This window comes from Brienomyrus brachyistius, unplaced genomic scaffold (genome assembly GCF_023856365.1).
Source record: "Brienomyrus brachyistius isolate T26 unplaced genomic scaffold, BBRACH_0.4 scaffold43, whole genome shotgun sequence".
NCBI classification, from domain to species: Eukaryota; Metazoa; Chordata; class Actinopteri; order Osteoglossiformes; family Mormyridae; genus Brienomyrus; species Brienomyrus brachyistius.
This window is the reverse complement of record NW_026042318.1, coordinates 1,128,961-1,201,049: the sequence shown is the minus strand read 5'-3', so window position 1 is coordinate 1,201,049 and position 72,089 is coordinate 1,128,961. Positions and strand designations below refer to the sequence as shown.

At 42.5% G+C, this 72,089-nt stretch overlaps 2 protein-coding genes and 2 long non-coding RNA genes across 7 annotated transcripts; 3 read left to right on the top strand and 1 right to left on the bottom strand.

Annotated features, from left to right (window-relative positions):
* Positions 1 to 34,949: 34,949 nt before the first annotated feature.
* Positions 34,950 to 41,393, top strand: LOC125722844 (uncharacterized). 3 transcript variants are annotated; one of them, XR_007386662.1, is made up of 5 exons: positions 34,950 to 35,000; positions 35,645 to 35,710; positions 36,200 to 36,241; positions 36,553 to 36,680; positions 36,877 to 37,381. It is a non-coding gene; the product is annotated as an uncharacterized LOC125722844 (long non-coding RNA). The 3 variants fall into 3 exon arrangements; XR_007386663.1 differs by lacking the exons at positions 36,553 to 36,680; positions 36,877 to 37,381 and adding an exon at positions 39,379 to 41,393; XR_007386661.1 differs by having other exon boundaries at positions 36,200 to 36,680.
* Positions 41,394 to 48,523: 7,130 nt separating this feature from the next.
* On the top strand, positions 48,524 to 50,396 carry LOC125722845 (uncharacterized). The gene is made up of 3 exons (XR_007386664.1): positions 48,524 to 49,005; positions 50,006 to 50,052; positions 50,185 to 50,396. It is a non-coding gene; the product is annotated as an uncharacterized LOC125722845 (long non-coding RNA).
* An 8,690-nt stretch (positions 50,397 to 59,086) lies between these two features.
* On the bottom strand, positions 59,087 to 62,174 carry LOC125722868 (serine/threonine-protein kinase PLK3-like). The gene is made up of 10 exons (XM_048999073.1): positions 61,432 to 62,174; positions 61,214 to 61,309; positions 61,000 to 61,116; positions 60,788 to 60,917; positions 60,528 to 60,606; positions 60,330 to 60,425; positions 59,892 to 60,090; positions 59,603 to 59,726; positions 59,378 to 59,510; positions 59,087 to 59,195 (listed from the first exon to the last, which is right to left on the bottom strand). Exons 1-10 carry the CDS (start codon positions 61,537 to 61,539, stop codon positions 59,186 to 59,188), a joined length of 1,092 nt encoding a protein of 363 aa, XP_048855030.1. The 5' UTR covers positions 61,540 to 62,174; the 3' UTR covers positions 59,087 to 59,185.
* A 1,056-nt stretch (positions 62,175 to 63,230) lies between these two features.
* On the top strand, positions 63,231 to 67,164 carry LOC125722834 (serine/threonine-protein kinase PLK3-like). 2 transcript variants are annotated; one of them, XM_048999021.1, is made up of 10 exons: positions 63,231 to 63,368; positions 64,903 to 64,998; positions 65,096 to 65,212; positions 65,295 to 65,424; positions 65,606 to 65,684; positions 65,787 to 65,882; positions 66,122 to 66,320; positions 66,486 to 66,609; positions 66,702 to 66,834; positions 67,017 to 67,164. In XM_048999021.1, the coding sequence occupies exons 2-10, from the start codon at positions 64,927 to 64,929 to the stop codon at positions 67,024 to 67,026; spliced, it is 960 nt and encodes a 319-aa protein (XP_048854978.1). In that variant the 5' UTR covers positions 63,231 to 63,368; positions 64,903 to 64,926; the 3' UTR covers positions 67,027 to 67,164. The 2 variants fall into 2 exon arrangements, with proteins under 2 accessions (XP_048854978.1, XP_048854977.1); XM_048999020.1 differs by lacking the exon at positions 63,231 to 63,368 and adding an exon at positions 64,038 to 64,780.
* Positions 67,165 to 72,089: the final 4,925 nt, after the last annotated feature.

Genomic DNA, 72,089 nt, shown 5'->3' with positions numbered 1-72,089 from the left:
TAGAGACACTGTTGCATATGCATGAGCTCCCACATAATTATTAGACTGAACATGTTTCCTTTGTGTGGTTACATTGCAGCATTCTTAGAAAACTAAGAAAGTATCCCAGTGTTCTGTAAGCACTATACATTTTAGGGAAAGAATTTGAGGGGGGGTGTACTTGAGGTTACCCACCAGGCAGGTGGGTTTATCTCCTCCTGGGTGGCCATGGGACTACCGAGGTGCAGCGTGCTGTACGATGCGGGGGTGCGCAGGCACTACGCAGCAGCTGAAGTCTCTGTTGGCTCTGCTCATGTCCTGGGCGCTAAACCAGCTGCCTGTCCCCGCATCGTAACACTCCACCTTGGTTGTAACCCAGACGTCATCAGAGCCGCCCATCACAAACAGGAGGTCATCCACCACTGCGATGCCAAAACGGCCTCGTGCCGTGAACATGGGGGCCACAGCACGCCAGTGGTTCATCGCAGGGTCATAGGCCTGGACGCTCCGCAGGTAATGTGACCCGTTGGAACCGCCCACCGGGGAGACACCAAAAGCAAGTGATCACTCAGGTACCAAAAGGATAAGCAAATATCAGCTTTACCAAAGTCACAAACTTTTCAGGAATTTTAGTCCTATGAAAGCAGGCTTCCATTGTCTCACAAGCTTATAACTCATTTGTGTTAAAGACACGTGAACCTAACTGTACCAAAGACAGGGATTAGGGTGGAGGGAAAACCAGCAGAATTAGGGGAAAATCATGAGCCTTCAAAAAAGACTCCTTATGCTCATATATTTTGCTTTTATTATTATTATTACTAAAAATGCCATTTGTAGTTAAACAGACTCTGACAAAAACAACAATTATGTCTGGAACTGGAGAATATAAAACTGTGATCAGAAATCGAAACTTTACTACCCGAGCTTGTAGCAGAGTCCCCCAACATATTCGTTTATAACCCAGAAATGAATGCAGGGAGGCTAAAGAGGGTGGTATATATTTTGTACATGCATTCAGATAAGCCTTCACAGTGAGTTATTCTGACAATGAACATTTTGTTTGGTTTAAGGGAATCACAATCCATGACAGTAGCAAAGACAGATAGGTAAAACTTGAAACTTGTCACCTATGGTTCAAGGTGCAAGAAAGGAGTCACTCACCACATAAATTTTCCCGTGATAAGCAGCGACCCTAAGGCCACGTGGGCGAGTGCTCATGAGAGCGATTATGGTCCATTCGCCAGTGAGTGGGTCATAGCACTCCACAGTAGCATGTGTATCAGCTCCATTGTAGCCGCCACAGATATATATCTAAGAAAACCAATTCAAAAGTGATGAGTGTCATGATGTACATGATTGAGATGGAGATCCAGAAAGTACAGGGTCGTAGTGAAGCTGGAGCCGACCACAGGAAGCACATGGCACAAGGTAGGAGATTTACAGATAAAGTTCACCATGACACAAACATAGAAGTATGTGCAATGGATAGTGTAGGACAGGGTTCCCCAATTTCCGTACTAGCGGGCCAGAATCCAATGAGCTACAGAGCTGCACAATGCCCAGGATGTTCAGCTGATCGGCGGCCGCCAGGAGGTTCTCCACGTTGTCAGTCGTGACGAGCACAGAGTACGCGTAGGCGTACTCGATGATCTGCTGCATCGTATCTGGGGAAACGCCTGGGAAGTGGTAGTCCCGTTTTCCTGAATCCTTCCAGTCACCGGTTAACAGAGCCCTGAAGGACAGTACAGATGTGAGTCATTTAATTAAAAATAGGGTTTGCAGACAAAGTTAACAAGGGATTTTCTAATTCTTAAGTTGAGGAACCTCCACTACAGATAATCACATATGTACTTAAGAACTAGGAACCAGGACAGAAAGGGCTTTAATATTTTTTTTTTTGCGGCAGTGGGTCCCCATTAAATTTTTCACTTGGATCTGTGGGCAGTCCCCTGCAATATTAGTTAGTCCCATTTCAATATTTTTATACTACTACTATAATAATAATAATTATTATACTAATAATTTTAAGTATTATTTTTATTATCATTATATGTCCAAAGTTAAGGTGGTTCACTTAATAACTAGCTCAGAAATATTTCTTATTAGCCCTGTACTCTAATTTAACACAATTATGCATTTATGAAACTTTCTGTCATCACAGACGCTCATTGCCGGGGACAAATCATTGCTAAAGAAACAAAACTAACATTGAATGTAAGAAAACAATATATGTGATGTTTAGTAAATTCATTTGAGTTAAAATACCATTCTTTTCATGAATGGTACATGGAGCAGACGTATTGCATGGTGCTCTGTAAAATTGTGTTAAAATTTGTAACACCGATGTTTAAAGGGACTTTAAGGGACTAGTTCATATGTATGCACGGAGCGTATTTTGTGACAAATGTTTTATCACCTTTGGAAAAAGAAATAAAGTACATGTATAATTAAAAGGTTTTAGATTTTTCCTATAGGCTTTTCCTTTGAGTAAAAAAAAGCAGTGAAAACGGGCTTTCAGGTAATTTACCTGGAAAAATAAAGTTTAAATAAATGAAATAAATGCTCTAATAGTACACGTAAGTTAGTGGTTTATTTATTGTTAGTTACTGTAATGTTGTGCTGCTTTATTTGTTTAATCGTCTAGTCTGTGAGGAAGGCATTCAAGTACGAATTGCAATGTATTTTGTACATGACAATAAACTCTTAATCCTTGGAATAAATGTATTTGATCTTTTTCCTGGCAACTCTCTTTTTATACAGGGCCATTATATACAATAGTTAATTTTTTTCACTGCTGAGAGTTTGTATCAGGACTTGGTTATTGTAAATTTAATGTGCATGCAGGTGTTATTTGTATAGATTCATCTACACCCTTCTGGCAGTGCTGCTATCGCAGTCAGGTCTCGCACACTTCGAGCAGTAGTTTTTACTCCACCCCTGCAGTCGCCGGCAGATGGCGCTCCACGTCCCGTCAGCTGCACACAGACCTAAGTCCAAGTCGTTAGTCCAACGCACCCATAGTCTTGTGATGACATGTGATTGAGAAAATGTCATCAGGTGGCTGTTTAGTGGTTCAGAGGATTAGCTGGACTTGATTTTGACTGAATGACACCTGGAGGAAGTTTTAAGGGTAGAGGACCTTGTTTAGAAGCAAGAAGGGGAGAGAGACGGCGGGGTTGTTTTGTGAGGCAGGGACGGTGTTGGACGCTCAGTTGACAAGAAAGGATGTTTTGTGCCATGTTGGATTGACTTTCGGATGGAGTGACCAGCGAGGGACGTGTGGAAAGACTTTGTGTGCGTTTTCGATGGGCTTTTGGGACGCAGATACCCACAGACTGATCTACGGACATACGGGATGGTCTTGGCGGCTACTGGACAGAGGGAAGTTCGGTGGTTGTTTTAATCTTAGATCCTGTGAGTGTGTGTGTGTGTGTGTGTGAGAGAGAGAGAGAGAGAGAGAGAGAGAGGGGGGGGATTAGGGAGGTATATTTACCATGGTTTAGCGTGGAAAGTGGGTGGCTTATTGGGAGTGTTTTATGTATTGAGCATTTATTTATGCATAATAACGAGGTATGTTAAAGTCTAACCTATCCCTGCTTTAGACCTTTTGGGGGGTGTGCAACACTGCATGATGGTGGGTGCATGAAGCTGCTGACTTGGTGCTCCGTAGGTTACATAGCATAACCCGTATTCCTGCCTGCATTCACTTAAACCTGGTATCTTTTATGAACAGTATATTTAGTAAAGAATAAAGGAAAGTGTATTTGTTACCGTGTTCTGTGTGGGTTTTTGTGAGGAATCTGGGGACGACGACCTGACCGGTTAAAAGAGGCGGTGGCAGCGTAAGGAAATTGCTGTGACATTACAGTCTATTGGGTGGGTTTCCTGGTAACGGTGACTCTTAGCATCTTGCGAAGACTTCAAAGGTAAACCTTACAACGAGAACACGTGTGTACTTTTCTAGGCGTGCTTCCAGAACAATCCCATAAGACGTTGCCTAAGGGACAGCTTGACTGCGGAATGAAAGAATGTGGTGTTCTCTGTAAATACAACACTGCAGGAAAGCTTCACAATCAGGATTGAGGAGAGCCTAAAAATGAGACGCAATTTGAATAATCTAACTGTAAATTAGATTTTCGCTGATCGGGTGCAGGATCCCGCCTGCCCAGCTTGTAGTATCACAGCTTTTTATTTGTATGCATACGTTCTTTAAAATGCCTGGTGCGCATGTCATTTGTTTTTGGGATGAGCAATGCCACAATAGCCGAAATATTGTGTTACTGTTATAACGTAAAAGAATGTACAATGTGCGTTGATTACCTCATTAGTACTATTCCAGGGTGCTTTCTTAGGGAAAATATATTAAACTTGTATGAAATGAACCTGCAGTGTCGACTCAACCTTATCAACCAAAGTTTTGTTATACCGCGACAAGGCTGAAGTTGTCTTCTAATTCTCCGGCTTCTTCGCAGGATCCGTGCCTCCTTAAAAGGGGATGCCGTTTCGACCGAATCCACTAGAGGGTTTCTATTGAAATTGAAGACTCCATAAATGTATTCCTTATCTCTGAAATTTGTTCTTTTAAATTAAATTTGGAATCTGAGCTGTGTATTTGATTTCTCAGATATTATTTGAAGATACGTCACTACAATTTTCAGTTTAATTCCCTCTGAAATTGGAAGTCTTTCATTAAGATGTACTGCACAAGCTGCAGTTTCTGTAACTTGTCGGATTTAAGGTACCGCAGTTTAAATTGACTTCATATTCGTTCACTTACATTTTGCCCAGACTACCTCAAATTCGACAAGATACCCCGATAAGCCAGTAACTCCGCTTCGTAGTACAGGCCGCTGTTCTCGTCTAGCTCCATTTATTTTTGTTCCTTGTTGTCCCAGTGTAGTCTTCAGAGTTAGTGGTTTGTGTTTTCTAGGGTCAGTGCCTGGTAATTGTTCCAATCGTTGCTCGTTGTCCTGCACCCTCTGTGATTGGTCGATTGTCTGATGTCTCACACTTTGATCCTCTTATTAGCCCAGTTGGCTTGTTTAACTGCCTGCCTCTGCTCAGCTTTTTACTCGGTCATTGTGTGTTCATGTTGCTGTGTGTTTTATAATCCTGCTCCCTCTGTTATATCTCGTCTGTGTATATGTATGTGTGTGCGCCGAGACACATTAGGGGATGACAAGAGGTTCAATATTTATTAACTTCAGCTCCGGGTCTAACGCACACACACTCAACTTCACTGTGTTGCCGCCTTCGACTTCCCGCCTGTGCTGCCATAACTATATGCTACTACTGCCCTCTCGTGGTTGAATCCAAGCTATTACAGTATCTATGTATGTGTGTATTTATATGTATGTATATATAATATAGTGTGTGTGTGCAGGAATATTTCAAAGACAAGTCTGGTGGTACCTGAAGCACAGCCGTCTCTGTGTTGCACAGTTGGTTTCAGTATCCAAATGTCCCTTCAATTACAGTACGTGCTTCATTCTGATAACGCGAGATATTTTTAATGATACGGTTTGTTCTTTATAAATGTATATAATTTTATTTCGGTATTTCATTAAACAGTATGACTGAGTGAAAGGACCAGATGCTATAATAAAACATATATTGACCAGTTCTTGTCTTTTTATCAATCTTGGAGGGACTTCCAGTTCTTGGTGACTCTGCGGTGTGTTTCATGGTATCTAAGGCCGTGGAAACTTGCCCTTCCTGCTGACACACCTTTCTGCAATATGATCCTTTTCATGTTTTTTTTAAGCTTTCTGTGAAATATGACTTTTGGTGTAAGATACAACTGAGTAAAGGTCATGAGAGAACCTACCTGGACAGCTGAGCTTTATTTGGGGTTAATCAGTCACTTAACTGATGGCAGGTGTGTCCCCAAAAAGCCTGAATGCTGTAATTAAATCAAAAGGTGCTCCAACATAATATTAGTTTATGGGTGTGCGCACTTAGCTAGCTTATGTACTTTTCTTATTAAAAATTTTTCCCCCCCAAACACATTTTTGTTTTTCGGTTGAATTGTATAGATTTTAGGTCACGTTAAAAGTGGAAAAAGTTTTGAAATGACTTGTGGTCAATTTCTTTTTTTTACATCATGAAAACCCGGCATGTTAACAGGGATGTGTACATTTTTTATCTCCACTGTACCAGGGCATAACAGTGTGGAACAACTAAAATAACCAATCAGCACAGGACAACAAGAAGCAGACGGCGTAACAAGGACCGAAAGTAAGAAACCTTAAACACTAAGGGTTAATAACGCTAGAGAAGACTTGGAATAAGAGTCTAAGCAGAACAAAGTTAGACAAGCAGGTTACACCTTAAACAGGGACACAAAGAGAGACAAAAGATACTAAGGAAACCAAAAACCAATAAAACCTTAAGAGGTGAACTCATGACTGGAGGGGTTTAGCCTCTAAGCCATGTACTCAACCCACTGAGCGACACCTGCTGATCAAAAGGACACAAGACACACAGGACAGGATCGGACAGGTACTGGCGCAAACGTTCAATTGTCTGGTAAAATTTAACTTCATAGAGGTTTAGGAACTGAAGTGGTGTCCATTTAGCCATCCAACAAGACATCAGTAACTTTTTGGAGAACAGAACAAATTCTTGTTAGTTTTTGTTTTACATTATTTTTTTCTGAGCATTTTACTACACTTTCTAGCCACATAAATAGCTTTAAACATTTTCTTTGACTGCCTACGACTTTTCTTCAGTACCGTGTATGCGTCTACATGCATTTCCTCAGACAGAAAAATGACCTGGAAAATGTCGTCCTTGGTTAAATTTGAGGCATTTCTGTATGCGATTAGCAGGTAATCTGGGTGTTTAATGTCATTGCATGCTTGTTGATTTTGACTCCACTCTTCTTTGTACACATTATTCTCACAAATAGAACATGACAGCTGTACAGCCAAAGGATTTATAGCATCTGCTTTACCCTGAGACACATGGGGCTCTGAGGCTCACAGCTGGGACTCAAAATGCTAAATGAGAATCACTGAATATTTACTACCACATGTATGTATGATGCCCTTATTCTTTTAAAAGTTGCACAATTTCATTTTCATAAATACATTAATAAAACAAACCTGAGCAATTTCATAATAGGAAATAAATGCTTTTGCATGATTATTTGTCCAGCTATGGACATTCAGTGGCACCCCCAGAAAATATAGATTTAGATCCTTCCCTGAAGACACCCACAGCGTGAGGACCAGTAATATAACTTTTAAGGAGGAAAAGTTGCAACTACTTGAAGCTAGTCCATAGCCATACTAACAACTGAAGCTTACTTTATGTTCCTCATTGGAGTTGGTACGTTCCAGCGGTCTCTTCTGCAAGCTCAGTCAGTGATGCAAACAAGAGATGTGATTAGTGCGGATATTTCTGGATGTTTGGCGCAGATTATGGTTGAGTTTCGATACAGAGGACTGTCTATACAGCATGCCAGTTACTGATGGAAGAAATCACTGAGCCATTTCTCCAGTTTATTTTAGGAACCTTGGTTCCTGTTTCTGACCTGTGTGTTCCTAGTTTGCATGTTCTCTCTCTCACGCACGGATCTGGCAGTTCTAGATTCCACCTGCAGTCCAAAGACATACAGTGAGGCTGATGGGTATCTCCAAAGTGCCTGGAGGGTGGTTTGCCCCATGATGGTCCCGGGTGAACCCAGCTTTGTGCCCTGTGTTGCCTGATAGACTCTAGTCCAGTGTGTAGTGCTGCACTGTATTCCGTGGTAGGAAGGAAGAAGTGGGGTTTGGTTAGGCTTCAGAAATATTGCATAGAGGTTATAAAAAAACGCAGCCTTGCACAGATGGCACAGAAGGGTGCAGGGGCATGTCAGATGAGCCGTGGTACCTCCTCAATGCCAGTTCTAGTGACCAGTTATCAAGCCCAGTCAAGCGGGCAGAGAGGAAATGATTCTTATTCCTCCATAAAAGTTGGTGCTCTCCTCCATGCATGGATGGATGGATGATTGCAGGAGCCCGACCATGACCTGTAGCAGCAGCGTTTGTCACCACTCAAATCACACGTTTGCCTGTGGCCCCCTGTTGGCCAGAAGCAGTTACTACACTAAATATTATGGATACACATTCCATCCATCCATCCATCCATTTTCCAAAGCGCTTATCCTACTGGGTCGCGGGAGGTCCGGAGCCTATCCCGGAAGCAATGGGTTATTCTGTTTCTTTTCTTCTCTCTGTTTGCCCCTGTCTCCCGACCTGTCTACCCCCTACTGTGATGTTTGTGTACATGTATGGTCGGTTGATGGCCTGTTTTTCGCTGGTACTCGTGACATGGTATATTGCAACAGCAATAAAGGGTTTTCATCATCATCATCGTCATCACTTTCGTTTTACTGTAATATTTTATGGGTTTTTTGTTATTTCAGTCTTAGTTATGATAATCTATCTTTTTATATATTTTGTTTTTCCCAGAAGCTGGTGAAAAAAATATTTTGATGCGCATATGTACAGTGTATGTTAGTATATGACATGTAAAATTCCCGGATGGAGTAATGATTAATGATATATACATGTAGACTAAATGAAAATGGAAAAATGGAAATTATATAACGGGGACATATGTGCTGTAAGTGAAAATGTAAATGTTTTATGAAACAGGCCTGGGGGCTGAAGCTAATTCAGTGGTAAAGACATGAGCTCGTCTCTTGGAGGTCGACGTGAGGAGGTCTGCACTGGAAAAGACCACACTGAGTGAGTGTACCCTTATTGGTAACTGAAGGGTAACAGCGGGAAGCTGTTACCCTTCAGTCAACTTCACTATCCAATGTTGTGTCAATAGTCATGATCAGCAAGGAACATTCTTAGATATTAAAGTCGTTTACTCTGGTATTTGCGCTCTGGCTGTGAATGCAGCAGCTGTCCACAGTGTAACAGGCAGGCAGGTACACAGACAGACTGACTGGCAAGCAGATAGATAGACAGACAGATGGAGAGGCAGGCAGGCAAGCAGGTAGAGAGATAGAGAGACAGGAAGGCAGATAGACAGGCAGGCAGACAGACAGGCAGGTAGATAGACATGTCTAGGAGGGCAGAATGAGGCTGTGGGACCCTGATAAATACTCCTGCTTCCTGTGAGGTTTTATGTATTTCCTCTCCAGGACCAAAGAGCTCTCTCCCTTCCTCCATCTCTGAGCTACAGGATGGTATGTGTCACCTAACCTCTGCACACTGCACGCAGTGATTTGCAGTGATTTGCATATGCCATAGGATGCTTGGCCCTTTGCCTCCTTCCTGATCCAAACTTCCAGGGTCTCCATGGGTAACCAGCATCCTGATGCCATGAAGAGGGTGTTGAGGAAGAGGAGAAGCTTCATGGTGTAGTAATACCAGCCACATTTAAATCAACATGTAGGAAAAAAAATCACCTGAGCTGCAAAACACATAGCAATCCAGTGGGGGCGCTGTTTGGCTCATAGAGTTGGGATGCTATGTCTATGATGGGAAGGTCACCTGTTCAATGTCACTACTGGGCCCCTCCGTAGGGCCCTTAACCCCCCGTTACTCCAGGCACTGTTTGGCCCTGCTTTCTCAAAAATGTCGCTTTTTATGAAATTGTCTGTTAAATCTAACATTCATTTAATTGATAGAAATGTGCATCACTGGTGAAAGGTAAGCAAGTACTTAACAGTGATAAATTCAGTGTCTTACTTTTAACAGGGTTCTAAATACATATATAAAGCAAGCTGTGATTGGAAAGCAGTTCATACCCAAAATGGTACAATGGCCAAAAAAATCCATCCGTCTGTGTCTGCACTCGTTCTGTCGTCTCATTCGAAACCAAAGCGGGTCGTACCTCCCACTTCACCTGGTGTCAGTCAGAACCATCCATCCATTTTCCAAACCACTTATCCTACTGGGTCGCCGGGGGTCCGGAGCCTATCCCAGAAGCAATGGGCACGAGGCTGGGAACAACCCAGGATTGGCAGCCACCAGAACATTCTGGACACTCTTTGGATGCTTTTCCCAAACTGTGTCAGCTGGGTTTGGCCCAGGTGACTGTGCTGGCTGGTTCCATCACTCTCCTCACATAGCCAGGAGACGTGTTTTGGGTCACTGTCCTGTTGATTAACAAAGAACAGGAGGTGTTTCCAAACTTTTGAACATTGTATGTAACAGAGCTACGAATCCTGAGCCTTCTGATTCTGATATACAGAAGCCCCCCCCCCCCCCCCCCCCACCAAGCCCAAACCATTGCCATGCGTGTCAGCTGCATGCGTGTAGTACTGGCTGTAACGACTTGCCTGGTGACAATGTCTGTACTAGACTCACGGCCCTTGACCCCGACCCTCCTTGGTGACACAGTGGCTGGTATGACAAGAATCTCTGTTCTGTTCTTCCTATACTTGGCCAAGTCTAACCCCCCGCCTCCCCAATTCAACGCATTGACCCCATGGTCATGTGTGAAGTACCCAGTGTCTCATTCCAGGACCTAAAATATGCACCTTGGCCGTCCAGGGAGTCATGCTCCGCAAGACAGTGTTTATGTCATAGCTATGTCATGGGGGAGAGCCATTAAATAAAATGAGTTATTGTCAGACACAATTTCTAAATGATTTTAATTAATGATCCACTTTAAAGAACAAGAAGAACTACAAGAGCCTCTTTCCAGAAAATACTCAAATTGGACTTCGGCTGTGTTCAAAACGTCCGCTTGTTTGCTCATTCACTCACTCTATAGTTTTCGCTACATAGAACATTCGCTAGAGGATAAAGGCAGATAACGGTGGATGTACTTCGTACACTAGGGGGATGTTATTTTGTAATTTTGCTACATAATTATGCACCAGAAATTTGTAATTGCTATCTCTGTCACAGAAAGAAATGCCAGAATATCCCAATATATAGTGTGAAACTACAACGCTGAAAAATGTACTTGTTGATTTGTTATATATTTTGTGATAGTACTAGTTGTACTAATTGTAATACAAAACACACCAGAACATGGGCACCAACGTTGCTATTTTTGGACAAGTCCTCATTGTAATTGACATTCATTCACAACGCTTAAGTAAAAATAAAACAAAACTTTATAATGCAAATTTGTACATGTAACTCTGTTATTAATGTACTTGACTGCACTGTATCCACCTACACAAGCACGATGGGGACTGCAGCTGTAACTATGGTATTTTATATTAATATTCAACACTATATTTATTGTGTGTTAGCTTTGCCCATGTAAAGCAATCAAATACAATAAAATGAGTTTTTAAGGCAGTGGTAGCCCTACCACTATGTAAGCACACATGCAAGTATTTAATGTGCAAGCTACTTAACAACGGTTAATGGTTATAATTCAGACCGTGAAAAGTTTCTCAAATATGGTTTCAACACTCACGTGACAGGCATGATGCATGATGGTCTAAGTCGACAGACGTAGGGTACAGTTTCTATACACTGCATTTTGGTGTGCCTCACACTGTTTTGCAGTGCACTGTAAAGTGGGTGAAATATATAGTTGAGAATTTGAGCAGCATTTCAAAATGACTAACTATATAGTGGACGAGTGGACATTTCAAACACAGCCTTTGATGGTGATGGTGATGATGGTGATGATGTCTCCACTTTGCCCAGGATAGTGTGTGCATATTCCCTGCAAAGGCTGCTGCCAAGTGTGGAAAGTCAAACAGCATTAGTCTAATGAAAACATACAGAACCTCATCTTTTAATCATTCCATAAGTATGGGTTTTATCCATCCATCCATTTTCCAAACCGCTTATCCCATTGGGTCGTGGGGGGTCCGGAGCCTATCCCAGAAGCAATGGGCACGAGGCAGGGAACAACCCAGGATGGGGGGACCAGCCCATCTCAGGGCACACTCACACACCATTCACTCTCACACGCACACCTACAGGCAATTTAGTAAGTCCAATCAGCCTCTGCATGTCTTTGGACTGTGGGGGGAAACCGGAGAACCCGGAGGAAACCCCACGACGACATGGGGAGAACATGCAAACTCCACACACAGGTGACCCAGGTGGAGATTCGAACCTGGGTCCCAGAGGTGTGAGGCAACAGTGCTAACCACTGCACCAGCATGCTGCCCCCATGGGATTTATATGTAAGCTAATTATATGCAAAAACTTTTGCTATCAATAAACTGATCTTTTGTTGTTGTTGTTGTTTGGTCGTTACACAAACGCATATTTCAGACATTTTATAGATGCTGCACACTTTCTGCCTGAAGGTTAAACAGTAGAGCATAGGGATTTAACATTCCATTTCATTATAACCTTCACCCTTCTGACACGACACATAAACCTGACATTGTTATTCTCAGACGAACGATGCCTGAAGCCTGCGGAATGGCACAGGTGTAATATTCACTGTCGAGGTGTCGCTTTTCATTCATGTTGTAATTATGGAGGCCCCAGCTGCCTTACTGTGAGGTCAAAGCGAAACGTGGCTTTCATGGGTTTTTCAAATGTTGCCACACGAATGCAGCAGTGCTATTACCTGTCAAAGTTTACAGGTTTTCAGTGACTAGGCCTGACATTTCAGTCACATTTAACTGATTTTACTGGGTCACATGATCGGGGGCGGGGCCTCAGGATTGCATTTCTCTCCACAGTGGGATTTCAGTCACTACAGTCATTGATAAAACAAACACCCAGCAAAGTATTTTTATTCTGTTCTTCAGCTGTATGATCCACTGAGGTGAAATATCGTTCTCGTTGGTTATAGAGCCAATGGAATGATAAATAGAATATAAATAGAGACATATAAACGTGATATTTTAAGACATAGATAAATAAAATGCAGTTGAGCCACCTGAGTTACTAGTCCTTAAAACAGACCCAGTCTTAGACTTGAACTCTCAACAAAGACACTGTGCTTTCTGTGAACTTTCCGAGGGAACCCTGGGCTTTGAGTTAAAGCCAGCGGTTCATTTTCAAATAATGCCAGATAAAAATAAATTCCCCCATGCCCACTGGCCCCCTGCTCCTCAATCACATCAATGCAGTGTAACGGCAGTAAGCTTTATTACAGTGTTGGCGTTGTGATGGGAAGCATACTCAAACTGCAGAATCATGTGTATGCCCCCCCACCCCCACACACAAAAACCACCCCCTGCCCTCCAAAGTATTTACTACTCAGCAACCCAAAAAGGCCAACCTCAGACAGCAGACATATCACTCAATACTGACTCTGAAGGCAAGAAGGGCCACGAGAGAGGTGAGTGGACTTTCCTTTCTGTTGCAGTGGCGAAGAACGTGCTGTAACATCTGTGTGATTTGGCTACGCTGAGCAGTAGGTTGCTTCCAGGTTCAAAATTTCTGAGACAGCAGTACCCAGGAACAATTTGAGGAGACACTGGGAACGACCAGAAACCAGCCAGGTAAAGGGCGGAAGCGACATTCTAATGGCAGAGATGACCGTCAACTTATCCGACAGGTTCTCATGAATCGTAGGAAGACATCAAGTAACCTTCAAAAGGAACGGGAAACAGTGTTTGTGTGTGTATCACTAATGTGCCAATATGAGAGAGTACAGTGTGAAAATAGAGCAAGAGGTAATACATTAAATTCTAGATTTTTTTTGTCTTCAAAATCAATAAAAAACGACATTGAAAGTCATTATTGTCAATTATCTGTCCGTCAAATAGTATCTCATCACAAGCCTTTTAAAGGCAAATCCTCATTTTTTTATAATTTCTTATGTGTGCTGATTAATGGTGGGTCAGGAGGACAGCGGCAGTGAGCTTCATGTGATTACCGTACATCTCAGATCTCAGAGTGAGGAGAACAGAGGGACAATTTTCCTCCAGTGATATGAAGTCACAGCACAAACTCTTGGTGTGAAAGGTGACCGTCGAGGGGTGTGCTGCTGTGCACCTCAGTGGGTCAAGATGCTATGCCTGTGATCAGAAGGTTGCTGGTTCAACTCTCACTGCTGGCAAAATGACTTCACCCTTAACCCCATACTGCTCAGGGATGGGCTGCCCTTGCTAACTCAGAAAAAGCTGTTATTTTGTATAAAATAATTTGCTACGTAAATTAAGATGCCCTTTTACTTCACTGGAACATCGCATGAACATTCATGTCTTACTGTGTAATCTTACTGGGACAGCTAAGTACAGCTACACAAGCTACAAAGCTACTGTACACATATAACAGCAAGTATTACCTAATTAACAGTTACTAAGGTGTTCACTAACATTTACGTATACGGCTTTAAATTATACCTTACTGGTTAAAATATTTGTTGATTTATTACAGTTAAGTGACGCCTTGATCCGGAAGCACAAAAAATGCTTTCTCTCACAAACTTTTTTATCAACAAATATCAGAAGTTTGTCACTTAATCGAGTTTCTAAGACCATCTTTTACTGCACCTGTCTATGTATGATGTATTAGACTAGCACAAAATAATTATGAAGCTTATAAATAGAAATGAAAATTCCTATGAAACCGGAAACATAAGCTTGCCGGCAGCACTGTGTCGCACGGCACACAATTTGCTCATTTTTAATTTGATTTCTGCCTCTACTGACACATCCCTTTTTGGCTGTGTCACCCTGGCATCGGGCTCCGATTGTGGGTCACTTATATAGTGGGTGTCACTCTGTCACTCTGCTTCCTGGTGAGATGGAAGCCAGCGTGACTGTCAGGTAAAAGAGAGTCAGGTTCTGAGACAGAGAGCCTCAACCTGCGTCTAAAACGGGGAGCCTCCATCCATTTATAAAACAGAGCCTCCGCCTTCCTATAAATCAGAGAGCCTCCATCCATTTATAAAACATCCTCCGCCTTCCTATAAATCAGAGAGCCTCCATCTACCTCTAAAACAGAACCTTTACCTGCATGCCTCTAAAACAAAGAACTGCCCCCAATTTATTAAACAGAAAGCCTCCATCTACCTGTAAAACAGAAGGCCACTATATTTGTCAAGGGTGACCTCGGCAGGTCTTTGTCCCATCCGCTAGCAATGACATGTGGCAGTATATAAAACCATAAAAACATTCCTTCCAAGTGCAGTTTAATTTTCTGTATACAGTAACAGTGGTAACAGTGCAACAGTGCCCCCTAGGGTGGTATCACAGTAACTACAGAGCTGGGTTTCACTATCCTGTTCGATGCTCTCATAAATACCACAAAGTTGAGAAAATCAATACAATTTCGACCCAACCCACCCTGGACACAAACTTGTTACACCTCTGCCATCTGGTAGATGCTGCAGAACCCTGTACGCAGACACAAACTGGCTGAGGAACAGTTTTTACCTCACATCCATCACACTTCTGAACTCACAGCACTGATCTCAAACATTCTGATGCAATACCCCACATGTGCAATATCCATATTTATGTGCATTTAAAACACTTGATAAGCTCAACTTCTGTGAATTGCTCACCCACCAACTTACCAGCACCTTATTGTGTGTGTGTGTGATTGTATACATGTACAGTGTCTGTACATCATTTATTTTCTGATTCTGTTTTATGCCTCGGATTCTATTTAAATGTAAGTTTACTGTGCATCTGCTGGCGTGTTCCAAACTAAATCTCATTGTACTTACAATGACAAGAAAGCATCTCTATCTTCGTCTGTATATAAACTAGGCAACAGTAACACTGTTGCCTCACCAGTCAAGTTAAAAGGGGTAAAATTCCACCTCTGCTGACCGTGGCGTGGGTTTCCTCTGGCAGTCCAATGACATGTACACAGGCTGCGTGGTACCTTTAATAGCCTAGAAGTGGACCTGCATCCTGTCCTCCAGTGCTGTGCCTCTTGGGATGGACTCCAGCACCTCAAAACCCTGACAAGCATAAATTCAAATTCAAATTTTATTTGTCACATACACAGTCGTACACAGTACGATATGAAGTGAAATGCTTACACGACCGCCAGTGACCTAAAAGAGAATTCTTTACATAAAAATAGAAGTGTACTGTACATAATAGAAATAAAAATAGAAATGTGCTGTACAATAGAAATTCTTTCACATTGAAATTAGGTGGAGGAAGTATGGTGTGCAAGTATGCATGAAAAAAGTGCCTTAAGATGCCTTATTAAAGTGACTTTGTGCAAGGGTCCAGATGTAAACATGACCATGTGAGGTCAGATGTGAGTGTAGATGTGCATGAGAGTGTCCATAGTGTCCATTGGCGTTAGCAGGTTGTATTAGTTCTGTGTTTGTGTGTTGTTGAGTGGCTAGAAGCTGGATGAATGTGCACCTGAAGACACAGCTCAGATATTTTACATTGCTGGATAAAGTATGAATAAATCTGTACCCGCTGAAAGGCAAACTCTGTTGATGTCCATCTAAGAATAAGGATTATTTCTCTGAGCCTCAGTGTTTACTTCTGTCTCTGTTTTTGTCTACAGCGAGGTGCCTGAGTACAAAACCTCAATGACAATACACTGACATTAGGTTTATATTTGTCTTTGTTATCTTCACCCATTGGCCTAGTCTACTTTTTGTTCCTGGGAAAAGGATTTGCATTCTTAAGTTCATTTCACACCGTTAATCTGGAATGTTGGTATAAGCTATATCAATGAATAGTTTCCCAATAATAGCAGGAAAATCTATTTGGCATAATTTGGCAGCATTTAGTGATCGGAGATGTAAATTCAGTAATTAAGCAGTGTGGGGGTATACTGGTGTTAATTAATAATATGTTCTATATTGTTACAGATTCCAAGGGCTTCCTCAAGATTATTTGGACAGTATTGCAGATGTCCTTAAAAACACAGTCCGCTACCTTGAGAATCCAATTCTTGACGACAGTGATTTTATTTACTATAGAATAGAACAGATAGAAACTACTCTAATCAGATGTTTTCTGAAACGTGAAACTGATTTAGTTTTAGAAAACCTGTCAAGAGCAAAGCTGCTCTTGAAGTGTGAACCCAAAAATGTCTGCATAGGTTTTGTTGTAACACCAAGTCATACAGGTACTAGAGGTCAACCTAAAATTAATGTCACCAAAGATCAGTTGGAGTTTTTCCTGGACCATAACTTCACAGTTCCACAGATAGAAGAAATGTTGGGTATTAGTACAAGAACTGTCCACAGAAGAATGGAAGAACATGGACTTTCAATCCATGGCACTTATCAATATCTGAGGAAGACCTGCATAACCTGGTGACAAATGTGATCACAGAGTTTCCAGATTCAGGCTACAATAAAGTGTCAGGGTTTCTTTGCAGTATGGGAGTGAGGTAAGTTTTAGATAAATCTTAAGCATCAACCATATTTGTCTATAATCAAACAACAAATTTAGTTTTTTATAAATATATATATATTTGCTTGCCTCAGAACGTATGCAGGTAACTGCAGCACATACTGTACATTCACTACTGTCTGTAGTAATTTGAATTACCAATTAATCTTTTTTATGTCTTTCAAAATTTAGGGTGCAGAAAAAGAGGCTAAGGGAAGTTATGAGGGCTGTCAATCCCATTGGTGTTTTCTTAAGGGGCCTGACAATTAACACCATCAAGTGAGGAGGCTATAGTGTACCATCGCCATGGGCACTCTGGCACATTGATGGCAATCACAAGTTAATCAAGTTAGTAATAAACAATTTACATAAATATTATGAACATTTCTATTACTGAAAATCAAACTGTTGCTTCAATTTGACCAGATCATCTTAATATAGTTACAAAATTAATATAAAATATATAAATATTAAATGATTTCTTTATTTTTTAATAGGTGGAGGATTATAATCCAAGGAGGAATTTGTTGTGATCGCCGGTGAAGGGGGTGATCGCACGGGCAGGCAGACGGGCAGGAAGCAGGCAAGCAGACGGAATACGGGGAAAAACGGGAATTTATTCACGGTACAGGGACCAGGAAACATCTGACATTGACTAACATCCATGACGGACAAGACATGGACTGAAATAGACGGGACTGGGCGACACAGCTGGGCAAGATCAGGGAAGCACACGTGGATAATGAGGGGGCGTGGCACACACGAGGAGCGGACGAGCCGGGCGTGACAGAATTGGTGGATACAGCAGAAAAATCATGTATCTAAAAGCTGGCACCAATAACAAAGCCTCAGTTATTAAAAACTTTCTTGAATCTGTGAACCAGTAGTGTTAGTGAAGAATACTGCTGGGTTTTAAACTGTAAAAATTTCATACAATGCAACATCAACTACGCGTAAACAAGCCATTCCAAAACCAGGCGAATTCTTAATTCCAAAGTCCATGTCGCATTTGAAATCTTCATATGAGGCATGGCATGATATTTTTAAGATGTTTGAACAAGTGCTGGCTTGAGGGAACCTTGAAGAATGATGAAGAAAATCAAGTGTAGGTGCAGGGTTACAGCCAAGAGCTGGAATGCTTTCACTTCCGGTGGCAAAAATAAGGATGTCCTCCAGTGTCCGTAAAGGCTGGCTGCTTTTGCCAGGCTTCATGTATAAAGTAAATAAGGCTGAATGGTACTTAAATATATGTGGTTAGAGTGCTGATAGGGGGCGGCATGGTGGTGCAGTGGTTAGCACTGTCGCCTCACACCTCTGGGACTGTCGTGGTTATTTCTCCTTCTCCGCCAAATCAGAAGTCAGAGGTCCGCTTGTGCAGTATCCAGAATTCAGTCTTTATTGCAACAATGAAGTTACAACCAAGGCTAGACACGTAAAAGTGTGTCCAGTACTGTTTTACACAAATTTTTATAAGTTCTTATCATTTAACAATATCTCGTCACTTAAGCATCATCATTCCTTCAGCCATTCACAATAATTGTTTTTTCCCTTAAATCCACACCCCTAGGTGATAAGTTTGTCCATCATTTCTTTTACCGTTTGGTCTCTCGGCTGAACATAATGGTGGCGTGAGCAGCTCCACTTGGTTTTTTAAAAATGCTCAGCCGTGAACTTCTGGTGAACTCAGGCGAATCCCTTCCTTCAGTAGTAAACCTAGGCAGTTTCAGCCTTTTACACATTGTCTAACTAAAAGGTTGATAATATATTTGTCCTTTAATATAGTGATAAAATATACGCTAATAAAAGTGAATATTCATAGATTCAGGACTAACATAAAGTAACTAACAGAATCTCAGACTAACAAAAGGTGCAAATACATACTCAGTTGATTACATTGTGTTGATTACATTATAATGTTTATATTGTAATGATTACATCATGGATATTTGGCATACTTTTTAATAATATCATAATACTTGTATTCTACGTTATCCATCCATCCATTTCCCAAACCGCTTATCCAATTGGGTCGCAGGGGGTCCGGAGCCTATCCCGGAATCAATGGGCACGAGGCAGGGAACAACCCAGGATGGGGGGCCAGCCCATCGCAGGGCACACTCACACACCATTCACTCACACATGCACACCTATGGGCAATTCAGCAACTCCAATTAGCCTCAGCATGTTTTTGGACTGTGGGGGGAAACCGGAGTACCCGGAGGAAACCCCACGACGACACGGGGAGAACATGCAAACTCCGCACACATGTGACCCAGGCGGAGACTCGAACCCGGGTCCCAGAGGTGTGAGGCGACAGTGCTAACCACTGCACCACCATGCCGCCCCTATTCTACGTTATATAGTACTAAATAATATTCCATAGGACCCGGGTTCGAGTCCCCGCCTGGGTCACATGTGTGTGGAGTTTGCATGTTCTCCCCATGTCGTCGTGGGGTTTCCCCCCACAGTCCAAAAACATGCTGAGGCTAATTGGAGTTGCTAAATTACCCATAGGTGTGCATGTGTGAGTGAATGGTGTGTGAGTGTGCCCTGCGATGGGCTGGCCCCCCATCCTGGGTTGTTCCCTGCCTCGTGCCCATTGTTTCCGGGATAGGCTCCGGGCCCCCCGCGATCCAGTAGGATAAGCGGTTTGGAAAATGGATGGATGGATGGATAGAGTGCTGATATTATGAAGAATTATCATTCTTTAGAATTCCACATCCTTCTAAGTTTGGTTCTAATTGTGGTTGAGGAATACTTACTCTTAGCATCCAAGAGATAGTCTCTCCAATGGCAGATGGCTTCATTTTCGTATGTGTCGCTCCCTCGCTCAGACCTTTGTTCTGTAAACAGCTGTTCAATACTCTCAAGCTTTTCGTTGATCTTTGTAAATACTGTTCTGAATACGCCTGGATGGCTCTGGATAGCATCCAGTAGTCCACGGCAACAAAGACCATCCTGGAACCTATAAAATAGGGAAAAAAACCACTAATTTTGAATGGCCTAAAAACTTTGAACATGGATAATACATAATGATGAACACACCTTTCAAAGTGTGTCCTTGTGCTGAAGGACAAACCAATTAATGATGTCTTGCACCAGTTCGTTTTTATTGCTGACAGTGATGCTTTGCAGACATCCAGCTAGTATCAGGAGGTTCTCACATCTTTTAACAGCTTTGTCCAGGTTTTCCTTAAACTCTGAAGCCACAATCTGATATTGGATTGAAAACATTTATTTTTACAGTGAATTATTTCTTCATCCAAACATTAATATAATATCAAGCTTTTCAAAAACGCACGAGCTGAATATCTCATAAGGAGAACTGACAAGACTTACTAAATTGTCACGCCCAGCTCGTACGATTCTCGTGTGTGCCACGCACGTGTGCTTTCCTGATCGTACCCAGCTGTGTCTGATTATGTTTGCCCAGCCTTGTGTATTTCAGTCCGTGTCTTGCATTGGTTCCTGGTCTGTCACTGATGTTAGTCTGCGTCAGATGTTTCCAAGTCCCCGTTACCGAAATAAATCCCCGTTTTTCCCCGTATCCTGCCTGCCTGCCTTGCCTGTTTCCTGCCCGTCTGTCTACCTGTTCGCCGCACCCGTTAACCGGCGATCCTGACAGAATGACGGACCACAAGAAGAGAAAGCAGAGGAGAAGGAGACCCGATGAGCCGACGATCAGCCTGGGAGCTTCCTCTCTCGCCAGGCTTTGGGAGCAAGTAGGAGGAGGAACTCCTCCTGCTCCATGAACGGGAGCCGGTCACCGAGGAGCTGCAGCCACCCCTCGAGCGGTATTACTTCCGGCCCGAGCGGCTGGCTAATAGAGGGGCCAGAGTGGTGCGGGACGCTATCCCGCGGGTGCCCTGCACCCTTAAAGGGGCCACGCCCATCTCTCCTGTGCCGGACCTGGAGGTCCCGCCGCCTGCAGCCGCCCAGCCCGAGGCACTCCCTTCTCCTCTGCCAGCTGCAACCGCTGCGCCTCCGCTGGTGGTTCCAGTTACGCACGCGGCCCTCGCAAATCGATACTTCACCCTCCAGGGACTGTATTGGAGGGTAATGGACGAGCCGGCCATACAAGGCTCCCAGAGGAGGACCAGCTCGCTGCGCAGCTACAGCGTGACTTCGCTGCATCACCTCCCGCCTCTCTGCAGGAGAATCTGGAGAGATTAGTAGAGGGCCTCAGGAGGCTGATCCAGATCCGGAGAGCCCCGGCCCCTGCTACGAAGCTCGAGCCGCCGCCTCCTGTGCCCGCGGCTCCAGCGCAGCCCGAGCAGGCGCTCCCTCTGCCCGCGGCTCCCGAGCAGGCGCTCCCTCTGCCCGCGGCTCCCGAGCAGGCGCTCCCTCTGCCCGCGGCTCCCGAACGGCGCTCCCTCTGCCCGCGGCTCCCGAGCAGGCGCTCCCTCTGCCCGCCGCTCCCGAGCAGGCGCTCCCTCTGCCCGCGGCTCCCGAGCAGGCGCTCCCTCTGCCCGCGGCTCCCGAGCAGGCGCTCCCTCTGCCCGCGGCTCCCGAGCAGGCGCTCCCTCTGCCCGCCGCTCCCGAGCAGGTGCTCCCTCTGCCCGCCTAAGCGATCACCCGCTCCCCAGCGTCCGCGGCGAACCTGACACTAAAGAATATGTAAACATTGCTATAGACACTATTTTAAAATTGTACAGCTGTCTGAAATACAATTACACATCTTCTTCCCCTACCTCTGACAGCAAGCTTTTTATTTCATGATCATGAATGTCAATGTCTCAATGTCAAAGTAAGTTCATTGTAATGAGCAACTGTTCTTTCAACATTTTGAGATGTCAAGTTTGCAGCATTTAAGTGCCATTTTTGTGACAGTGCATTTACATGCTTGAAAAGATATGCAAATCACCAAATTAACCCAGAAAGGGGCTTCAAGGTGGAGAAAGGAGCAAAAAGACAAGCTGTGAATTCAAATGTTCTGTCTCTTATTTCAAAAATAGCTGACTTTGAGTGGAGGGAGGAGCATAAGTTGCCCTCACGATGCGATCTCTGAACATTGTGAATAACAAAAGTGATGGATGGATGTACACAAGAAGAATTTTGCTATCTTTTAAAAACTGTATGCTGTCATTATATATGTAAAAACCTACTTAATTTGTCTGTATATCCATCTATCCATCCATTTCCCAAACTTATCCTACTGGGTCGCGGGGGATCCGGAGCCTATCCCGTAAGCAATGGGCACGAGGCAGGTAACAACCCGGGATGGGGGGCCAGCCCATTGCAGGGCACACATGCATTCCTTCGGGCAATCTAGCAACTCCAATTAGCCTCAGCATGTTTTTGGACCATGCGGGGAAACCAGAGTACCCGGAGGAAACCCCACGACACCATGGGTAAAACATGCAAACTCCACACACATGTGACCCAGGCGGAGACTCGAACCTGGGTCCCAGAGGTGTGAGGCAAGAGTGCTAACCACTGCACCACCATGCCACCCCAATTGATAAATCAACCTGTTTAGTTCAAGGCAACATAACTTTTAAATGGGAATATTTTACATTATTGATTTAGTTTTAATAGCAAGATCCCAAAGCTGGTATCAGTAAGTCAAAATTTTGGTATAAATCCATCACTAATGTGATGTATTCATGACATGCAATGTCTATACAGACAGGCACAGAGGCACACACACACACACACAGAACATGGCTGGGGTTCGAGTGGCCTGTATACCTGGAAATGGGAGGCCACCATGCCAACACTATATACTATATGGTTCTTATTTCTAATTATTGAAAATTATCTAGTTATTCATATGGACCATAACAGTGTATGCAGAATTATACTCGTATGTGGCATTAATGGCTGATATAATAGGTATGGAATACATACTGTAGGAGACTGTTGCAACAAGTTGTCAGGTGCCTGACCAAGCCTCTTCTCAAAGGAAAATCGAGAGATTATGAGCTTAAGGGCAAATAAGGCACAGTTTACGTCTCTGCAATGTAATTAAGGAGAAGCAACTCTCAGCATTATTACTGTACATGCGATGTAATGATCGTGGGCAGCATGGTGGTTAGTGCTTCTGCCTCACAACAAGAAGGTTCTGGGTTTGGTCCTGGGTCCTCTCTGTGTGGTGTTTGTACACTCTCCCCATGTGCGTGGGGGTTTTTGCCAGGCGCTCCAGTTTCCTCCCACAATCCAAAAGAGTGCAGGATAGGTTGGCTGGTGAGTCTAAATTGGCCCCGCGGTGTGTTGGCAACTGCTCAGGTTTGGTTCCTGGGATAGGTCATTATGAGCTTAGCTGAACCTGCTTATGTGATTTATTTTATTTTGTTATTCACTCTCGAAAAAAAAAAGGCAAAGTATAATATCGGCAGATTTTGGGGTGAAGGATGGTATCTGAATACACAAATCACGAGTAATGCCACTATTTACTGCTGTTTGCTGCGCAGGGAGAACATGCTGCTTCGACAACATCTTTCCTCAGTGGAAAAATCGGCCAGAAGATCTTCTGTACCCGTTTCTGCCTGCTGTATGTTTAAATTTTTTATTTTTTTTGTGAAACTGTGCAGCTGAATTGATTGTTATATAAATTAATTAATTAAAGACTCTTCCCACCTGTAGATGGCAGCAGTGAGCTGCTAGGGAAGGTTGAAACTGACCCTCCGACAGAGGGGTCCTCTTGCTGCAGGAGGTCATGCAAGAAAACAGAACACTGCAGTGAGTGTGTCCATTTGCTGCTGTTGTTTTATCTGCTTTATCAATGTTTTTCCAGTAGCATATTACGTCATGCGTTTCACTAACACCTATTAGTTCAAAAAAAAAAAAAGTTGACTCAGTTTCCTACCTGTGTTACTGCGACCAGACCCCTAACCAATACTTAACATATGCACCAGAGAGTGGAAAAGGGAGCATTACTCAACCGCACCCAGTCCTCCAAGCAACAGGGGGCGCTCCTGTCACTTGAAAATGCTCAGTTGCTGCACAAACTGGACGAACTGCAAAGGTTTGATACGCCTGTGATCTGTGTTGTCTCACCTCTAACCACATGTTGTAAAAGTGTCTGCTGCATGTGCCGGTTCATATCGGGCACCGCACACGCCACCAGCTGCTGCTCGGGTCCATCGCTGTGTGGGCGAGCTGCTCGCTGCAGCCTGCAGTGTGTCCATCATCAGCTGCCAATGGCTGTCATCAGCCCCCTGCACAGATGCCGTGCTGTGAGTGTCTGCATGTCAGGACACAGGAGTATTACAGTTATGATCTGGGTCACATAGCACCCAGACACCAAACTGTTTGACATTTTACTAGAATGATTAAGGTGCTGTTTCTGAGAATATCAATATTCTGTCAGCTGTCCCAATGTAATTTAACAGGTAAGTTCAGCTTTTAAGTAGACTGTGTGTGTGTGTGTGTGTGTGTGTGTGTGTGAGAGAGAGAGAGAGAGAGAGAGAGAAAACCTGTTACTTTGACCTTGTGAGGACATTTTTCCAGTTCCCACAATGGAAAACTCAATGTTATAAAAAGTCTGTCCATGCAATTGATGAACTAAAATACCAAAAGTCCCGTATTACTTATGGTTAAGGTTAGGGCTGGGTAGGGGTTAAGGTTGTCATAGTTAGGATTAGGGTTTTGCCAATAATAACTTTAATCTTTAAAGTTAAATACGCTATATAAATTTACTGGGCTGGGAGTACGGGGTCATAGTGAGTTAGTTAATTATGGGGCCGGCTCAGTGTTGCGTTTGCAACATGTTTGCCCTTCTGGACGTTAGTGTCCAGTCGGACTTCATCTGCGAGCGATGTAAGCTAGTGGACTCGCTCATGGTCAAGGTTCGCGGCCTTGAGGAGCAACTGGCTCTCATCCAATGCAACAGTGAGTTAGAGGAGCAAGTTAATACGCCTTTTAGGGATAAGGTGTGTACGCCACTAGCCGGGAGGGGGGAGAATGAAGAGCAGAGAGGTCGAGAGAGCTGGGTGACCGTAGGTCGTAGACGCAGGAAAGGGCGTACACACGTTGCAGAGGCGGCATCACCTGAGGTGACTGTGTCGAACAGGTTTCAGGTTCTTCCAGCTTTAGAGCCGGAACGGACTGGGGAGGCAGGTGGGCCCTTGGGCACTGAGGAGCCCCCTCCCCCTAGGAAGAGGGAGGTTGTGGTAGTGGGGGATTCCATTATTAGGGGAGTAGACAGTTATGTGTACACGCGTGATAGAGGGTCCCGTACGGTGTCTTGCCTGCCTGGTGCCCAGGTAGGAGACCTTCCAGATCGTGTGGATAAGCTTTTGGCCCCAGCTGGGGTGGATCCAGTTGTCGTGGTGCATGTTGGCACCAACGACATTGGCAAGGGTAGAAGGGCTGTTCTGCAGGATAAATTTATAGAAGTTGCCAATAAGCTTAGAAGCAGAACGTCCACGGTGGTATTCTCCGAAATACTCCCCGTGCCACGTGCAAGTCAGGCTAAGTTACCTGAGATAAGGAAATTAAATGCGTGGCTAAAAGGATGGTGTAGGAAAGAGGGGTTTAGGTTTATGGGGCATTGGAGGACCTTCTGGAACAGGTGGGACCTGTTCAAGCCGGATGGGTTGCACCTGAACCAGAGGGGAACCAGTGTATTGGGGAGGCGTATGTGTAGAGTAGTTGAGGAATGTTTAAACTAGGGACTGGGGGGGCAGGGAGGTTAGTTAACTATGTCAGTGGGGGGAAACGGAAAGCCCCAAATAATCATATTGTAAGTGGGCACCGTAATAGGCCTACCCTTTGTTGTCTGTATTTAAACGCCAGAAGTATTAGGAATAAAATTCATGATTTAGAGGTTTTTATCTCATCGGACTCATGATATTATAGGAGTAACTGAAACGTGGTTGAGTGAAAAGGATGGACAAGAATATAATATGGATGGTTACACGTTGTTCCGTAAGGATCGTATAGGAAAAAAGGGAGGTGGTGTTGCAGTATATGTAAAGGAAAACTTGCAGGCAAGGGAACTTACTGATATAAATAAAACTACGGAAGCAATATGGGTAAAATTAGATGCTAAAAACTCAAATAGCCTAATTGTCGGTGTTTGTTACAGAACACCTAATATAGCTGCTGAGGAAAGCAGATTGTTATACAGTGATATTAGGACTATGAGCAATAAAAATGATGTGGTAGTTATGGGTGATTTTAATCTACCAGGAATGCAGTGGGACATTGTCACTGGCTCTTCAGAAAATGAACTGGAGATGGTGGAATTAGTACAGGATTGTTTTTTTACTCAGTTTGTTAACACCCCTACCAGGGGAGATGCCATTCTTGATCTTGTTCTCTCTAATAACCAGGACAGGATTGGTAAATTAGACGTTTTAGAACCACTTTGACAGTAGCGATCATAACATGGTCAAATTTGAGGTTAAGTTTAGTGTTCGAAGAGCTAAGTCCAAATCAAAAATATATAATGTTAGGAAGGCTGACTTTAAGTGTATGAGACTAAAACTAGAAACTGTGAACTGGATGGAGTTAAATAACAAAACTGTTGAAGAGGCCTGGGAATTTTTTAAAAGCACATTATTGCAAGTGCAAGAGGACTTCATACCTGTTTCCAGCAAGAATAAATCTAGGAAATTGCAACCTAGGTGGTTTACTAGGGAAATAAAGCATAAAGTAAGGAGGAAAAGGGCTTTGTTCCAGCAATGGAAAATAACTGACGATGACAGAATTAAGCAGGAATATCTAAGTCTACAGACTGAGTTAAAAAATGATATTAGACGAGCTAAAAGAAATGTCGAAAGGATGGTTGCATTGGAAGCTAAGGATGACGTTAAAAGTTTCTTCCAGTATTTTAACTCTAAAAGAGCTATAAAACCTGAAATTACTAATCTGCAGGATAGTAAGGGTCTTATAATAGTAAACGACATTGATATAGTAAATGAGTTCAATGAAAGTTTTGCACGGGTATTCACTGTTGAGGACCTTAGTAATTTACCAGTTATTACCTATCCAGCATTGTCTATAGCTAATATATATATAACTGAAGCAGATGTTTTGCAAAGCCTAGCTAAGCTCAAAATAAATAAATCACAGGGTCCTGATGGCATCTTACCTATAGTGTTAAAAGAGATGAGGGATATTATTTGCCGACCCTTAACTTTACTGTTTCAAAAATCCTTATCTGAAGGTGTGGTACCTTCTGATTGGAAGCACGCCTTCATAACGCCTATTTTTAAAAAAGGGGATAGAAGTAATTTGTCTAACTATAGGCCAATCAGTCTAACTTGTATAACTGGTAAAGTTATGGAGGCTATAATCAAAGAGAAAATGGTAGATTACCTGGACTCTAATAACATTTTGCGGGATAGCCAGCATGGATTTAGGAGAGGTAGATCCTGTTTAACAAATCTGTTGGAGTTTTTTGAGGAAGCTACTCAGGAAGTTGATGATAAGAAGGCCTATGATGTCATCTACTTAGATTTCCAAAAGGCTTTTGATGTTGTCCCCCACAAGAGGCTCCTACTTAAACTCAAAGCGACAGGTATTTTAGGTACCGTAGCGACCTGGATTGATAACTGGTTAACAGATAGGAAACAGCGAGTAGTTATAAGAGGCACAATGTCAAAGTGGGCTTGCGTTCATAGTGGGGTACCGCAGGGTTCGATTTTAGGACCACTATTGTTCCTAATTTACATAAATGATATGGATACCAATATATACAGTAAACTGGTGAAATTTGCAGATGACACCAAGGTGGGTGGTGTAGCAGATACTGAATTAGTGGCTCAGCAGCTACAGCGGGATCTTGATTTAATTAGTGACTGGGCCGATACCTGGCAGATGAAATTTAAACATCGATAAATGTAAGGTACTCCATCTAGGGAGCAGAAATATAAAGTACAGGTATTTCATGGGTGTCACTGAAATAAAGGTAGCTGATCATGAGAAAGACCTTGGTGTGTATGTTGATGCTTCCATGTCCCATTCTCGCCAGTGTGGGGAAGCAATAAAAAAGGCCAATAGGATGTTGGGGTATATCTCCAGGTGTGTGGAGTTTAAGTCAAGGGAGGTAATGCTAAGATTATACAATTCCTTGGTGAGACCTCACCTAGAATATTGTGTGCAGGTTTGGTCACCATATCTTAAAAAGGACATTGTGGCCTTAGAAAAGGTGCAGCGTAGGGCCACAAAAATGATTCCTGGTCTTAGAGGAATGTCATACAAGGAACGGTTACTTGAGCTAAATCTGTTCAGTCTCAAGCAAAGGAGACTGAGGGGGGACATGATCCAGGTATATAAGATTCTAACAGGTTTGGATGCTGTTCAACCAAATAGTTACTTCAGCATTAGTTTAAATACACGAACTCGTGGCCATAGGTGGAAATTAGCGGGAGAACACTTCAAGCTGGATTTAAGGAAGCACTTCTTTACACAGCGTGTAGTCAGAGTATGGAATACCCTTCCTGATAATGTAGTGCAAGCTGAATCCTTGGGTTCCTTTAAATCAGAGCTAGATAAGATTTTAACGACTCTGAGCTATTAGTTTAGTTCTCCCCAAGCGAGCTTGATGGGCCGAATGGCCTCCTCTCGTTTGTATAGTTCTTATGTTCTTATGTTCTTAATAGAAATGAATGGAGAGTCCCCATAAGAATATGAATACAAATGTATTGATATCTATGTGTGTCTCTGTGTGTGTGTTTCCCTAACATTTATAACACCGCCCCAGCCTGTGCGATACCTGTGTAATTAAGCAGTTCAAGTGAAATTTCCATTCCAGTTTCTGAGAAATACACACTTAATATTTAATGACCTTCACGACTGGTCAGGACTGCTGTAAGATTTGATGCACCTTTCATCTCTGCCATACCTCTGTTTTGCCAGTTGGTGGCACTGCCTCCTCTCTGGGCCCTGCAGGCTGTTGCCTGTGGGGAGAAATATCCAGCCCAAACTGAAATCCAGAGTGAGCCTCCCAGTCAGAGCGCAGGACTTCATGGACGGAGGAGGTGAGATTGCCTCTCCAAATATCAGCTGTCAGAATATCAGAATATTTAGGAGCTTATATGTATGTTTAACATGACGTGTATGTTTATGCACATAAGTGTTTAACACCACATGTGTGTTTATGTACATGTATGTTTCACGCGACATATGCTGTGTGTGCCCAGCTCATGGACTGAGAGCAGGGGCCACGTTCAGCATTTCCCGGCTCTGAGGGACAGCAGGGCCCTTTGGGGTCAGCCTGTGGAGCCCCAGTCCTGAAGTTCTCCCATCAAGGTGCTCCTGAGTGCCCCCCTCCATCTCGGCACTGAGCAAAGGAGCCACAACTCACTGAAAAGCGCAGTGATGTTTCAGTGATAATGGCTTGCAGCCTTAAAGATCATCATTTTGAATGTCTATATGGCTCTTAAAATGTAATGTTCATGTTTTTGCATTGCATTGAACTCACTTGGTCCCTGCATAGATCAACCATAAATGCAAAATGACTCTGGCTAAAGATCCTCTGGCCTGTTATCATCCAGAGCAGCAGATTCAGATCTGATTGACAATCATGGGAAGCTGCCAGGTTTGGCCAGATTTGATCACATGACTATGAGCGCATGTTCACTAGCCACCACAGTAAAATGCAGATAATACCTTTTTATTCTCTGTTGTTCATTTTCCAAAATAATTAAATTCATTTGTCCATCCATCCATCCATTTTCCAAACTGCTTTTCTTACTGGGTCGCAGGGGGTCCAGAGCCTATCCCGGAATCAATGGGCACGAGGCAGGGAACAACCCAGGATGGGGGCCCAGCCCATCGCAGGGCACACTCACACACCATTCACTCACACATACACACCTACGGACAATTTAGTAACTCCAATTAGCCTCAGCATGTTTTTGGACTGTGGGGGGAAACCGGAGTACCTGGAGGAAACCCCACGACAACATGGGGAGAACATGCAAACTCCACACACATGTAACCCAGGCGGAGACTCGAACCTGGGTCCCAGAGGTGTGAGGCAACAGTGCTAACCACTGCACCACCATGCCGCCCCCAGGGTCATGAGGGTACAGCAGACAAATGTGCTGCAACTGTGTGGCCAGTGTGTGTATCTTCTTGACAAAGATTAACTGGCACCAAATACAGCACAGCAACAGAAAAAGGTTATATTTGGAAGAAAATGGGTGGTTATACACTGGACCCAGTGCCTTGAGACCCTTCCTGGCAGCAGATGCCATAACAATCACTGGTATTCAAAAGCACTATAGTACTGTTAATCATTAAACGATCAACAAAAATCTCTTACTTTGAAACAGTGCTGGGCCTCAGCTGACACCTGTTTAAAGTAGAATAGAGAATTTCATATTCGTTTTGTGAGGGAAAGTATCATTCCCCACTCATCGGATCCTCCCATGTGGCCACGCCCCCTCATCAGCGTGTGGATTCCACATGTTCATTCCTGTCATTAGTTCAATGGATTTAGTTCCCGTTTCAGTTTGTTTCCCTAGACTAGTCATTATATTGTCAATCTGTGTTTGCTGCTTGTTCATTCCTTTTCGCTTTAATTAAACCCTGCATTTTCCTGTTTCCTGGCGTCCTGCCTCCCTTTCTGTGCCAGAAAACTGAGTGTGTAAGTATAGCATACGTGTATATCACATGCACGGTCTGAATGAGGTCCCAACGTATATTTAGCTGTAGTGCTGAGGATTCTCACATTATCTACGTTGACATTTTACGCAGGATGGTGGTGATACCGCTCTGTCGGTGACACTGGTCCTGCGCTCATATTTCTTGGCTTGTCTCGGTCAGCAGGGGGCGTAGCAGCGTCGCCCCGCTTCGGGCAAGAAGATGGGCAACCGTTGAGCAGCAGATACTTATATGAAGCAGAATGAAAATTGCGAGAGCAACAAAGAACGTACGCGGTGCGCTCTGGCCAAAACGCCGTCTGGCATTTCCAAAGGGTCCAGGCGGAGCTGGGTAGCTCCTTGCAGGTGTTGCACCGTATTTTGTGACCATCGTAATGTGTGACTTCAGGGTCGCTGTTTCACATGTTATTGGGAATGAAGGTTCCTGTTCACATGCACGTGCCTTCTGCGAATTTTATGTAACGCAATTATTTTAACTTTTCTAGGCAGTAGACTTCTTCAAAGCAGCAGCGTTTCCACTTTCTGTTCCTTAATGTGAAAAGGGTTAATGTGGTCTAATGTATCAAAATAGCGACACCAAAATTCTTACACACATATCTGGTCATAAATACTTTCACTTGACAAGAAATAAAATATTAAATGCTAGGAATATGGACTTTAAACTACGTTAAGCGTTTTCCCCTCCATTGATGCCCATTATAACCCACATTTGAGTGTGTGTATGTGTACAAAAAAAAAAAAATTTGTTGCACTTTCTTAACAGTGTTCGGATAGATGGTATTCATAGTTTGGGTCCTTATTGAGCTAGTATCGGAAAAATTCATCACAGCGTCTTGAAGCATTTATGTAAGTCACTCTGGCTAAGGGTGTCTGCCAAATACTGTAAATGTAAATGTTATAAGGAAAAGGCTTAAAGTGACTTAATGTACTGTAATAGATTTTCCTTGCCACTAGAGGGCGATATTTAAACCTCGGTAAACAACAGGTTAAGCTGCCACCACCTTTAATTATACCCCGGTCTTGTCCAGTAGGTCAGAATACTCCACTCAGAATCAGGGAAACTGAGGCGATAAGAATACTTTATTATTCAATTATTTCATTAATCAATGGGCTCACGTTGGATGCCTCGCAGCACACAATTCCCACGCATACACTAAGGGCATCTGATAAAACAGCACAGCACACGTGAAATAAGGTAGGTTACGCTCTCAAAGCAATAAATCATTCCAGCTCATCACAGCACGGCACCAATAAGAAAGTCTACACAGCAATCAACATTGCAATCCTGACCAGGAAGATACACACGTGATAAAAGACAGAATTCCCATTAAATCCTCAGTCTCATTATCTCCAGGTGAGTGAATGTAGCAGTCTCCGTCAATTAACCCCCCCCCCCTTTCCAAAACAGAGTCTGTACTGGTACTTCATCAGTCTTCATCATATTACCAAAACAGCCACCAATAATCACCAAATTACTCACACATATATATGGTCATAAAGACTTTCACTTGACAAAAAATCAAAACCGAAATACTAGGAATATAGACTTTATACTCTTTTCCTTGCCTGTGCCATGTTATGCTATCACAGAAAAAACAAGACACAAGCAGGATACACCAAAAGCCAATGATAAAATAAAACCCTAAAACAAAGTGGTGAGACAGAACAAAGTCCAGCCTTCTTCCATGACTGGAAGGGTGTCAACTTTTAAGCTGCTCAAACAACCCATTGAACTACATAGCAGGCCAGGGAATAAGGATTCCCTGTCATTACACAAATAAATCACTCCAGGTAATAGCAGACGCTATAGCAATGGAGGTGAAAAAAGACAAAAGAAGAGATGGAGGAGAGGGGAGAGAAAGCAGAGGAGTCTGAGATCAAGAGACGAGAACGAGAGAGTGAGCTGGGGCATTTGGGGCAGCAGCTGCAGAAGCTGAGGCAGTTGGGGCATTAGGTGTAGGAGCAGTAGTAGGAATAGTGGGTGTAGCTGTGGGGGCTTTGGCTGCAGCAGGAGCTATAGGAGGGAGGTTGAAGGAGCCAAAGATGCAGCCAGAGCAGACAGTGTAGGAGAGGCTGCAAAAAATGAAGCTGAAGCTGTGGCAGAGATATCAGGAAAAACTGCAAAAGAAACTTGGGAATTAGGGCTGACAAAAGCAAAGGAAACACCTTATAAAAAACTGTAGTAGATCAAATGTAAGGGAGCATCTGCTTCTGTGAGAGATGCAAGTAAATAGCTGCTACATTTATTAGATGCAAGGAAAGAGCCGCTTCATTAATTAAGCCGCATGGCAGGCAGGACTATCTACTGTGACAGAAGTGTGGGGAGCGACACAAAAACTAGTCAGACCTGGAGAATAAGCTGACACACAGCTTCAGCAGAGACTCTGCTAAGACAGGATGACTCCTCCCAGCATGAATGCAATCAATTGTGATCAAATGCTGCATGGGAATCGGGGGGTTTAACCGTTATCCTACCCACATATTTACATACATGGGCTACCGACTGGGGGCATCAAGAACTAAAAACAAACACTAGTGTTAGAGCCCTGCGCAGGACTGTTTTTTTTTAACCCGCTCTCACGGGCTGTCTCTGTCACTCCCACCCGCCCCCGCAATATTTCTGTCCAATCCCGCCCGCACCCGCAGATCCATTAACAGATATACTGTATGATTAAATAAGTTTATATGCATTCAATTTTTATTCCAGCAGAACAAGAACTGAATAAATAAAACAAATTCAACAAAAAATCACGAAAAAATGTAAACTGAGCCCAAAAACTAATCAAATGTGCAAATATCTGCAGTTATTAAAAACAACAATAACCAAATTGATACAACAAATGTTTAAATATCATTATAAACAAACAAGATCAGCTTAAAAACAAAAGATAACCCTGAACCCAATTTCAAAGAAATACATTCAAACTAGCTGAACATCACAACTTAATACAATGGCTCAGAACAAACACGAATATATAACACAAAATAAATGACATCAGTTACATTCTCCATCCTGCCAATAATCTTGGGATCCGCTGTCTATTTTTAGCCGCCCGCTCCCGCGAGATTTCCGTTGGGGCCCGCTGGATCCCAGCACCAATGCAGGGCATCCATATGCATAGCAAATTATTTTACAGTGCTATCTTGTATAATAGGACATAAACAGTGAATTTGACAGTTATCTTTTATTTTCACATCTGAACACAACACACGGACATTAAGGGATTGTTTGCATTTGCAACCAACCCCTCTGCAAAACCAAGCTGGAAGGCGGTACTGCTTCATGTTCACATGAGCTAGATGGCTAGTTAGGATGGATTCAGAATGCACTGTACTACAACTATAAATGACGTAACGTGATATAGTAAAACAATTACTAACCGGCAATGCACATTTGCATTACTTTAAACGACAACTTTACCTGTTACTTACCAGAGTCGCCTATATCTTAGCGGAATGACAGCAGGCAGAAGGCGGCGCGTTTTAAGTAAGATACCGTGTTAAACTTATTTGCAGACACTTTTAACACAAACATTGGCAGCCATTAACTCATAGGTGGCAGTAAAGCTGAAATGACTCTTTCTGTGTTAAAAAAATGCAACACTGTCATTTTGATACTTTTTTTGTTTGTCTTTTACTTCCTCCCATTTGTCTGTCTCTGGTTATTGACGTTTAGGAGAGTGCCAAACACATTAACGATGCACATTTTTCAAATAAAGACAGACACAACACTAAAGAGATGAGAAAGACACAGTTGCATATGTAACATGCGTTTTATGCAGAAAAATAGTGTAGTTAAAACCATCTGGGATTTAAGAGGTTAAACTCAATTGGCTTGAGTGAAGCCACGCCCTCTCATAAGTGAAGAACAGGAATATTCCGGTTTTTCCAGGTTGCCTAAAAAAATGTAGTCACGTAGTTTTCTTGGGCGATGAACAAGCTGTATTACAAAGAGCAAAAAGTTTTTTCTTTTGGAGATACACCGAAATATTAAAGAAATATTCAGAGAGCGAGACAACATTGGTTGTGATGGCTGAACGTTTTTTCCTGCTACTAGTCACCCATGAGGCACGGAGCAGCCGCGTGACACTTTTGACCAGAGGTACATTTTCCTTATTCGCTAAACGTGTGTGCAGTAAAGAGGCACAATTTAGTAATTTGGTTTAGAAATATGTGTATTTTGAGTGTATTATATAATTCAATACATTTCGGTATTGAAGTGAATGTACAATTCTTTATGCTGTAAAAGAAAGGTAACTAATACTTATCTCTCCGGAGTACCTGTTAAAGAAAGGTTATTTGTTGATTAGCCCACTTAAAAAAAAAAATGGTTCTCGTACTTGTTTGTAGATTTGCATTTTGTAAATTCCTCGTGTTTAAACATGTTTTAATACACGTTCTTTCTAGATATATATTTTAAAATCTTGGTTGTTCATTTAGAATGGAAATGACAAACAGAATATTGGTTTCAAATAGTATCATTTTTATATTCACGAATGAAACATCAGCATAAAGTATCCAAATCCATGGTTAGGAAGGCATTTATGAGATGCACATGGATCAAGGAATTTATATTCTTGTACTTTCTTACATTTAATATATTTGAAATGCAACAAACTGGAAGAACTGAGGAGGCGTACTAAGTAGGTCTGCTCTCTTCGGTATGTATTTTCAAATATGTATTTTCTTACATATTTGAAAGTTCAAACAATCAATCAAATAAAAAAAAAAATCCCTCCCCCCCTGATCCACCCCCTCTAAAAAAAGGACATTATGTGTAAAAGTATTTTCTTTGATATAGTATCATATATTTGATTAATTATAACTGTAATGATTAGACAGAGTGACTGATATAGTAAATATTGTAGTGTATTATAATACCTGTTTGCTTACGCAGGTCAGGTCCTTTTAGCGGGAACCTAAACTTCCTGGAGCTGCATTCGAATATCGTTGGATGTTGATGGTGAGTCACCCAAGGAACTAAACCGATTCTTGTGTTGACAACTCATATTCATTTAACTACCGGATTTGTGGTAGGACTGTTAAATTGTTTTATGCAGTTTACGTAACTAATTTGTATTTCATTTAAGTTGTTATATACTTACCCTTTCTTCACCTGAGTGGAGTTGGACTAAGAAGGGTAATCAAAAAACATATTGGAACTGGTGAACCTAAATCTAAAAACATCCCTAAGTGTAATCTACGGCCAATTACAATTTAATCTTGACGTAATTGGTTATTGATTCTAAATTTAGCTATGAAAGTCTAAACATACAGTAACTAAACCTAAAATAGGGTAAATTGGTTAAAGAGGAATTTAAATCTAGTTTTAATCAGAGAAACTAATGGTATAAAACTTAAGCTCACAGATTCAGTTAATGTGTATTTTATGTTTGGTTGTGCATTTTATTTTCTGTGTATGTCTTTCCATTTTTCATCCCTATCCATAAAGCTGGAACTGGCGTGAACAGGAAGTTGGGGGAGGCACTCAATGGTAGGGCGTCACTGCACTTACTCAGTACTTCCTCTACAGCTCTCTGTGTAGAAAAATTGAGTTTTCAGTTACCATGGCATTCACAAGGTCCAAGGAGGACGACACTAATTCAGTATACCCCAGCTTTATCCATGCAAAACACCAAGACAAGCTTAAGCTACAGAATGGTAACAGAGATGGGACAGGACAAGGATTCACTATTGTGAATAGCACATCTTTACCTCAACCACTTTGACCAACTCGACCAGGTCAATTTGGCGTGACTCCACAGGCTGGGGGATCTCAAGACTGCTCTGCTTTGCATCCTCCAGTAAAGGCTCAACTGCGAGAAAGCATGGATTTGCCAGGTCAAGCGTCTGAGCCTGAGGAACTGAGAGATGATCTACTAGTGTGATTTATGCTGATGGAATTTACCTCTGGATCGCTTCTTTTGTAGCAGGTACATGAACCAGTTGAAAATCTTCACAAATCGATTTACTGCTTTAAGCTGCGGCGCTTTATCACAGCTACTAGCTGGCAGTGTCTTTGGAGTGAAGCCCTAGAGTGTTGGTTTAACATGCATCAGTTAAGCAAACCAATCCCATACATCCATCCATCCATCCATCCATCCATCTTTTGTTACTGTAATTTTATAGGAAGGGTAAATACCAGTGACCTCAGCAGACCAGCTAATCATCCACATCCCACCAGTTTGCAAGTGGACCAACCTTTGTGAAGAACTTGTGGCCACGGATATTCTGCGATGACGGGCGATCCTGTGGGTCGATTTGAAATATTTTGCCCATCAGTTTCCCAGCTTCAATACCGAGGTTCTGGGGTAGAATAAATTTAGCTTCTTTGATGTTCTTTATCATTTCACAGCGATCGTCGTGATCGAATGGGATTTCCCCAACCAGAAGCTGGTACCTGTAGTAAGAAAGGCAGCAAAGGTGTTTGAGGTCTTTCACATTTGACATAAAAATGCTGTGCTTCCAAAAGAGCAATTCCTCTCAACTGTGTGCCAGTATTCATTTTTCTTTTCTATTTCAAGTAGAAAAAAAAAACATATTTATGTATGTTAGACGCATGTCTTCTTAAAATGTTAGACAGATTTTATTAGCCATGCTGATCTTTGGCCGGGAGGAGGGTTGATAGGGTATACGTACATGACACAGCCCAGACTTCTGCTTCTGTTCCATGGCCCTCCCGTTTCCACACTTCTGGAGCCATGTAGACTGGAGTACCACACACTTCTCTACAACACACACAAATGGAAAACGTTAAGCGCACATGTGCTTTAGTTTGCTGTATAAACAAATTTGAAAGCTTAGCCAGGAATTCTGCAAAAAACACCTACTTCTCCCTCGGCTCCAGCTTGACCGGCAGTCCAAAATCTCCAATTTTCAGTTCCATTTTGTCATTCACAAATAAATTTTCTGAAAGACAAACGAATTTGCATTAAGGATAGACTCAAATACTTTGCCAAACTGCAGACTTTACCAAATTGATAAATTAACACTACACAGAAATCCAGACGAGCTACACTCGCAATGCCATGTGAAATGCCAGCATTATTAAACAGAGAATTGAGTAAAGCGTGAGTGCATGTACACATACCGAACTAGATGTCCCTATGGACATAACATTGCCGGTAGATGTGTTTTATCCCCGATATCAGCTGTTGAATGTAATAGCGGACTTCGGGGTCAATCAGAGTCCCGCGAGCTTTCAGGATGTCACCAAGTGTCTGGGCAGGGAGAAACAGGGGCAGCCTGATCCATCACAAAGTCTTTGCCTTAGTAAGATGTCTACAAAAGTCAGGGACTCACCTGCCTACTGCACAACTCCATGAAAATATACATGAACAGATCGTCTTCAAAAGAATGGGAGAAGCCCACAACGTTCTTGTGCCGTGGTTTTTTTTCAAAATCTCCACTTCTTGACACACCTGAGTGAAATATCAAACACCATCTCATCAAGTATTGTAACAGGGAAATGCAGATAAACTGCAAAGAGGGATGACATTAAGCACAATCCATACCACATACCTCCTCCAGTCCCCAGGAATGTAGAGGTATGACCATCACAGCAAAGGTGTCACCACTTTCAAGGTCGGTCATCTTGTAGCACTTGCCACAAGCACCCTAAAGAACATGTCAATAAAGGGCATTTCTGACTGACCCTGTTCAAGCATCTCCTCTCCGCAGAAAAAAATCAACTGTAATCACTTTCAACAACAACTTTATGGTGCACACCTGTCCCAAAAGCGGCCAAGACAGCTGGGCAATTTGAACTTGCTAGATGGATTACATCACCACATTGAAAATTCCATGGACGGAAAAAGAGGTGAACTTGCTAAGACATTGCAACAAAACACGGATAAAAACTTTCATTACAATCAACTTCATTGAAGAAAAAAAACCCATCTCCGTTATGTACACCAAACATTCAGTTTCGGTAATGCAGTAACACATGCTCAGGAATAAAGACTTTTATGTAGTGTGCAGTGACTATCACATCATATGTTACTGCGGCTCTTTAGGCACTCAGCTATCGGTCTCACTTTGTCATACAGAACAGGGATTCATTTTCTGGTGAAAAACTTCCTATGTGGTATGTGATACCTCAGCTCCAAGATGTGGAGCAGTTATCTATTACACCGTAAGGCTGGATATTTTTACAAATAAAGGTGGCAATGGTGTCGGTTATTGCCTTAGAACGAGCTGTTAGCTGGCAGGGTGTGAAAATTAGGGCGTTTATTTTTTTTAAAGAGTTTTGTGTTATTTGAAAGCATTGTGAAATGTAAAAAAAAAAACAGTAATGATATGATGAAAATGGGAATACTGACGTTGACAATGCCAATATAATATTTTGGTATGTTAAGGCATGTTTGTTCTCTGCTTTAAAGAAAGGGGGATGTGTTGATATGTAGTGCAGTACTTTTGGTGACCAGCAGAGAGACCTGGAGGGTTGGGAGGAGGTAAAGACAAGGGGTAGGGAGACCGACGGCACAGAGCAGGTTGTGGGTTTGCATGGAAGATGTTGGTGGTTAAATAAAAGTTCATTGTTCATGAAACAAGGTCTCTTCAATGACATATGAACAACACAATGTATCTCTTCCTTCTCATGATAATCTGACTCGCCAAACATGCCTCCAGCTCGCGTGATGTGGCCGAGGGACTTGAGGAGAATTATACACTGACAGCAGTGGAGATGAGAGCGCACTTGAAATTATCAGGTAAGAGAGGGTTAATCGAGCAAAATGTACAATTATTGGTCAGATAATGTCGGTCAAATTTCTAAATAATTATGGCGTACGAATAATGATATATCCGTAAATCGTATTTTACCGATTTAAAGATGTTCATTATTCATTGTATTGTCACGCCCCCCTCGGGAGAATGCAGCGGCAGCAGCCACACCTGAGTTACGTCAACTCCCTGTTTAGTTCTGCTTGGCGCTGCATTATATGCAAGGTACTGTTGAGGGTTTTCATAAGAAGTACAGGGCGGTCTTCCTCCTGTCTACCCCGATCCGGTCCATCCGCCTGCTTTGCTGCCATTCCATCCCATCCCATCCTGATCCTCCCGGACCTCTTCCTTGTACTTGTCCTTCGTCTCGCATGCCACCTGTAGAACTGGCTTTTGGACTCGATTGTACTTGCTGATTCCAGTTCTGTTTGCGTGTTCCCAACAATAAACCCCGTACAGTACGTTGCCTTCTGTGTCTCTACCATCCTCCGGGGTTGCATGTTGTGCAGTACTGTAGTAGCTTGGATTCAACCATTAGATGGCAGTAGTAGCATATAGTTGGAGGGAAGTAGAAGAAGGCAAGAGAGGGAAGTTGAGTGTTTATGCGTTGTTCCCGGAGCTGATAAGTTAATAAATATTGAACCTCTTGCCATCCCCAAATGTGTCTCGGCTGACTCTCAATATATCAAAAGTACATACCGTCTATTTATTTATGTCTGCCCTTCAAACCGCTAGATTCCTTCACTAAGCAGGAAGTTTGTCACGACAGCTGACACCAAATCTCCTGCTGAGCTGGTTCAGACAGAACTATCCTCAATTCACCACGAGGGGGCGCCAACGCAGCAGCTTAGTTCTATTGTTTCTCTTTTTCAAAGACAGTTTTTCTCTTCACAAAAGGACAACTTAACTGAATAATGCACTTTCATAGTAATTGTTTTTAATCCGTGTTAATGTTCTGAACAATGACTACTAAAGGTTCTGTAAGGTTGTCCCACATACTATGGATTTTAAGTTTTTTATCAAGGTGTTAAAATGTACCATCTATTTTCTGCTGAAAGTTGCCAGTCCTGTGTTTTATGTCTAGCAATTTGTACAGTTTCTTCAGTATGGCGCATAAACACATGCCATCATCTACAGTATGAGAATCTCCTCCAGAACTCTGCATTTCCTCAAGATTTTTTTTGTAATATTACATAGGTGCATCTCATGAACCTTAATTTGCCAAGCATGTATTGACTGGGCACAGTACAGTGGTGCAATTTCTGACAATGAAAGAACATCATGGACCCCTACTCCCCATTCCTTAACCCGATCGAGGGGCTCTGCTCAGCATGGAGTTAGAAGGCTTACGATCGCCAGCCACATGCTCAGATGACCCTGCTGGCTGACATGGATGCAGCATGTGAGGACATTACAGCAGATGCCTGCAGAGGCAGGTAAGACATTAGAAAAGATTCCTTTTTTTCTTATGTTTTATTCTTTCTGTTTTTTCTTATGTACAAATACATAAGTGCACATTAGGATGCTTTTTCACTATTACGTAAGTTCCCATGTGAACAGCCAATCAGATCAGCCTGATGTGTGTCTCTCTGTTTCCTCTCTGTTTCCTGCCCTTTCATCCCGACCATGACCATGATCTCTCACTTAGCAGCAGAGCAGTTTATTCTAAACAGTGGAACCGCAAAGATGTTCAGACTCTTTGGTCTTCTCATTTTCATTAGTAGGGTTCTATACTATTAAATCATATTTTGTGGGGATTTTTATATATCCTGTACGATGTGATTAGTGTAATAAGTATTTGGCCATTTAATCTTCATCATATGTAATGGGTATTCTGATTATTATTATGATATTTATTTATTTGCTTGTTTGTTTGTTTGTTTGTTTATTCATTTGTGTTTCTCTCTTTTTCCAGACACTTCACTGGCTGTGGATGTTGTTCAGCCCAGCTACCTGATGAGGGTCCAGCATGGAGACAGTGTGACCCTGACATGCTTCCGTCCAGAAGATATTTCTTTTGCAGTTTGGTTTTAGCAAGCTGCTGGTCAAAAGCCCCAGCTCATGGCGAAAGCACTTCTCTACGTACCTGGTGAATTTTACAAGGAATATAAAAACATAAAACGTTACTCCTTACTGAATGCAGAGGGGAGTTTTAACCTCACTATTTCTAACGTGGAGCCGTCAGATTCTGCAGTGTATTATTGCGCTGCTCTGTTCTATAATGAAATTGTATTTGGAAATGGAACCTTTGTCATAATCACAGATAAATGAGATTCCAACTATTTTCATATTTGCTTTATTAAAGTGTCAATAATATTGTCCTTTGACAAACATTTTTGACAGTTGAGCTCTGTGTCAATATAAAATTAACCAACATAGTTGATGTAGATTGCGAGCATTGGTCCTTGAATGTTTTTCTATATACAGCATTAAACAAAAACATTTATAAAAGCTTTCCAATTAGAATTATAAACTTTTTATTATTATTACACGCATAAATAGCTGAAATATGTAAAAATAAGTATACAAGAATACAAATTAATAGGAGGCATTACGTATCATCTTACTTGTGTGAAGTGGATTTAGTTATGTGTATACAGTTATGTGTTGGACCCCTCCTGATGTTATATTTATACATGAACATGCACTGCATCACATCATTATACAGTTTGTTACATTTATACATGAACATGTGCTGCATCACATTATTTCACAGTTTGTTACATTTTGCTTGCTGTCAGAAATCTTCAGCCATATGGAATCTTCAGATTTGGAAAAATGTTACACATTGCAGCCTCTTTCAAATAAATTAAAGGAAAATGTTTACATTTCAGTTTTGAGTTGATATATATATTACTGCGTAAAAGTCTTAGGCGACAAAGAAAATATATTCTTAAAATTTTTTAACTCAACAGTCAGTGTATATTGTCTCAGAAAGACATGCTATAATATAAGAGTCGGATATGCACCATTCAGAACTGGTTTGAGAATGGACCTTAAATTTCAATTAATTTTGTTCATCTGAAATAAAGTTGAATCGCTGTTGAAAACAGGATGCAGAATTACAATTCATTTTTGAATTTAAGGAAGCAGAATGAATACGTATTTGAATTCAAATAAATTCATATACATACAGTACATATAGCTACAATATAGCTTTTAGCTATACAGCCAAATATTTAAATATGAATTACACATAAGCACATTAACATCGTTGTGTATCACTATTATAATTTTATTCAGAATGAAATAATGCAACATTTGAAGTGTCACCTAAAACAATAATTATACTGTCATTTTGTGCACCATGGTGGATCTGCTCATAGGAAGAGCTGAGTGTCTCTCCTTAGAAGTCAGTGTTGGCTGCAGTGACTGCAGTTTCTAACCTAGGAAACGTCCCAAACACTTTTCCTGCATCAAAAGTCAAACTAGTCCCTATTCCTGCCATGAAAGCTTCACATAATGTCACCGATAACTGAGCCAACCATGTTTATCAGAGGATGCCAACCCTTTGGCTGCAGCTTTCTCTGCACACGCTGAGAGAGTCTTCAGTGTAGCAGGAAAAGATTTCAGGCCAGAAGATTGCAGATTAAATCATGAAACCTTTGAAGATATTATGCTAATCAAATGTAATATAATAATAAATGTAATCATGTTTATTTGAATAAAGCATAATTGCATTTGCCATGATGTCTTGCTTTTTGCTGTAGTGCTATGGTAGAAGGGAAAAACTTACTTTTCAACACACAAGAAAATAAATAGTAGAAACCGCATGAAACCAAGTAATTCCTTTTGCGATGCACACTTCCTATTTAATGTTTAAAAAATAGACAAACAAAATGGTCAACATAAGCCAGAGGGATATTGATAGTCACGAAAATCATGAAAATATAAAATACACTTTACACACTTCATTTCTTTACATTGAAATTAATTAAATTCATCTACCTTCATGCACTAACATCAAACATATGATTATACAATTATAATGTTTGTTCTTATCATATAATGTTTGTTATTGTCATGCCCATGCAGGCGGAACCCACCGACTAGCCCGTCTCGATCACGCCCACATGGGCGGGACCAGCCAGGTGCTCCGTAGAACGCTTAATGACGGAATGGATTTAAGCACTGAGCTCCATCGGGACATTGCGAAGTATTGAGCCATGCTATTGAGCCATACCGAGCAATCTATTGTCTATCGTCTACCCGTTGCTTCCTACCTGTTCCGTCCGCCCAGTGTACTTACCTTGTCTGTTCCTCTTCCTCTTCCCAGACCCGTTCCCGAACCTGAACCTCCTGCCCCGCTGAGACCGGCTTCTCCTGGTACTCTTTCCCTGTGTTGTCATGTCCCGTGTTTGTTCCTCTTTCGGCTTCGGACACATGCTTCTGCCCCTCGACCATTCTCCTCGCTTAGCCCCTTTCATTGCTACGTACTAGTGCTGCCAATAAAACTTCTGGCTGCATGCAATTCTGGATCTCCGTTCCACTTCTTGGGCCAGTGTTACAGTTATAATATAATCTTTGTTATCATATAATTTTATCAATGTATATTAAAGCTGTTAAGGTATGTTAGGATATTAAGGTATACAAATTACATGGTGATTATGAATGTTATATGAATGCATTGTAAATGTATAATGTAGGTGCAGTTAATGTAAAGTGTTACTGAATATATACTAATAAATAGTTATACAACAAAAAGAGACAAGAATGTCAACTATTCTCCAAGAAGTTACTTATTTTATGGATGGATAGAACAACATGACATCCATTCCAAAATATTTCTAAAATCGGCAAGAAATATTTTTCAGGATCTGTGTTTTCCATTGTGACTCTCAAAGCGCTGTCATCATGAACATTTTGCTTTTCAGGTAAAGACTCCAACAGCAAGACTGTGGTACAGCAGCCTGTGTCTGACACTGTGTCTGACACAGACTCTGTGAGCCTGCAGTGTACGATAGAGACTGGGAGCTGTGCAGGAGAACACAGTGTTTACTGGTTCAGACATGGATCAGGGGAATCCCTTCCTGGAGTCATTTACAGCCACGGAAACAGGAGTGATGAGTGTGAGAAGAGCCCTGAGGCTGGATCTCCTACACGGAGCTGCGTCTACAGCCTCCCCAAGGGGAACCTCAGCCTCTCCGATGCTGGGACTTACTACTGCGCCGTGGCCATGTGTGGGGAGATGCTGTTTGGCAATGGGACCAAGCTGGATATAGATGGTAACACCCAGTGAGGGGAGATGCTGTTTGGGAACGGCACACAGCTGGATATAGATGGTAACACCCAGTGAGGGGAGATGCTGTTTGGGAACGGCACACAGCTGGATATAGATGGTAACACCCAGCGTGGGGAGATGCTGTTTGGGAACGGAACACAGCTGGATATAGATGGTAACACCCAGTGAGGGGAGATGCTGTTTGGGAACGGCACATAGCTGGATATAGATGGTAACACCCAGTGTGGGGAGATGCTGTTTGGGAACGGCACACAGCTGGATATAGATGGTAACACCTATTGTGGGGAGATGCTGTTTGGGAACGGCACACAGCTGGATATAGATGATAACACCCAGCGTGGGGAGATGTTGTTTGGGAACGGCACACAGCTGGATATAGATGATAACACCCAGCGTGGGGAGATGTTGTTTGGGAACGGCACACAGCTGGATATAGATGGTAACACCCAGTGAGGAGAGATGCTGTTTGGGAACGGCACACAGCTGGATATAGATGGTAACACCCAGCGTGGGGAGATGCTGTTTGGGAACGGCACACAGCTGGATATAGATGGTAACACCAAGCGTGGGGAGATGCTGTTTGGGAACGGCACACAGCTGGATATAGATGGTAACACCCAGCGTGGGGAGATGCTGTTTGGGAACGGCACACAGCTGGATATAGATGGTAACACCCAGTGTGGGGAGATGCTGTTTGGGAACGGCACACAGCTGGATATAGATGATAACACCCAGCGTGGGGAGATGTTGTTTGGGAACGGCACACAGCTGGATATAGATGGTAACACCCAGTGAGGGGAGATGCTGTTTGGGAACGGCACACAGCTGGATATAGACGGTAACACCCAGCGTGGGGAGATGCTGTTTGGGAACGGCACACAGCTGGATATAGATGGTAACACCTATTGTGGGGAGATGCTGTTTGGGAACGGCACACAGCTGGATATAGACGGTAACACCCAGCGTGGGGAGATGCTGTTTGGGAACGGCACACAGCTGGATATAGATGGTAACACCTATTGTGGGGAGATGCTGTTTGGGAACGGCACACAGCTGGATATAGATATTAACACCCAGTGAGGAGAGATGCTGTTTGGGAACGGCACACAGCTGGATATAGATGATAACACCCAGCGTGGGGAGATGCTGTTTGGGAACGGCACACAGCTGGATATAGATGGTAACACGCAGCGTGGGGAGATGCTGTTTGGGAACGGCACACAGCTGGATATAGACGGTAACACCCAGCGTGGGGAGATGCTGTTTGGGAACGGCACACAGCTGGATATAGATGGTAACACCTATTGTGGGGAGATGCTGTTTGGGAACGGCACACAGCTGGATATAGATGGTAACACCCAGTGAGGAGAGATGCTGTTTGGGAACGGCACACAGCTGGATATAGATGATAACACCCAGCGTGGGGAGATGCTGTTTGGGAACGGCACACAGCTGGATATAGATGGTAACACGCAGCGTGGGGAGATGCTGTTTGGGAACGGCACACAGCTGGATATAGATGGTAACACCCAGCGTGGGGAGATGCTGTTTGGGAACGGCACACAGCTGGATATAGATGGTAACACCCAGCGTGGGGAGATGCTGTTTGGGAACGGCACACAGCTGGATATAGATGGTAACACCCAGCGTGGGGAGATGCTGTTTGGGAACGGCACACAGCTGGATATAGATGGTAACACCTATTGTGGGGAGATGCTGTTTGGGAACGGCACACAGCTGGATATAGATGATAACACCCAGCGTGGGGAGATGTTGTTTGGGAACGGCACACAGCTGGATATAGATGGTAACACCCAGTGAGGGGAGATGCTGTTTGGGAACGGCACACAGCTGGATATAGATGGTAACACCCAGCGTGGGGAGATGCTGTTTGGGAACGGCACACAGCTGGATATAGACGGTAACACCCAGCGTGGGGAGATGCTGTTTGGGAACGGCACACAGCTGGATATAGATGGTAACACCCAGCGTGGGGAGATGCTGTTTGGGAACGGCACACAGCTGGATATAGATGGTAACACCTATTGTGGGGAGATGCTGTTTGGGAACGGCACACAGCTGGATATAGATGGTAACACCTATTGTGGGGAGATGCTGTTTGGGAACGGCACACAGCTGGATATAGACGGTAACACCCAGCGTGGGGAGATGCTGTTTGGGAACGGCACACAGCTGGATATAGATGGTAACACCTATTGTGGGGAGATGCTGTTTGGGAACGGCACACAGCTGGATATAGATGGCAACACCCAGTGAGGAGAGATGCTGTTTGGGAACGGCACACAGCTGGATATAGATGATAACACCCAGCGTGGGGAGATGCTGTTTGGGAACGGCACACAGCTGGATATAGATGGTAACACGCAGCGTGGGGAGATGCTGTTTGGGAACGGCACACAGCTGGATATAGACGGTAACACCCAGCGTGGGGAGATGCTGTTTGGGAACGGCACACAGCTGGATATAGATGGTAACACCTATTGTGGGGAGATGCTGTTTGGGAACGGCACACAGCTGGATATAGATGGTAACACCCAGTGAGGAGAGATGCTGTTTGGGAACGGCACACAGCTGGATATAGATGGTAACACCTATTGTGGGGAGATGCTGTTTGGGAACGGCACACAGCTGGATATAGATGATAACACCCAGCGTGGGGAGATGTTGTTTGGGAACGGCACACAGCTGGATATAGATGGTAACACCCAGTGAGGGGAGATGCTGTTTGGGAACGGCACACAGCTGGATATAGATGGTAACACCCAGCGTGGGGAGATGCTGTTTGGGAACGGCACACAGCTGGATATAGATGATAACACCCAGCGTGGGGAGATGTTGTTTGGGAACGGCACACAGCTGGATATAGATGGTAACACCCAGTGAGGGGAGATGCTGTTTGGGAACGGCACACAGCTGGATATAGATGGTAACACCCAGCGTGGGGAGATGCTGTTTGGGAACGGCACACAGCTGGATATAGACGGTAACACCCAGCGTGGGGAGATGCTGTTTGGGAACGGCACACAGCTGGATATAGATGGTAACACCTATTGTGGGGAGATGCTGTTTGGGAACGGCACACAGCTGGATATAGATGGTAACACCCAGTGAGGAGAGATGCTGTTTGGGAACGGCACACAGCTGGATATAGATGGTAACACCTATTGTGGGGAGATGCTGTTTGGGAACGGCACACAGCTGGATATAGATGGTAACACCCAGATTGGGGAGATGCTGTTTGGGAACGGCACACAGCTGGATATAGATGGTAACACCCAGATTGGGGAGATGCTGTTTGGGAACGGCACACAGCTGGATATAGATGGTAACACCCAGATTGGGGAGATGCTGTTTGGGAACGGCACACAGCTGGATATAGATGGTAACACCCAGCGTGGGGAGATGTTGTTTGGGAACGGCACACAGCTGGATATAGATGGTAACACCCAGCGTGGGGAGATGTTGTTTGGGAACGGCACACAGCTGGATATAGATGGTAACACCCAGCGTGGGGAGATGTTGTTTGGGAACGGCACACAGCTGGATATAGATGGTAACACCAAGTGTGGGGAGATGCTGTTTGGGAACGGCACACAGCCGGATATAGATGGTAACACCCAGCGTGGGGAGATGCTGTTTGGGAACGGCACACAGCTGGATATAGATGGTAACACCCAGCGTGGGGAGATGCTGTTTGGGAACGGCACACAGCCGGATATAGATGGTAACACCCAGCGTGGGGAGTATATCTGCTTCTGTTTTGCTTTTTTTTTGCTATTTGGACGTGAATTTATTTCTTATACTATTTGAAGTAATGTAATTCCTAATTTAAGTGTATATGCACTTACATTTAATTACATAATTGTTAATTTAATAATCTTGAATATATTAATAAATGTTAAAATGTTAAATATAAAAAAATGTGTTAAAAATGGATAACTTCTATCTACTTTAATTTATTATCGATTTGATCTTTAAGTAATGTAATGTAAGCAAATGGGAAATGTGTCTCTATATCATTATGCTGAAATCCATCTCTCTGTTACAGGCTTTCAGAAGCTGCTGGATCCTCTTCACTCTGGCTTGCTGATAGTTTTATCTTGCAGCATTATTCTTGTCACGGGAGACGGCAGCGATCGCGGGCAGAGCGGCGATCGTGCGGGCAGGAAGTAGGCAAGGCAAACAGAGTACGGGGTATACGGGGATTTAATGAAGGCAAGGCAGGACAGGACATGGGCATCGACAACATCAATGACGGACGAAGGACTAAGGTAAGACACGGACCGAAATACACTGGACTGATTGAAAAGAAGCAGACACAGCTGGGTACAATCGGGAAAGAACACGTGGGTAATCCGGGGGCGTGGCACACAGGAGGAGCGGACGAGCCGGGCATGACAATTCTGAACATTGCTCTCATTTATATAAGATGTAAACTGACCTGTACACACTGTGCAGGTACGCTGCCCGGCTTTATGCACTCAGAAGAAGGACAAAATGTAGTTTTTAACAAAGACTCATGTGCTTATAACAGAGTAGAATTGTTTAATACTAGATACAATTTTCGTATTGGAAAACCACTGGGTTACCCTCTAAAATCGCTTATTAAATCTTACCTTATGTATTTAAAGATTTTTGTAAGATCTTTGTGTTTTCTTATTAAATCTTTAGTATTTTGCTAAATATACTGAAATATACAACACATGTTGCAGTAAGTTGCATATAAATAACATTTATTAGTCTGCCTGGCCCTCCTGTCCCCTCCCCAGTGTGGCCCTAATGAGCCACTCCATTACTCGTTGTCCCATCGTTAGTTATTGTATATGCCTGTCACTGTGCCTGTCACTGTGCCTGTCACTGTGCCTGTCACTGTGCTCATCTTCCCGCATCTTTCTCTGCCCCTGGGTCTTTCCCCTGCTTGTTCCCTGTTCTCCTGTTTGGATCCCTCGTGGTTGCATTTGGTTTTCCCAATAACTGTCAAAGTTTTGCCTCAAAGTTTTGCCCTCTCCGTTCACCTTACTCCAGTCCACAGGTTGTTCCTTTCCTTGTTGTGACACTTCAAATCTCTTGAAATATTTGTATAGCTTTTTTACTATACATAACATATCATACAGTACTAAACAACACATATCCAAACATACACTGAAATTGACAGAAATAATTTTTACTAAGTGTTAATTTCCTCCCAAAATTAGGAATATTATCCTACCATTGAATTGTTATATTGTGTGAAATTATATAATATGTTAATTTATTGTATATTTTAAACAGATCAGAAAAACAGTGATTTATCAAAAGTGGAATGGTCACATAAGCAGGTATGGTATCAAAATCAGCAAAAAAATTCCAACTGACTTCCATCCTGGGATCAGCATTTAAGAGCAATTTGTACATGTAAGTGATAGCAAACCGAATTGATCCATCCAATTCTGCCATCTTTGTCTCCACAGTGCCATGACGAGGACACACTGAATTACGCTGCCCTGAACCTTAAGAACCCAAAACCCAGGAGACAGAAGAAAGACGGGAATAATGACACTCTGTATTCTGACCTCCGCTACAGAGATTATGAATAAAGATGCTTCTCATTCATGTCAGTCACACAGAGTGTTCAGGGTGTAGCTTTAATAATGTTCAGAAGGAGGGCAGGGGAGCCAGTGCTTCTGAGACTGAATCATGGGATTTTACGGAGCCCGATCCTCGTGTGTGCCACGCCCCCCTGATTATCCACATGTGCTTCCCTGATTGTACCCAGCTGTACCCTGTTGTCTTGTCTATTTCAGTCCCAGTCTTGAAAAGTGACATACAGCTGTAAGCTGTTTTGGTTTGTTTGTCTGCTGAGTGCTTCTCTGCAGTGCTGCAGATGTTTCCACTGGTTAGATGCAGCTCAGGAAGACTGACCCACTGACTGCACTGTGTTGGGCTCACTTTGCAAAGAGTAAAAACCACACAGAGAGAACAATACCTGCTTCATTTAAGACCCTGTTTGATCTCTACCTCACCCAGGTCACGCTTTGAAGTAGCCCTAGATATCCAAACAATCTACCATTTTCATTGACGCAGTACACCTTTGACACATGAGTACTACACACAACAGACCCTGTACATTGAATATAGAATGTATAGCTTTCACAACAGAGCACACCATTTATATTATTTATATATTGTTCCCATTTCTAATGGCATGCTTTTGTCTGCGTGTTGAAAAACTCCATTCATCTATCTTCCAACATATATGATGGTCAGGGAGAAGTACTGATAGGGATCTAATATTGATAAACATGTAATATTGGCCAGCAATAATGACCATGATTGACACATACTGATATTATCGTGTCCTGCAGGATGGGGCTGGCCAGTTAGTAACAATTAGCACCTATCTCCAATAGGGTATCTCTCTCCCCTAGGATTGTCTGTTCTCCGTGTCCTGAGGAGGCTTATGTCCACGTACATCACAGCATGAGGTCTCCCCCATTACCCACCCCATGCACAGCGCATGGGCCCAGCATGAGGTCTCCCCCATTACCCACCCCACACACAGCGCATGGACCCAGCATGAGGTCTCCCCCATTACTCACCCCACACACAGCGCATGGACCCAGCATGAGGTTGCCCACGCGATCTCCCCTTTACTGCTCGAGCAGAGCACACGCACATCAACAAATGTCAAGGCATTAAGTGCATTCAAACAACTTCTCAGGACAGTTATAGGCTTGTCAGAACTCGCCCTCTAGTGGTTTGGACACATACATCCAAGTTTTTAATAGAGTAAAAGGACCTCCAATAGAAGAAACAAATGTGTAAGATCAAACAAAAACCGCTTGTTAAATTCCAAAAAAGACAAAACACACATTTTCCCATAAAAATGACTGTCATGCTCTCAAATAGCTTGCTCACTCATCGCAGAAAAATTTCAGTTAGCATTCTGTAAACACGTGCTGTGTTTTTCATCTCCAGAGTTTTTGAAGAAAACCACTGAATGAAAAGTTACCCTCGTTTGAAAGCTTGATCTCCTATGTATACGAATCAATCACTGTCATTCTTCGTTGTCAAGTATTTTTAAAATATACGCTCTGCTTCCCTGCAAGCATATCAATTTTTACGCACTGAACCTTTGCCCATGGTTATGTTTCACTATAATAAACTTTTTGTATGAACATCAAATTACAGTGTCACTTGTTTTGTCCAATAGAGGTGTGTCTAAGGTTTGAGAAATGGTATGGGATGTGCTGATTCGCCATTGTTTTTCGCACTGGGGACAGAAACGCGCAAATGCTTCTCTGCCGGCGCAGTATCTGTGGGAGTGTCTCCAGTTCGCATTGCACAGATAATCTCGGTGAGTTTTCCCAATTATTTTCGCACAACATTTTTGAGTGAAGAAAAATGGCTCGGAAGACGTTCATGTTTGAGGAAGCACAGAACATGATTTTGGAAGTGAGGCATCCATCGCTGACTCCGTTGATTCGATGGAGGTGGACGCTTTTTTGCACGGAGAGGATGCAACATTTTGCTCTTTAATTCTATAGATTTTTATAATTCCGTGATTCAGCAATTCATAATTAACATTTGCTTTGGTGACAATTGTATTGTGGTACATTGGGAAAAGTTACGCATCGCCTTTGTCAGGCTTTGTTTGGGCAAAGTTACGTGGGGCATTACTCAGGCTTTGTTTGGGCAAAGTTGCGTGGGGCATTACTCAGGCTTTGTTTGGGCAAAGTTACGTGGGGCATTACTCAGGCTTTGTTTGGACAAAGTTACGTGGGGCATTACTCAGGCTTTGTTTGGGCAAAGTTACGTGGGGCATTACTCAGGCTTTGTTTGGGCAAAGTTACGTGGGGCATTACTCAGGCTTTGTTTGGGCAAAGTTACGTGGGGCATTACTCAGGCTTTGTTTGGGCAAAGTTACGTGGGGCATTACTCGGGCTTTGTTTGGGCAAAGTTACGTGGGGCATTACTCAGGCTTTGTTTGGGCAAAGTTACGTGGGGCATTACTCGGGCTTTGTTTGGGCAAAGTTACGTGGGGCATTTGTCGGGCTTCGTTTGCATAAAGAAAATGTACATATTTTTGTTGCCTAGATCCTAAATATTTTTCCTTTTTCTTTGTTTTAGCCCCCAAAGCTTCATCATCCTTACAGTCATCGCCAGAAGAGGCAGAGGCCTCTCACACAGAAACGCTTTCGGGCGCAGCAGGACACAGCAGCAGTGCTTCCAGAGCCACAGAAGCAGATGTGCGTCCCAGTGGCCATCACTGACACTTCTGTTGTGGACTCCAGGCTGAAGGCCACACAGGGCAGGAAGTACTGTGTGCACTGCCACTCCGAGAAGCTAAGCAACAAGACAATTTACAAATGCTTAGCATGCATTGTGCCACTCTACATAGTTGCAGACCGAATCTGTTTCACAGAGTGGCATTTGCAGAAAAACACATAGAGGTTGTGGCAGTGCAACTTGAAATTTCTTATGGTGTTTTGTGTGTGAATAATAGTTTTTTTCCCAGCATGTGTGGTGATGTTGTGTGACAAAATGTTTCTTATGACCCATGGGTGGTAATGCATTTATAAATAAAGAGGCTATCCCAAGAAAGTTTTTCTGAATTGCTAAAACACATTTCCTTATATCTCCTCTCCTTTAATCAAACCACTAAGCACAAACGCTCAAATACAACTCACAAAACCTTACACTCGTCCTGCAAAATCAAACAATCTTCTCAAACCTACAGTATATTATCTTTGCCCAAAGACAAACACTGCTTTCAGATCATACATCAAGCCTATGGCTTAAATAAACACTACTGAACAGTCATTACACACTAAAGGACAAAGCCAAAAAGTAAACAAACGAGAGGCATATTACAGTAAAATGTTGTGCAACTGCCAAGCCAGAGTCACAGAAGAATATTCATTCTGCCTCATCACCATGTCTCAGGGCTGGGACTAGCGATGCTATCCCTTGTTGGGCGATGCAGAAGGTATCCTCTGTGTGACCCATTTGTACCTTGATGTCGAATTTCAACTCCAATTCACCTATGGCACGTATTCTATGTTCTAGTCACTGTTTGGCTTCTTCAAATGTTTAGAAGTGTGTGCGAACAATTTTAAGTTATTGTGTTTAAATGTTTAAATTAACCTTGGCATATTTTTAGACTGGGGGGGAAAGCAGAGGAAAGCCCTTGACAACACATGGAGAACATTCCAGGCTCGGCCCACCGTCAGGGTCCATGGCTGGCATAGTTCATGAACTACAAACACTCAGATTCAGATCCCACCTATAGTGGGATCGTCGTAAAGTAGTGGAGAGGATTGCCGTATAATGAACTCCCATAGATAAATGGGGAGGTTAACTGTTAGGCTGAAGAAACTGTTATTAATCATTTTGTTATCACTCCTGTATGATCAGCAATGAATGTAAATATGTATATACATTACTTTGTTACCCTCATTCTTTAGATTATATTAATAATAGCATTCCCACCTTAGCAAAACCAGAACTTTCTCTTCTTGTTCTCACCTCCCTATTCTGCGTGACTCTTGCGCCTCCCACTGACTATAAATAAAGGAGCCAAGGGGAACCACCCTTTGTAACACATTCTGCTGTAGTTTGCATTGCAGAGAGTGTGGGTACCCTTGCAAGTAAAACTATAAAGTGTGTGTCTCGTAAAGTGTGGAGTTGGCGTGGAAACGCCGGGCGCTTTCCCCAATATTAACTGATAGTGCTGCAGTCCAACATCCATAACATACACTTCTTCATGATTCTACTCTTTCCAGCTGTCGGATTAGGCCGTGGTGGCTTTATGGTTAGGGAAGTGCACTTGTAGTTGAAACACTGTAGGTTCGAATCCCCGACCAGCAAAGCCTCACTGAGATACTGACCCCCAAGTACTGCTCCCTGGGCGCTGAATTTGCTGCCCCCTGCTATGTCACATATGGGTTAAATACAGAGAATGCATTTTGTAGTTGTGCACCATGTGCTGTGGTATGTTGACAATTAATTGCTAAATTCTAATTCGAAATTAGGCAGTCAATCCCTGCAGTTCCTTCATGTTGCAATTTTGCAGGCAGGGCATTGTCAGCAATGTCTTTTCCTTTTCTGTGTTGGATCCAGGATCTCATCGTTTCAGACGGTCCTCCCACCACCTTTGACATGGCAGCTGTTGTCACATGTTGAGACAGAGCTCTGCTCACTAGGGTGACGACTAAAGGATCTACACAGCAGAAGATTAGTATCAGAGTCAGAATAATCACAGCTCCTAAGAAAAGCCCTTTCATAACAGCTTGCTGCCAACCTCCCCACATATCATACCACCAATCCAAACATTCCTGTGTGTTGACCTGCACCTCTTGCCATTTCACCCTGAATCCCCTGTGATTTAACACGCGGAGGTGTACTCGGTCTGCTGGGGAGATGACTGGCTCCCCCTGGTTGGTGCTGTCTCTTGTCATCTGTGCTGCCTCCTTGTCCTGTTTGAATATAGCTTTATATATTTCGGTTAGACTCCTTATGTACTTCAACTCATGCAAATCTGAAGACCATCCATTGTGAAAATGTCAACCGGTGACTGAGGTGCTTCAACAGTAAAGGAGAGATCGCATGCAGAGCTGATATTCTATAGCTTCTTAGTCTAAGTAAAAATAAAATTTTCTCGTCATATAAGAACCAAGTCTCTGGCTGGAAATTTCCACAAAAGAGCCATTTAGTTATTTCTAGAAAAATATACAGAGCCAATGAAGGAACCAGATGTCACAGTAACACAGGTCTGCCCTGGTGCCTTAGGATACGTCTGTCTAAACATGAGTGAGGAGATGGATGCACAGTTCTATAGAGGCCTCTGAGGAGAATAAATGATCCCAATATTATGTTGAGAGAGATGGTTAATTCCGTTTTAATCCAGACTGGGTTCAGAGCACCTGTTCTGCCGTTGATCTTTTGCATGCGTGTTACCATGTATTAGTTTACTCTGAATTTTGATTACTTGGCAAACTAAAACATTTTTGGTCGTATTTTTTTATTCCTAAATTTAAAGTAATTGTACAGTACAATAATATGTTTTCCCCGCCATGCTTTGTCTTGCTTCTGCAGGTTATGCTTGCATTGAACTTGCTTTGTAGAAAATAAGTGTCATGCCCGGCTCATACGCTCCTCATGTGTGCCACGCCCCCTGATTACCCACGTGTGCTTCCCTGATCGTCTCCTGCTGTGTCCAATTACTTTGATTAGTCCCGTCCTATTTAAGTGCTGATCTTACCTGTTCCCCGTGTCCGTCATTGTAGTTTGTTGTGGATCTTGTGTGGTTTGATGTTCCCTGCTCCCGATTCCCTAATTAAACCCCGAGTTTACCCCGATCTCGACCTGTCTGCCTGCTCCTTTCACGCCTGCCCACACGATCGCCGCTTACCGCCGTCCTGCTCGCAACCGCTACGCCGTGATCGTGACAGGGGCCATTCGCGAATCAGTTCTGAATGGTGCACAACCTTAGTTCTTATGTTAAATCATGTTTTTTTTTCTGACAGCCCAGATAAATGAAATAAAAAAGAATTTTCTTTTGTTGCTTAAGAATTTTGCACAGTCCTATATACAGTATAGCAATTTTTAAAGCTTTTTTTTTTCATTTCTTTTAAAGAGGCTGCAATAAGTAGCATTAACATCTGTATAAAGAAAAGGCTAAGCAGAAATGTAACAAACTGCATAATGTGATGTAGTGCATGTTCATGTATAAATGTAACAAACTGTATATGATGCAGTGCATGTTCATGTATAAATGTTTAAATGTAACAAACTGTATAATAATGTGATGCAGTGCATGTTCATGTATAAATGTAACAAACTGTATAATAATGTGATGCAGTGCATGTTCATGTATAAATGTAACAAACTGCACAATAATGTGATGCAGTGCATGTTCATGTATAAATGTAACAAACTGCACAATAATGTGATGCAGTGCATGTTCATGTATAAATGTAACAAACTGTATAATAATGAGATGCAGTGCATATTCATGTATAAATGTAACATCAGGAGGGGTCCATCACAGCCCCACCACCATCTCTTGTTCAAACCCTTTGGTCTTCTCATTTTCATTAGTAAGCTCCCGATCACCGTAACTGATCTGCATTTGAGACATTTTTCCCGCATCTCATTTTCACAATAAGCTGATAATACTAATAATACTACTGTAATGATAGTATTACAGTAGACTTACTCTTTAAAGCCAGATGGCAGTGGTCACATACTGATGAACGGTTGGGCAGCAAATGCATTTAATGTGGCTAGATAGCAAATAAACTGATTCACCATTTACTCTCATTTGCATCAATTAAAATGTTTGCTGGAAATGTAAATGTAAGCAGTAAAGCTACATTTTACGTTCTTTAAGAAAGTTTAAGAAAGAACAGTTAAACTGTATTTTGAGTGTGGTTAGAAGATCCAGTATTTCAGAAAACTTAAGAATTGTGTAATATGAGAGACTAGCGAGTCTAATATCAGACTGACTGCGCTGAGCTTGTCTGAGAGAGATGATTAGCGAATGGCCTCCCACAGTGTCTCAGCACTCCGTACAAAGAACTTCATATGCTCAGCATATGTTCCTGTTTATCTAATTGTTCTTATTTTAACTGGCTGTGAAGGAGTAAATGAATAAACTTTGCCTGTAGAGTGAACTGGTTACTATGGTTCGGGGCAGCTTTTATTAGACATTGTAGACACCACGTTAGTCTATCAAGAGAGTAAGACCGATCGCTAAGGGTGTCATCTGAGTAAAAACAAAGTTACCTCAAAATAGCCAACCAATCACGAGCCAGTACGCATCAAGGCCAACATCTGATTGGAATGCACCATTACTATGCGGTGAAAGGTTAATAGCTAATCACTGATAAACTCAAACACGAACAGCATGCCAAGCAGACTATCTGTTCCCTTCCCTCCATGTTGTCCTTCCAACTGATTGCTCAATGACAATATTTTAAAATGTGGACTTCCTAATTACTATAACATAATTTCTATTTGTTAGATTGTTGTTGCGATTACTTTTATTGTTATTGAATGTCATATTTATTTATTTATTTATTTATATGTTATTCTTGTTATTTTATTTCTTATTGATTAAAAACAAAGTCATTGAGAAAGTTTATGAAATTCTGTATTTTTTCTATTTTTAGATATTCATTATCTTACAGTCGCATGAATGAATGAATATTCATTCATTACTTTACATCTTACAGTCCCAATAAGAGTTAAAACTGCAACCCCCCACCCACCCATCATTCTTTCTTTACTTTCCAGCCCAAAATAATTTATACAACATAAATAAGGCACAGGTTTGGTGCATGTAGGATTTTCACAGCCAGAGTTAGACAGGGGCCTGGTGTAAAAGCCCCACCCCACCCAGAAACTTTTCCATTTGGCCCAGCCCAAAATCATTTCTTCAGCACAAATAAATCTCAGTAACTGGCGCAAGTTTGGTGCATGTACTGTAGTATTCTCCGAGCCAGAGATAGACAGGGGGTGCATTCTGTGGCAAGGTGGTCTGCTATAAAATGCCCCTCTTCAACCTCGAATCTTTTCCTCATGACCCAGCCCAAAATAATTTCTACAACATAAGTAAAGGACAACTATCAGTAACACGTAGGTACATGTAGGATTTTCCGTTGTTAGTTGTCCTGTACATACGAAAGTAGTCTTCCAGCTCCTGTCAAGCGCTCATTTTCGGACACAAAATACATACTGTGTGACAAAATGCATTATGAGTAATGCCTTGAATTTTGTCCAGAGAAAGACATACTACAGTTACATTTTGTCCACAGAAGCATAAATACGTTACTGTCTTTGGTGCCCCGAAATCAACAGGAATGTTTCATTTTGTACACAGAACTGATATTAGCACCTAGCATATCATGTTCAGAAGGTTGAATGTATCTGCTTTCGTGAATGAAAAAGGGCATTTCATCCACAAAATGCATTTTGTCAAAGAAACAAGTTCATTGCGTGCAGGAAATGCACTTTGTGAGTGAAAGAAATGCATTTAGTAGAGGGGCGCAGTACCTTCCAATAACCAGGAGGTGGAGAGCCAACTTTGATTTTGGTAATCCCAATTGACTTTGGCACATATAGGAAAATATAATTTTCAAAATAACATGAGTCTTATGCAATTTACCCAAGTAATACAAGCTCTTTAGGTGACACACAAAGAATCAATTCCCATCAACATAGTGTCAGAACACATATACTCAGTGACCAAACAATTAAGCAGAACAGACTGAGTGGTGAAAATGAAATCTGCATGAGATTGTCTAGTGTGTTCTTGGTATGAATGTGGCCATAATCATACAAGAAAAAAACTGAATCCATGCCTGAATGCTTGAAACACAAAAGAACTTTATTGAAACAGGAGTGGACAGGGAGCTGGGGGAGGCACTCAGGTGTGGGGCGTCACTGCACTTGCTGAGTACAGCCTGCCTACAGGTCCCTGTGTAGAAAAATAGAGGTTTTCAGTTAACATGGCATTCACTAGAGTTCAAGGACGACTACACTAATATTCAATATACCCCAGCTTTATCCATGCAAATCACCAAGACAAGCTTAAGCTACAGAATGGTAACAGAGATGGAACAGGACAAGGATTCACTATTGTGAACAGCATATCTTTACCTCAACCACTTTGACCAACTGGACCAGGTCAATTTGTTCATTGGTCTGTTGACATCCTCTAGAACACGGAGTGACTCCACAGGCTGGGGGATCTCAAGTCCACTCTGCTCGGCATCCTCCCGTAAAGGCTCAACTGCGAGAAAGCATGGATTTGCCAAGTCATGCATCTGAGCCTGAGGAACTGAGAGATGATCTACTAGTAGGATTTATGTCGATGGAATTTACCTCTGGATCGCTTTTTTCGTATCAGGCGCATGAAACGGTTGAAAATCTTTTTGAATGGGTTGACTGCTTTATGCTGTGGTGGTGTATTGCAGCTACTAGCTGGCAGTGCCTTTGGAGTGAAGCCCTAGGGTATTAGTTTAATATGCATCAGTTAAGCAAACCAATTCCATACATCCATCCATGCATCCATCCATCTTTTGTTACTGTAATTTTAAAGGAAGGGTAAGTACCAGTGACCTCAGCAGACCAGCTAATCATCCACATCCCACCAGTTTGCAAGTGGACCAACCTTTGTGAAGAACTTGTGGCGACGGACATTCAATAGTGACGGGCGATCCCGTGGGTCGATTCTAAATATCTTGCCCATCAGTTTCCCAGCTTCAATAGAGAGATTCTGCGGTAGAATAAATTTGGCTTCCTTTATATTCTTGAGCATCTCCCAGTAATCGTCAGCGTAGAATGCGATTTCCCCAACCAGAAGCTGGTACCTGTAGTAAGAAAGGCAGCAAAGGTGTTTGAGGTCTTTCACATTTGACATAAAAATGCTGTGCTTCCAAAAGAGCAATTCCTTTCAGCTGTGTGCCAGTATTCATTTTTCTTTTCTCTTTCAAGAAGAAAAAAAAAACATATTTATGTATGTTAGACACGTGTCTTCTTAAAATGTTAGACAGATTTTATTAGCCATGCTGATCTTTGGCCGGGAGGGGGGTTGACAGGGTATACGTACATGACACAGCCCAGTGCCCAGACGTCCGCTTCCGTTCCATGGCCCTCTCGTTTCCACACTTCTGGAGCCATGTAGACGGGAGTACCACACACTTCTCTACAACACACACAAATGGAAAACGTTAAGCGCACATGTGCTTTAGCTTGCTGTATAAACAAATTTGAAAGCTTAGCCAGGAATTCTGCAAAAAACACCTACTTCTCCCTCGGCTTCAGCTTGACCGCCAGTCCGAAATCCCCAATTTTCAGTTCCATTTGGTCATTGATAAATAAATTTTCTGAAAGACAAACAAATTTGCATTAAGGATAGACTCAAATACTTTGCCAAACTGCAGACTTTACCAAATTGATAAATTAACACTACACAGAAATCCAGACGACCTACACTCGCAATGCCATGTGAAATGCCAGCATTATTATACAGAAAATTGAGTAAAGCGTGAGTGCATGTACACATACCCAACTTGATGTCCCTGTGGACGTAACCTTGCCGGTGGATGTATGTTAACCCTGAAATCAGCTGGTTAATGTAGTATCGCACTTCGGGCTCAGTCAAAGTCCCCCGAGCTTTTAAAATGTCACCGAGTGTCTGGGCAGGGAGAAACAGGGGCAGCCTGATCTATCACAAAGTCTTTGCCTTAGTAAGACGTCTACAAAAGTCAGGGACTCACCTGCCCACTGCACAACTCCATGAAAATATACATGAATTTGTCATCTTCGAAAGAGTGGGAGAACCCCACCACATTCTTGTGCCGCAGTGTTTTTAAAATCTGTACTTCTTCACAGACCTGAGTGAAATGTCAAACACACCATCTCATAAAGTAAAAGGGAAATGCAGATAAACTGAAAAGAGGGATGACATCAAGCACAATCCATACCACATACCTCCTCCACTCCCCAGGAATATAGCCGGATGACCTTAACAGCATAGGTGTCGCCAGTTTCAAGATCGGTCATCTTATAGCATTTGCCACAAGCGCCCTAAAAAACATGTCCTCAATATGTTAACAATAAAGAACATTTCTGACTGACCCTGTTCAAGCATCTCCTCTCTGCAGAAAAATATCAACTGCGATCACTTTCTACAACATTGTGGTGCACACCTGTCCCAAAAGCTCATCCCTGCCGTAGGACCTTAATGTCTTGGGATCTACCAGAATCTCAGGCACTTCCGATGCCATCTGAGCGCGGGAAGGTTCACTGACAGACATGATTTCACCAGAAGAGAAGCGCGATCCGTAACTAACCCGTGGAATACTCGAAATGGGTAGTGAGCGCTCGCGTTCTAAATTACGTGTACACTGGCGTCATCAGTCTTAGAACGCGGCCAAGGCAGCCACGCGATTCGAACTTGTTAGATGGATTACGTCACCACATTGAAAATTACATGGACGGAAAAAGAAGTGAACTTGCTAAGACAATGCAACTAAACACGGATAAAAACTTTTATTACAATCAACTTTATTGAAGAAAAAAAATGTGTACACCAAACATTCAGTTTCGGTAATGCAGTAACACATGCTCGGGAGTAAAGCCTTAGAGCAGAGGCCAGGCGGACCGCGGTCCGGGTCCGTACCCAGAAGCTGTCCCATACGGAGCTGGACCGATAGTCAAAACAAAAGGTTATGATTTAGAACCTGACTGGGCGCTTTTATTTTGTCGGCGCAGCTTTTATAGTCTTTTCGGTAGCGGTTTAGCACTAGAACCGCCGTTTCCCACGCCAACGAACGTTAACTGCCAAGCAAGACGCAACTCGCCGTATGCAGCCCTGTCTTTGCGCTAATGTGCCATTAGTGTTAATAGCACCAGCGAAGCTACTGATGTTCCTTGTTCCTAACAGAGTGGCTTTTCTGTCCTGAAATCGTAAAGCTTTCAAACACAGCATGTTTTATATAACATGTTGTTTATTGGTGATTTCATGCTCGTCGAAGTTTCCGCTTTTTAACAACTGTATAAAGTAATGTTATTTATTATATAAATCAACTCAGGTGAAACAAATGTACGTTTCCAGGGTCGCCGAACCTCGTGTATCTGGCGTGAGACTCACGCTTTCAGACTCACGCAGGAAATCTTACCGCAAATCTATATTATTTCATTGAACCAAAAATGTTATACGTCAAAAATGTAATTACACGATTAGATACCTGAAAAAGTCAGGTATCGGTTACATGCAATGTTTATACAACTAATAGGCTACTAAAATATACCACATTAAATAGTTAGACATTTTGATCTTCTGAACCTTTGATTCAAGAATTTTAAGTAAACGGCCAACAACCGCTTTATTTACTTCCGCCCTTCTTCCTTCTCTTTATTCCCTTTTCGTTTTTGAAATCCCGAATTGGGGCGGACATTGTTCACGTGTGGCAAATATCTAGCCCGCTAGCTAACAAGCATATCGTACTGTATAAGTAATGTCTAAGCCGTTAAGTTTGCTGCTGCAACATTCGGGCTTAATGAACTAGGTTCATATCTTGTCTTCCTGAAGAAAGGCCCCGAATCTGGACTAAACCGATTTTCACCACGTAAGAGGGTCTCCTACACTGAGATCATTCCCATATATATACCATGGAGATAATTTATATATGGTTTCCAAAGGAGCGTAGTTTAGGTAACCTTGTCCTATCCACGTGTATAAAATGAGTTTTTACCTATCGTTTCTGGTGCGCATTTCACCTGTCTGTCAGGTGCCGCACTTTACATTCCGTTACAACAATGTGCATGGATGTAAATAAATGTAAACAGCTGAAAGTGGGACTGATCTCAATGTAGCCCTCCTGCGTGGTGAAAATCGGCTTAGGCTAGATTCGGCGTCTTTCTTCAGGAAGACAAGATATCAACCTACTTCAGCAAGCCCGAATGTTGGAGCAGCTTAGACTTTACCTACTTATTAAGTACGTTAGCTATCTGGCTAGATATATGCTACACGTGAACAGTGTCCGACACAAGTCGGGATTTCAAAAACGAAAAGGGAATAAAGAGAGGGAAGAGGGACGGAAGTAAAGAAAGCGGTTGTTGGACGTTTGCTTTCATACAAAAGGTCAGTTTTTTTTTGTTTCCTGGGCAATTGCTTAGAATGTACAATAGCCTATATTAACAGCACGACCGCGCAGAATAGTGCGGTCTTTAGTGTAATATAGTTTGTTTCGATGCGTTAGGCTGCAGCACCTTGCAGCAAGAGCGTGTACGATCTTCCGTTTACTATTCTAAGAAAAAAAAGAAAAACTAAAATTGTATTAAGCCAACTGCCTTTGGCAGGGGTATTCAACTAAAATGTAAAGATATCCAGTTAGAGAAAATTCTTGAAGCAAAGGTTCAGAAGATCAAAATGTCTAACTATTTAATGTGGTATATTTTAGTAGCCTATTAGTTGTATAAACATTGCATGTAACCGATACCTGACTTTTTCAGGTATCTAATCGTGTAATTACATTTTTGACGTATAACATTTTTGGTTCAATGAAATAATATAGATTTGCGGTAAGATTTCCTGCGTGAGTCTGAAAGCGTGAGTCTCACGCCAGATACACGAGGTTCGGCGACCCTGGAAACGTACATTTGTTTCACCTGAGTTGATTTATATAATAAATAACATTACTTTATACAGTTGTTAAAAAGCGGAAACTTCGACGAGCATGAAATCACCAATAAACAACATGTTATATAAAACATGCTGTGTTTGAAAGCTTTACGATTTCAGGACAGAAAAGCCACTCTGTTAGGAACAAGGAACATCAGTAGCTTCGCTGGTGCTATTAACACTAATGGCACATTAGCGCAAAGACAGGGCTGCATACGGCGAGTTGCGTCTTGCTTGGCAGTTAACGTTCGTTGGCGTGGGAAACGGCGGTTCTAGTGCTAAACCGCTACCGAAAAGACTATAAAAGCTGCGCCGACAAAATAAAAGCGCCCAGTCAGGTTCTAAATCATAACCTTTTGTTTTGACTATCGGTCCAGCTCCGTATGGGACAGCTTCTGGGTACGGACCCGGACCGCGGTCCGCCTGGCCTCTGCTCTAAGGCTTTACTCCCGAGCATGTGTTACTGCATTACCGAAACTGAATGTTTGGTGTACACATTTTTTTTCTTCAATAAAGTTGATTGTAATAAAAGTTTTTATCCGTGTTTAGTTGCATTGTCTTAGCAAGTTCACTTCTTTTTCCGTCCATGTAATTTTCAATGTGGTGACGTAATCCATCTAACAAGTTCGAATCGCGTGGCTGCCTTGGCCGCGTTCTAAGACTGATGACGCCAGTGTACACGTAATTTAGAACGCGAGCGCTCACTACCCATTTCGAGTATTCCACGGGTTAGTTACGGATCGCGCTTCTCTTCTGGTGAAATCATGTCTGTCAGTGAACCTTCCCGCGCTCAGATGGCATCGGAAGTGCCTGAGATTCTGGTAGATCCCAAGACATTAAGGTCCTACGGCAGGGATGAGCTTTTGGGACAGGTGTGCACCACAATGTTGTAGAAAGTGATCGCAGTTGATATTTTTCTGCAGAGAGGAGATGCTTGAACAGGGTCAGTCAGAAATGTTCTTTATTGTTAACATATTGAGGACATGTTTTTTAGGGCGCTTGTGGCAAATGCTATAAGATGACCGATCTTGAAACTGGCGACACCTATGCTGTTAAGGTCATCCGGCTATATTCCTGGGGAGTGGAGGAGGTATGTGGTATGGATTGTGCTTGATGTCATCCCTCTTTTCAGTTTATCTGCATTTCCCTTTTACTTTATGAGATGGTGTGTTTGACATTTCACTCAGGTCTGTGAAGAAGTACAGATTTTAAAAACACTGCGGCACAAGAATGTGGTGGGGTTCTCCCACTCTTTCGAAGATGACAAATTCATGTATATTTTCATGGAGTTGTGCAGTGGGCAGGTGAGTCCCTGACTTTTGTAGACGTCTTACTAAGGCAAAGACTTTGTGATAGATCAGGCTGCCCCTGTTTCTCCCTGCCCAGACACTCGGTGACATTTTAAAAGCTCGGGGGACTTTGACTGAGCCCGAAGTGCGATACTACATTAACCAGCTGATTTCAGGGTTAACATACATCCACCGGCAAGGTTACGTCCACAGGGACATCAAGTTGGGTATGTGTACATGCACTCACGCTTTACTCAATTTTCTGTATAATAATGCTGGCATTTCACATGGCATTGCGAGTGTAGGTCGTCTGGATTTCTGTGTAGTGTTAATTTATCAATTTGGTAAAGTCTGCAGTTTGGCAAAGTATTTGAGTCTATCCTTAATGCAAATTTGTTTGTCTTTCAGAAAATTTATTTATCAATGACCAAATGGAACTGAAAATTGGGGATTTCGGACTGGCGGTCAAGCTGAAGCCGAGGGAGAAGTAGGTGTTTTTTGCAGAATTCCTGGCTAAGCTTTCAAATTTGTTTATACAGCAAGCTAAAGCACATGTGCGCTTAACGTTTTCCATTTGTGTGTGTTGTAGAGAAGTGTGTGGTACTCCCGTCTACATGGCTCCAGAAGTGTGGAAACGAGAGGGCCATGGAACGGAAGCGGACGTCTGGGCACTGGGCTGTGTCATGTACGTATACCCTGTCAACCCCCCTCCCGGCCAAAGATCAGCATGGCTAATAAAATCTGTCTAACATTTTAAGAAGACACGTGTCTAACATACATAAATATGTTTTTTTTTTCTTCTTGAAAGAGAAAAGAAAAATGAATACTGGCACACAGCTGAAAGGAATTGCTCTTTTGGAAGCACAGCATTTTTATGTCAAATGTGAAAGACCTCAAACACCTTTGCTGCCTTTCTTACTACAGGTACCAGCTTCTGGTTGGGGAAATCGCATTCTACGCTGACGATTACTGGGAGATGCTCAAGAATATAAAGGAAGCCAAATTTATTCTACCGCAGAATCTCTCTATTGAAGCTGGGAAACTGATGGGCAAGATATTTAGAATCGACCCACGGGATCGCCCGTCACTATCGAATGTCCGTCGCCACAAGTTCTTCACAAAGGTTGGTCCACTTGCAAACTGGTGGGATGTGGATGATTAGCTGGTCTGCTGAGGTCACTGGTACTTACCCTTCCTTTAAAATTACAGTAACAAAAGATGGATGGATGCATGGATGGATGTATGGAATTGGTTTGCTTAACTGATGCATATTAAACTAATACCCTAGGGCTTCACTCCAAAGGCACTGCCAGCTAGTAGCTGCAATACACCACCACAGCATAAAGCAGTCAACCCATTCAAAAAGATTTTCAACCGTTTCATGCGCCTGATACGAAAAAAGCGATCCAGAGGTAAATTCCATCGACATAAATCCTACTAGTAGATCATCTCTCAGTTCCTCAGGCTCAGATGCATGACTTGGCAAATCCATGCTTTCTCGCAGTTGAGCCTTTACGGGAGGATGCCGAGCAGAGTGGACTTGAGATCCCCCAGCCTGTGGAGTCACTCCGTGTTCTAGAGGATGTCAACAGACCAATGAACAAATTGACCTGGTCCAGTTGGTCAAAGTGGTTGAGGTAAAGATATGCTGTTCACAATAGTGAATCCTTGTCCTGTTCCATCTCTGTTACCATTCTGTAGCTTAAGCTTGTCTTGGTGATTTGCATGGATAAAGCTGGGGTATATTGAATATTAGTGTAGTCGTCCTTGAACTCTAGTGAATGCCATGTTAACTGAAAACCTCTATTTTTCTACACAGGGACCTGTAGGCAGGCTGTACTCAGCAAGTGCAGTGACGCCCCACACCTGAGTGCCTCCCCCAGCTCCCTGTCCACTCCTGTTTCAATAAAGTTCTTTTGTGTTTCAAGCATTCAGGCATGGATTCAGTTTTTTTCTTGTATGATTATGGCCACATTCATACCAAGAACACACTAGACAATCTCATGCAGATTTCATTTTCACCACTCAGTCTGTTCTGCTTAATTGTTTGGTCACTGAGTATATGTGTTCTGACACTATGTTGATGGGAATTGATTCTTTGTGTGTCACCTAAAGAGCTTGTATTACTTGGGTAAATTGCATAAGACTCATGTTATTTTGAAAATTATATTTTCCTATATGTGCCAAAGTCAATTGGGATTACCAAAATCAAAGTTGGCTCTCCACCTCCTGGTTATTGGAAGGTACTGCGCCCCTCTACTAAATGCATTTCTTTCACTCACAAAGTGCATTTCCTGCACGCAATGAACTTGTTTCTTTGACAAAATGCATTTTGTGGATGAAATGCCCTTTTTCATTCACGAAAGCAGATACATTCAACCTTCTGAACATGATATGCTAGGTGCTAATATCAGTTCTGTGTACAAAATGAAACATTCCTGTTGATTTCGGGGCACCAAAGACAGTAACGTATTTATGCTTCTGTGGACAAAATGTAACTGTAGTATGTCTTTCTCTGGACAAAATTCAAGGCATTACTCATAATGCATTTTGTCACACAGTATGTATTTTGTGTCCGAAAATGAGCGCTTGACAGGAGCTGGAAGACTACTTTCGTATGTACAGGACAACTAACAACGGAAAATCCTACATGTACCTACGTGTTACTGATAGTTGTCCTTTACTTATGTTGTAGAAATTATTTTGGGCTGGGTCATGAGGAAAAGATTCGAGGTTGAAGAGGGGCATTTTATAGCAGACCACCTTGCCACAGAATGCACCCCCTGTCTATCTCTGGCTCGGAGAATACTACAGTACATGCACCAAACTTGCGCCAGTTACTGAGATTTATTTGTGCTGAAGAAATGATTTTGGGCTGGGCCAAATGGAAAAGTTTCTGGGTGGGGTGGGGCTTTTACACCAGGCCCCTGTCTAACTCTGGCTGTGAAAATCCTACATGCACCAAACCTGTGCCTTATTTATGTTGTATAAATTATTTTGGGCTGGAAAGTAAAGAAAGAATGATGGGTGGGTGGGGGGTTGCAGTTTTAACTCTTATTGGGACTGTAAGATGTAAAGTAATGAATGAATATTCATTCATTCATGCGACTGTAAGATAATGAATATCTAAAAATAGAAAAAATACAGAATTTCATAAACTTTCTCAATGACTTTGTTTTTAATCAATAAGAAATAAAATAACAAGAATAACATATAAATAAATAAATAAATAAATATGACATTCAATAACAATAAAAGTAATCGCAACAACAATCTAACAAATAGAAATTATGTTATAGTAATTAGGAAGTCCACATTTTAAAATATTGTCATTGAGCAATCAGTTGGAAGGACAACATGGAGGGAAGGGAACAGATAGTCTGCTTGGCATGCTGTTCGTGTTTGAGTTTATCAGTGATTAGCTATTAACCTTTCACCGCATAGTAATGGTGCATTCCAATCAGATGTTGGCCTTGATGCGTACTGGCTCGTGATTGGTTGGCTATTTTGAGGTAACTTTGTTTTTACTCAGATGACACCCTTAGCGATCGGTCTTACTCTCTTGATAGACTAACGTGGTGTCTACAATGTCTAATAAAAGCTGCCCCGAACCATAGTAACCAGTTCACTCTACAGGCAAAGTTTATTCATTTACTCCTTCACAGCCAGTTAAAATAAGAACAATTAGATAAACAGGAACATATGCTGAGCATATGAAGTTCTTTGTACGGAGTGCTGAGACACTGTGGGAGGCCATTCGCTAATCATCTCTCTCAGACAAGCTCAGCGCAGTCAGTCTGATATTAGACTCGCTAGTCTCTCATATTACACAATTCTTAAGTTTTCTGAAATACTGGATCTTCTAACCACACTCAAAATACAGTTTAACTGTTCTTTCTTAAACTTTCTTAAAGAACGTAAAATGTAGCTTTACTGCTTACATTTACATTTCCAGCAAACATTTTAATTGATGCAAATGAGAGTAAATGGTGAATCAGTTTATTTGCTATCTAGCCACATTAAATGCATTTGCTGCCCAACCGTTCATCAGTATGTGACCACTGCCATCTGGCTTTAAAGAGTAAGTCTACTGTAATACTATCATTACAGTAGTATTATTAGTATTATCAGCTTATTGTGAAAATGAGATGCGGGAAAAATGTCTCAAATGCAGATCAGTTACGGTGATCGGGAGCTTACTAATGAAAATGAGAAGACCAAAGGGTTTGAACAAGAGATGGTGGTGGGGCTGTGATGGACCCCTCCTGATGTTACATTTATACATGAATATGCACTGCATCTCATTATTATACAGTTTGTTACATTTATACATGAACATGCACTGCATCACATTATTGTGCAGTTTGTTACATTTATACATGAACATGCACTGCATCACATTATTGTGCAGTTTGTTACATTTATACATGAACATGCACTGCATCACATTATTATACAGTTTGTTACATTTATACATGAACATGCACTGCATCACATTATTATACAGTTTGTTACATTTAAACATTTATACATGAACATGCACTGCATCATATACAGTTTGTTACATTTATACATGAACATGCACTACATCACATTATGCAGTTTGTTACATTTCTGCTTAGCCTTTTCTTTATACAGATGTTAATGCTACTTATTGCAGCCTCTTTAAAAGAAATGAAAAAAAAAAGCTTTAAAAATTGCTATACTGTATATAGGACTGTGCAAAATTCTTAAGCAACAAAAGAAAATTCTTTTTTATTTCATTTATCTGGGCTGTCAGAAAAAAAAACATGATTTAACATAAGAACTAAGGTTGTGCACCATTCAGAACTGATTCGCGAATGGCCCCTGTCACGATCACGGCGTAGCGGTTGCGAGCAGGACGGCGGTAAGCGGCGATCGTGTGGGCAGGCGTGAAAGGAGCAGGCAGACAGGTCGAGATCGGGGTAAACTCGGGGTTTAATTAGGGAATCGGGAGCAGGGAACATCAAACCACACAAGATCCACAACAAACTACAATGACGGACACGGGGAACAGGTAAGATCAGCACTTAAATAGGACGGGACTAATCAAAGTAATTGGACACAGCAGGAGACGATCAGGGAAGCACACGTGGGTAATCAGGGGGCGTGGCACACACGAGGAGCGTATGAGCCGGGCATGACACTTATTTTCTACAAAGCAAGTTCAATGCAAGCATAACCTGCAGAAGCAAGACAAAGCATGGCGGGGAAAACATATTATTGTACTGTACAATTACTTTAAATTTAGGAATAAAAAAATACGACCAAAAATGTTTTAGTTTGCCAAGTAATCAAAATTCAGAGTAAACTAATACATGGTAACACGCATGCAAAAGATCAACGGCAGAACAGGTGCTCTGAACCCAGTCTGGATTAAAACGGAATTAACCATCTCTCTCAACATAATATTGGGATCATTTATTCTCCTCAGAGGCCTCTATAGAACTGTGCATCCATCTCCTCACTCATGTTTAGACAGACGTATCCTAAGGCACCAGGGCAGACCTGTGTTACTGTGACATCTGGTTCCTTCATTGGCTCTGTATATTTTTCTAGAAATAACTAAATGGCTCTTTTGTGGAAATTTCCAGCCAGAGACTTGGTTCTTATATGACGAGAAAATTTTATTTTTACTTAGACTAAGAAGCTATAGAATATCAGCTCTGCATGCGATCTCTCCTTTACTGTTGAAGCACCTCAGTCACCGGTTGACATTTTCACAATGGATGGTCTTCAGATTTGCATGAGTTGAAGTACATAAGGAGTCTAACCGAAATATATAAAGCTATATTCAAACAGGACAAGGAGGCAGCACAGATGACAAGAGACAGCACCAACCAGGGGGAGCCAGTCATCTCCCCAGCAGACCGAGTACACCTCCGCGTGTTAAATCACAGGGGATTCAGGGTGAAATGGCAAGAGGTGCAGGTCAACACACAGGAATGTTTGGATTGGTGGTATGATATGTGGGGAGGTTGGCAGCAAGCTGTTATGAAAGGGCTTTTCTTAGGAGCTGTGATTATTCTGACTCTGATACTAATCTTCTGCTGTGTAGATCCTTTAGTCGTCACCCTAGTGAGCAGAGCTCTGTCTCAACATGTGACAACAGCTGCCATGTCAAAGGTGGTGGGAGGACCGTCTGAAACGATGAGATCCTGGATCCAACACAGAAAAGGAAAAGACATTGCTGACAATGCCCTGCCTGCAAAATTGCAACATGAAGGAACTGCAGGGATTGACTGCCTAATTTCGAATTAGAATTTAGCAATTAATTGTCAACATACCACAGCACATGGTGCACAACTACAAAATGCATTCTCTGTATTTAACCCATATGTGACATAGCAGGGGGCAGCAAATTCAGCGCCCAGGGAGCAGTACTTGGGGGTCAGTATCTCAGTGAGGCTTTGCTGGTCGGGGATTCGAACCTACAGTGTTTCAACTACAAGTGCACTTCCCTAACCATAAAGCCACCACGGCCTAATCCGACAGCTGGAAAGAGTAGAATCATGAAGAAGTGTATGTTATGGATGTTGGACTGCAGCACTATCAGTTAATATTGGGGAAAGCGCCCGGCGTTTCCACGCCAACTCCACACTTTACGAGACACACACTTTATAGTTTTACTTGCAAGGGTACCCACACTCTCTGCAATGCAAACTACAGCAGAATGTGTTACAAAGGGTGGTTCCCCTTGGCTCCTTTATTTATAGTCAGTGGGAGGCGCAAGAGTCACGCAGAATAGGGAGGTGAGAACAAGAAGAGAAAGTTCTGGTTTTGCTAAGGTGGGAATGCTATTATTAATATAATCTAAAGAATGAGGGTAACAAAGTAATGTATATACATATTTACATTCATTGCTGATCAT

Coding starts and splice junctions, on each gene's coding strand:
- LOC125722868 (XM_048999073.1), bottom strand. CDS start 61,539: ATGTCTGTCAGTGAACCTTCCCGCGCTCAGATGGCATCGGAAGTGCCT. Junction 60,091..60,329: donor TGGGCACTGGGCTGTGTCAT/GTACGTATACCC, acceptor TTCTTACTACAG/GTACCAGCTTCTGGTTGGGG. Junction 59,511..59,602: donor ACGAAAAAAGCGATCCAGAG/GTAAATTCCATC, acceptor GCTTTCTCGCAG/TTGAGCCTTTACGGGAGGAT.
- LOC125722834 (XM_048999020.1), top strand. CDS start 64,673: ATGTCTGTCAGTGAACCTTCCCGCGCTCAGATGGCATCGGAAGTGCCT. Junction 64,781..64,902: donor GGGATGAGCTTTTGGGACAG/GTGTGCACCACA, acceptor CATGTTTTTTAG/GGCGCTTGTGGCAAATGCTA. Junction 66,610..66,701: donor ACGAAAAAAGCGATCCAGAG/GTAAATTCCATC, acceptor GCTTTCTCGCAG/TTGAGCCTTTACGGGAGGAT.